The following is a 66,984-nucleotide window of genomic DNA, read 5'->3' on the forward strand; positions in this document are numbered from 1 at the left end:
CCACAGCACCCTGGAGGCAGAGGAAGGAGAAAATGAGGCTAGCCTGGTCTACAGACTGAAACTCTGTCTCAAACAACATCACAATGTCCTGGTCACAGCTCAGGACACTGTGGGGCCTGGGCCCATCTCTTCTTAGGAAGGAAAGGGCTGGCGATCTTGCAGGAGCTGAGGAACTGAGGGACATCCTCCTCTTCCCATAAAGGCCTCCAGCCTTCAGACACACATGTGTCAAGTGTGAGTGCTCCCTGCTGAGAGCTGTCACCCCGGCCTTGTGCAGTGGGCGGGTAGAAAGAAAGCATACCCTACTGTCTCCCAATGGGGAGACAAAGCCCCAACAAAGACAGCCTGGAGGAGGCTCAGCTCTAGTTTCCACAGCTGCGGGGGAGGGGGGCAGACTGAGGACGACAGAGACAGAGATTGCAGAAAACTCAGGTCGACAGGCGACATTGTGCACCCAGCTTGGGAGTCCGAGATGTCTGCAGCCGTGGCAGTCGGATTTGGGGGGGTCCAAATCCATAGAAAAACTCAAGGGGTCTTTTATGAGCTCCTTCCCCATGTTCCCCAGGCCCTCCCTGGCTCCTGGGGCTGCCTCCCCCAGCAGATGTCTACATGGGGACAGGGGTGGGGGGGAGTTTCCCAAAGCTAGATAGGGTCAGCCTGGGACCCGGAAGTTTCTGTCATCCCTAAAACACACATAGAAGAAAAACTCCAGCTGCCTTCTTTCTGTCCCTCAAATGACACCAGAAACGTCTTCAAGAAGAAGACACAAGGTCCCAGGTAAGAAGCAGGGCTTACACAGTACACATCAGACAGCTACTAGTCCACAGAAAGAAAACACAGCTCACTACAACTCCCCCAGAAAACAAGATCCTCATATGGACCAAGATGCATATTCAAGTCTAAATGCCAACAGATTTCTGGGGCTTTCAGATCAGATGACAATTCAACTTAACTCAGTGCAGCCCTGTGCACTGCGTGCCCAGGGTGCCGTCCTGAAAGCCCCAAAGAGTCACATGTGACCTACCCTCATTGTAGGTCACGGAAGGGTCACCAGGAGCCTCCAAGGTACAGCAGGTTTTACAAGGCCAGGGAGGGGAAGCAGGTGGCCTCTGTGTTCAAGGGGCTAAGGTGCTCGGTAGCTCAGTGTGCAGGAAGCTCTGGGGGTCTCTCCCCAGCACAGCCTAAACTGGGCCTGCTAGTGTGCACCTGTCCGGGGGAGGCAGGTGGACAGAACAGGAGCAGAAACATCCTTGGCTGAATAGTGAGTTCTAGCCTAGCCTGGACTACAAGAAACCTTGTTAAAAGAACAAAACAGCAACGACAACAAAATTCTAACCCAAAGAACAAAGTACAAAGAAAAAGGCATGATGGTCAAGAACTGTTGAATGATGGATCTGAGGTTCGCATGCACACAGACCGTCTCTGCGTCACATGGTTTTTATTTGCTTTATGTGTGTGTTGGGGCTGGAGAGTCAAGAGCGCCTCTTTTCTGTTCTGTTCCTTTTTTTTTTTTTTTTTTTTGTCTTTGTTTTTTAAGACACAGTTTCTTAGTTTCTTTGTGCAGCCCTGGCTGTTCTGGAACTCGGCTCTGCAGACCAGGCTGGCCTGGAACTCAGAGATCTGCCTCCTCTGCCTCCCAGTGTGAGTGCTGGGATTACCTGCAGAGGACTGAGCTTGGCTCCCAGCTCCCTCCTGGGATCCACTCCTGCAGCTCAGGACTGACTCTGCCTCCAGAAGATCTGAGAGGCCCCAGGGGGCTGTTTCCAGGCCCAGAGCTGTGTCTTCCAGCTGAGGTGCTGTTTGTGAAAACCTTTACATTCCCATATAGGTTCTGGTGTTCAATCCCACACAAGATACCGGCCCGGTGAGGCTGCCATCCAGGAGACGACGGAAACAGAAAGCTAGAGACTTGGGAACTGTGGTCTCTTTGGAAATATAGAAATGGAGACACAGAGATGGCATGGGGGACATGGGGATAGCAGATACAAACAAAGACAGAGACACAGGCAAAGGCAGGCAGACAGACATAGGGCCGGATAGATTTGGTACCCTGTGACTGACCTGAACCCCATCTCCCTGGCGGTGCTGACCTGCAGTGGCACCTTCTCACCTCTCCCTCTCCTCACCCCACCCCCCACCCCTGGGGCTGGACAGCTGCAGGGTTAGGATCCTTCCAGCTCAGGAGCTGCTCAGCCTCGTGTTCCCTGGTCAGCGAGGACCTGCTGTGAACACTCTACTTGTCGCAGGTGTTCGCAGGTGTCACAGGCCCCCAGCAGCTGAATGCCACCCAGGTGGAATCTGCTCACAGAAAAAAGCCTTGTGTAGCTCAGGCCCAAGCCAGGGACCGCCCTCAGAGTGTTTCCACTGTCTCCCGCATGGGAGGCTGGGTGTTCCAGAAAGATCCATCTGGACCCTGAACCTGGGAACCTGGGAATGTGACCTTAGAAGTTGAGTCATTGCAGGTGTGGTGTTGTGAGAACACCTGCATGACTGGCCGCCAGCTGTGCATGCTGGGTGCCAGGCAGCGGTAGAAGGAAGCTCCTGGTGCTTGCTTGCATCCTCAGTAGTCCTCAGCACCCCCTAGCCTCTGAGAATGGAAATAGAGAGGGCTGAGGCTCGGTGGGTAGGACCCTGGTCCTAAGTCCCTTCCTCAAGTCTGAACAGTCATCCCTGCCTCATGGACATCTCACACTAGGCTTCAGCTGCCCCATGCCTGCTGTGGCTCCCCTTCCCCCTCAGCACGGTGAGCACGGTGAGCACGATGAGCACCGTGAGCACCGTGAGCACGGTGAGCACGGTGAGGATCCTCTTCCAGGCAGCTCAGGAAGCCCAGAGGAACAGGTCCTGCCTCAGGCCTCTGTGCAGCCGGTTCCTTCTGCTCACTGCTGATCCTTGTAAGAGGCCTGGCTTCCAGCTTCTATGAACCCTCATGCCTGTTCTACCAGGGTCTTCCAAGATAGAGGGCAGACAGACGGACAGCTTAGGCAAGGTCCTGAGCACAGGCACCACTTGCCTTCTGGTTTTGGTTTGCCCGTCCTCCCTCCCGGAACTTCTGCCTTCCTTCCATAGGATCTCACACAGCTCAGTCTGGCCTCCAATTTGCTGTCTAGCAGAGGATGGCCTTGAATTCCTCATCCTTCTGCCCCATGTGGGGTGCTGGGTGTCACTACCAGACCTGGTCTGTGGGGTGCTTGGATAGAACCCAGGGCTTTGTGGCGCTGGGCGAGTGCTCCACCCTCTGGGCAGCCACCACTTTGGCAACTTCTTCAATATTTGATTTTGAGACACTAGAGTCTGGTCTTCTTGCCTCAGCCTCCTAAATGCTAGGATAGCAGTCCTGAGCCACTGAGGCCTTACCTGTCTCTCTGTGTATCAGTGTCTCTCTCAGGACTGAACAGGACTGTGCTGAGCCTGAGGCCTGGGTATGGACAAAGCGCCCCCTTCCCCCAGCCCCCCTTTCCACGCTGCAGGGTGCAGCAGAGCTGGGTGCAGCTGGCTGCCTGACACCAGCTAAGTTCCCAGGTTCACCTGTGGGCAGGTGTGTCCCCACCCCAGCACTCCCTCTCTGCCTTCCTGAGCCCTGGCTGAAGAGGGGCCCCTCCTTGGAGTCCACTTAAAAGACTGGAGAAACTGAGGCTGGGGGTCATCTCCATGGACACAGAGCTGGAGCTGGACTCTCGATGCCTTCGGGTTGCCAGGCCCAGGTGGCTGGTGACCCACTTTATATCCTCATTCAGAATTTCAAGTTCAGGAGCAGATGCAGGGAAGGAGATTCCCCCTCAATGCCTTCCAAAGCCTTACCGCTTTGTTTAAACAGCAGCTTTCAAACCATGGGAGAGGGGCTGGGCAGGGAGGAGGGAAGGTCACTTTTTTCTCTTCCTGCATAAAGGTCATCCTGAAGACTGTTGCCAAGAGATGGCTGGCATAAAGATGAAGGTTTAAGGAGGCTGTGGTCTCACTCCCACTCCCCTGGGAAGATGCCCTGGGTGGGCTGCTCAGGCGACTCTTGGGTCCTTTAGTCATCTTGTGGAGTATCCAGGAGAGAACAAATGTGGGGTTCAGAGAACAGATCTGGACTGAGTCTGTGGTCCTATCCTGATTTCTGTAAACCTCAACTTGTGGGTCTATGAAATGGGAGCAGTGGATGGAAGCCTTGGGGAGCAGGCAGATGACACTGGGGGATGAGCAGGGTTTCAGGGAGACTCAGTTTCCTCTGTCTCCCTCTGCCTCCCATTCAGACATAGACTTGGAAGACAGGAGTAGCTTGAAAAGGGACCCAGTGTGTATGGGGACACTGGTGCAGGGACTGTGGGCCATCTGTGAGAGTGAAAGCAAGCAGTATTGACCCTGGCAGACCCGGACAAGGAGCACCTGGCTGCAGATCTAGGGAAAGAGGACATATACAACATGTGGGGTTTGGTAGTCACCAAATAAAAGAAAATTTGTCTGGATAAATATTGGACTTATGCAAAATTCACACCTCAAATTTAAAGTAAATTATATTTATTATCAATAAATTATTTTAGGTTTTTTTGGTTTTTTGGTTGTGGAGTTTTTTGGTTTGGTTTAGTTTTGTTTGATATTTATTTATTTATTTATTTGAGACAGGGTCTCACTGTGGAGCCTTGGCTGTCCTGAAACTTGCTCTGTAGACCAGGCTGGCCTCAAACTCAGACATCCAATCACCTGCTTTTGTCTCCTATGTGCTAGGATTAAAGACCTGTGTCACCACTGCCTGGCACAAATGTGTTTTTAAATGAAGAAAAAAAAGATGGCATGTAACAAGGTGTGGTGCCCCATACACATAATTCCAGCTCTCCAGAAGCTGAGGCAGAGGGATGGCTGTGAGTTCTAGGCTTCCCTGGAGTACAGCAAGAGATGTGTCACAAAAGGGAAGGCAAATGGAGACAAGGTAGAGAGTGCTGCTGTTGGGGACATTTCTAACAGAACAAGAGAGGGACATGTGTCAGCAAGTGACCTGGACAGGATCCAGGGACCCAAGTGAGACATCAATGGTAACAGAGCCAAGTCCTGGAAGCAGCAAGACCTTTCTTGTGCGGCTCACTGTCCTACACTGGCACCAGGATCCTGGCTGGTGACTAAGGACTCTCGAGACCAGGCTACTTCCCTGTTGACTGAAACACGATTTGGAAATTTAAAAAAAGATCATTAAGAAAGCACACATGCTTGGGGGCTTGGCCAGAGCTCAGCAGGTAACTGGTTGTCATGCAGGCGTGAGGGTATGAGTTCAAGTCCCCAGCACTGCAGAGATGGAGTCGGGCAGATGCTGCATCTCACAGGCAGCCAGCTCAGGAGTGCTTCAGAGTGCTGGGCCCAGTGGGAGGGGCTGTGACACAGATAAAAAGGTGGAGGGTGATTGTGAAAGACCTGGATACACACACACACACAGACTCACACAGACACACACACACAGACACACACATACACAGACACACACACAGACACACACACACATACATATACACACACACACAGACACACACATACACACACACACAGACACACACACATACATATACACACACACATACATATACACACACACAGACACACACACAGACACACACAGACACACACACATAGACACACACAGACACACACACAGATACACACACAGACACACACACAGATACACACATACACACACATACAGACACACAGACACATACATATACACACAGACACACACACACATACACACACAGACACAGAGAGACACACACAGAGACACACACAGAGACACAGACACATACATGTACACACAGACACACACACAGACACAGACACACACACAGACACACACATAGACACAGACACATACATGTACACACACAGAGACACACACACACGACACACACACAGACACATACATGTACACACACACTATTCTCAGCACTCAGGAGGCTGAGGCACACGGAGCTTTGTGAATTTCAGAACAGTGAGTTTCAGAACAGTCAGGGCTACATAGTGGCAGCCAGTTTCAAAACAAAACAACTGTTCAGGAGCTAGAGAGATGGCTCTGTGGTTAAAACATTGGCTGCTCTTCCAGAGGACCCAGGTTTTCTTCCCAGCACTCACTTCAAGCGTCTATAACTCCAGCTGCAGGGGATCTGGTTCTCCCTTCTGGGCCTTCCTGGCACGCGTATATAGATGTAATTTAAAATAATTCAAACAATAAATATTTTTAAGCCAGGCAGTGGTGGCGCACACCTTTAATCCCAGCACTTGGGAGACAGAGGCAGGTGGATTTCTGAGTTCGAGGCCAGCCTGGTCTACAGAGTGAGTCCAGGACAGCCAGGGCTACAGAGAGACCCTGCCTTGGGGGCGGGGGAGTGGGGGAGGACCTCTGAGAAGGCTCAGTGGTGCAGGAGCTGCCAAGCCTGACAGCCTAAATTCAGTCCCTGGGTCCACTTGTTGGAAGGAGAGAGCTGACTTCCTCAAGTTGTCTTTTGACCCAACCCTGTATGAAAAAACACACACTGATCAATATATAAGTAAATATATTAACAAATTTTTATTGGTTATTTTATTTATTTACATTTCAAATGTTATTCCCCTTCCCAGTTAACAAATGTTTTTAAATAGGCAAAATCAAGATAAATCTTTAAAAAACAAGAGATATTTGACTTTAAAATTAACAAACACAGATTCTCCCCTGCCCTGTGTGCTGTGTCTCCTGGCCAACAGAAACCTTGTCTGCTCCTGAGGAGAGGTATGGAAGCCCTGGACAGCAAGAGCTGCACCCCCCTCAACCATCACTATTAAAAAATCTCCAAATTCAGGGCTGGAGAGATGGCTCAGAGGTTAAGAGGATGCTCTTCCAGAAGACCCTGGTTCAATTTCCCAGCACCCTCGTGGCAGCTCACAACTGTCTGTAACTCCAGCTCCAGGGACTGATACCCTCAAACAGACATACAAGCAAAACACCAATGCACATAAAATAAAAGAAAGAAATTATCGGGGAAAAGAAATCCCCAAATTCCTAGTTGTAGTGGACCAGGAAGAGCTAGACAAACTATGTCTCTGGAGGATTCTGGCTGGGAGACACCAGCAGATGCGCACACACATGTAAGCGCCCTGCCCTTGATCAGGGCTGGGAGACACCAGCAGATGCACACACATGTAAGCGTCCTGCCCTGGATCAGGGCTGGGAGACACCAGCAGATGCACACACATGTAAGCGCCCTGCCCTGGATCAGGGCTGGGAGACACCAGCAGATGCACACACATGTAAGCGCCATGCAATTTCCCCCTTTCTTTTCCTAAAATCAGACCCTGTCTCAAGCAAGGACTGTCCTGACACCACAGATTTTACGGTTCTTTTATCACAGCAGCCTGAAGCTACAAGGAGCCCAACCCCACTCACAAAGGCCCCCTAAGCCCCCGAATCCATCCCTACACCCTGGATTCTCAAAGTGGGAGCCTTCTCTCCCATTTCCTGTTAACTTCAAAAGTCCCAATCCTATTACAGTGTAGACCAGAAAGCAGACTTTTCTCCACCTGACCCAGGCTGGGTGGGGCTCCTGGGGACACCCTGTGAGGAGACAAAGCTGTCTTCTGGCCTCCATGTGGGCTCAGGCTCACATGCAGAACAAACCCACATACCACGTATCCTACCCACACTTTGGAACACCAGTCAACAATGAACACAACAGACTGACACACTCCTGCTCTTGGTCTCAGCGCTCAGAGTGACACATGGGGGACATACCTGTGCAGAAGCCAGCCGGGACAGCTGTGCTTTGATCCTAAGATGAGATAGAGATTCGGAATCCAGGGATGGCAACATCCTGTAGGGACCCAGAGGTCCCCGTTACACAGAGGGGAACCCATAGGTGCCAACACAGGGAAGGGACAGCCAGTGGTAATTACATACAGGGGACCCAGGGGTGCTCATTACACAGGATACCCTGAACTTCCTTTCTGATGTCCCTCCCTCTTTCTTTCCAAAATTTATTGAGAAGTAAAAGGACAGCTCCTCACAGTGAGAGGGGTCTCAAACATTTTCTGTTTCTGTCAGCCAGATTTCTAAGAGGGGCATACAGATGGTGCCAAATAAATGCTGCATGCATGAAACCATGCCTGAGAAAGTAGCCTGGCCTCGGTCTCTGCTTAGGGTGTGTCTGTGCAGAACTGCCTCTCCATTCCACACGCCCCACTGAGCCTAGCACTCCAGGCTCCCTGGTCTCACTATGGCTCAGCCTCATGGATATCAGCCATGCTGGGCTCACAGTGACTGGGCCCCTTCAGCAGACACAGGCTGTCAGGTAGGTGTCATGGTAGAACCTCGGTGTCCCAGGTGAAGCCTGAGCTCAGTGTTCTGGCCACTAGCAAGGCCGGTATTCTGGAGGCTCCTGAGCCATGTAGGTCACCACTGCGGGGTCTCCATTGGCCTCCCCGCTCCACCTAGTGGCCACTGGAACTGCGGGTGGCACACAGGCCAGGAGACAAGTGGGCACTGCTGGGCTCCACTTTACCTTCCAGACTCTTGTCTAGGAAGCCAGAGGCACTAGCCCACTGTCTCTGTGACCTTCTCCAGGGACATCCTTCCTCCGTGGCCCTCCATTTCCTCTCTTTGTAAAATGGGTATAAACATTTTTGTGGGCCCAGCGAGATGAGGAGGGTTGGCTGTTGGCACACACCCACACGGGCTCTCTGTCCATGTTGACACTGACAAACAGTGAGTAATCATATTGTCACCTTGGCGTACCACCCTCTGCTCTCCCCTCCTGTTCTCCCCCTGAAAGCACCAAGCTCCTCTTGCCTCTCAGGTGCCTCGGGACCTTTGCATGTGCCGTTCTCACCTCTGAGAACACTTCCCCCCCTTTTTAAATTAATAACTTCAGTTTTTACAGCACGATTCCCATCCCTTCCCCCTGCACAAAATCAAGCATATAGTAGGCATATAATAAATAGAAGACTACCCAGTATGGTGGCTGCACCTTCAATCCCAGGGGCAGGAGGATCTCCGTGAGTTCAAGGTCAGACTGGTCTACAGAGCAAGTTCTAGACAGCTGGGCTATGTAGATGGAGACTCTGTCCCATCATAAATAAATGAACAAAAGTGTAAAGCATGAGAAGCAGCAGCAGCAAGGCTAGTTCTGGGATTGCCCATCCCCTCCCTTCCTCATCCAGGGAAACTGAGGCTCAGACAGGCTCAGCAACAGCAGAGCGCCCTACCCCACCTCCTGTTTCTTACCCTCCAGGGAAGGGTCCCGCTTCAAGGCAGAGACCAGGCCAAATTGAAATTGATCGAGGGGAACAGCTCAGCAGGGTGGAACAGACATGAGCCCACCGGGGAGCCACAGGCACCAGAGCATGCGAGCGAACGCACGCTTGCCTGCTGTGGTGGAGGAGGGCTTAATGTACACGTGTGGGGGGACCCAGAGGGCAGGGAACAGGGTGTGCTTTAGAAGGGAGGAGGACACACCCCCATATCCCCACACCGCCATTCATTCACTCGCTCATTCATTCATGCATTCATTCATTCCATAGCTTAAGGAAATGATTTTTTTCTTGTATGTGGCTTCCCTGAGGAATCCTCTAACTTGTTTGTGGTTTTTAACTTTTTTTTTTTTCAGACAGGGTTTCTCTGTGTAGCTCTGGCTGTCCTGGAACTCACTCTGTAGATCAGGATGGACCTTGAACTCAGAGAGATCCACCTGCCTCTGCCTCCCAAGTGCTGGGATTAAATGCATGGTTACCATACCTTTTAAAAAAAGTGTGTGTGTGTGTGTGTGTGTTTGTTTCCGTGTGTGCACGTGTTTGTGTGTGTGTCCATGGAGGCCAGAAGAGGATGTCAGATCCCTTGAAGCTGATCTTACAGACGGTCCTGAGCTGCCTGACACTAATGTCCCAATATCGGAACTGAACCTGTTCCTCTACAGGTTCAATAGAAGAGTCTGCTGCAAAGGAGGCGGACAGGGTGGGAAGCCCTGTATCCTAGGTGAGGGTGTCCTCTCTCTGCTAAGAAGATGTCCTGATTATTCCCAGTGGTGTGTGGTGACACAGAGAAGTCAGACCCTAAGCTGTCTTCAAGGACAAGAGTCCTCCAAGTCCCCAGGCTGACTAAGAGACAGCAAGGCAGACGGGCTCTGACACACAGCGCTCAGGCAGCAGGTCCTGCATGGACGGCAGAATCTGGGCCTCTGCAGCCTCTGCCTGTCCCCTGTACCTCAGTTTCCCACAGTGGCCTCCCAGCTGGGGTGACCAGGCACGTGGCCAAGGGGCAGCCATGTTCCTCTGTAGGCCTGCAGACCCTGACCCGGAAGCCTCCCCTGGGTGCCTGGACCGAGGGTCGAGCCCCAGATCATCTCCTGGGACCCCTCTTGGGGGACAGTTTCGACTCTGGGATTAGGGGGCCAGGGTCAGGGGTCAACAGCATTTGCCTCGGCTCCATTCAGACTGTGAGGGGATCGGTTCTCCCTGCCATCACGAATTTCCTGAACAAAAGCCAAGCCAAGGGAGCACAAGGACGGTTGGTGCGCCCTGGGGATGCCTGGGCGCTCTGGGACATTCCCACAGTCTCCTCTGCCCACGTGACCCGCATTCCACCCTCTGACAACTCAGGGAGAGGGACAGAAGGGGGGTCCACATTACAGGTGGGGAAACCGAGGCTGAGGACCGGAGAAGGGGCTCACGAGGGGGCGCTCCCCAGTGGCCAGGCAGACAGGGGACCTCAGCTAAATGGTGGAGGACCTAATGCACAATGCACCCAGGCTCAGGGAGGAGGTGGCGGCCGTTCCAGCCAGTGGACAAAGGCGGGCAGACCAGCCTGCGGGGGCGCGTTCCGCTCGTCAGCGTCTGTTCCACTTGAATCCACCCTGGACAGGCCAGAATAATCCCTCCCTGGGCCACTGCTGGGCCGTGACGACTTGAAGGGGGCCCGGTGGACCTGATTGACAGCTGGGGGTGGGAGGTAGGGGAGCCCTGAGCCCCCCGACACCCTCCACCCCCACCAGGCTCTGGGAACAGCACAGAGAATCATGGTGGTGATGGTAAGTCACAGCCTACCTAGGCCTGGACTCGGAGGTCACACATGGGGTGCTACAGGTGAGCCTGAGACATCCTTATCCTGGGCCTTGCTGAGTTCTGGCAGTCACTCAGCCTTTATTCATTTTCTGTCCATCTGGACAACCAGTTTCTGCAGGTGTCTGGGCCTGAGGCCAGAAGACAGGCCCCACAAGAGGCCCGGAGACACAATCCTAATCAACAGGCCTCAGTTTCCCCAACCATCAGTGAAGCAGCTCCTGAACTACATACACATGGAGGGCCACCCCTTCCAATTCCCTGTGTACCCAGTTAGGTAGGGACCCTGGGGAATGGTAGGTGACTTCACAGCCATGGTTGGATGTGGGAGAGAAGAGTTGAGACACACAGCCCCCTCAGCCCCCCAGGAAGGCTTTGGGGTCAGAGAATTCTGGGAGAAATGCCAGAACCATTTAGAGATCAAAAAACCCCCGCAGCCTAAATAGCAGGGCATGCTAACACACACCTGTCTTCTTAGCACTGGGGCAGGAGGATTGTTGTGAGTTTCAGGTCAGCCTAGACTATAGAGTCTGAACCAACCAACAAACAAATGGGAAGGCTGCCCTAGCTGAGCAGTGCAGGAAACTTAAGTTTCTGTCCCCAGCACCCCATAAAACAGGCTTGGCAACTCAGAGCCTGTCACGGAAGCACTTGGAGGGTAGAGGCAGGAGAATCAGGAATGCAAGGTCATCCTCAGCTACATAGTGAGTTTGAGGCCAGCCTGGGCTACATAAGACCCTTTCTCAAAACAAACAAACCAAACAACAACAAAATGATAAGAGAAAACCCCAAAATAATAAGAAAAAAAGGAAAGAACAAACCCACACCAAGCACCTTCCCCAGGCTTCCCCCAGCTACCAGCTCTAGTCAGAGCCATCCTGGCACTCCTTGTGACCACCCTGCCCATCCCCCATGGCTGTGGGAAAGGTACCCCTCCAGCCAGAACCCATCTGCCACAGTTCCCACGGGAACCCCCAGGCTCACAACCATCCCTCTTCAGGTATCGAACTCAGCACCCAACCTAGCAAGCAGGGACATTTTTAACACTGTCAGTATCAGGGAGGAACACAGGGTGCTTCAAACAGGACACCATGATGGGCCACATAGACTTAACTGAGGTACAGGGACCCTAAGATTAGAGCTCCCCGAGGCTCCTACTGCCCTGTAGGTTCTTGCTGGTCCGGATGGGGTTGGTTTCTTGAATACTACACGTTTGGAGCTGAGAGACCCACCCCTCATCCAAACTTCTCTTCGGAAACCGAGGGAAGGAACAGACAACAAAAAGAACAGCCCCTGGCTGCCGTGGAGAAGGTATTCTCGGAAGGACACCTGCCCCCACATTCTGGGCCTTAGTTTCCCCAGCTATAAAACTGGTGTCTTCAATGAGAAAATGGATCTCCAGGGACCGCTCTGTCCGAAGCCTCCAGAGCCACTCCAGCGCTAATCCCCCAGCCAGCCCGCACCTCGGTTTCCCTCCCAATAGCCTAATCCTGGGATTGTCCGGGGCCTTTACATTCTACAGGGTTTTCAGAAAAGATTCACTGGGCCCCAGAGCGGCCCTCTCTGGCGATTAGCTGATTCCTAATTGAAAAATCCCCTCCTGCCCTCTGCCCGCCCCTCTCCGTGGGGCTGGGAGGACCCCGCAGTTGTGTGGAAGCCCCTGAGGGGCCTCCTTGGGTCTGTGCAAGCAAAGGGACAGACTGCAGCATCTCCCGAGGGCTAGTGGCCTGCCTAATGCCTGCCCTGGAGAACCTAGGACCCAGAATCAGGGGTCCTGAGCCCACAGATGTCATTCTGGACCCGCTGCATGTGCCCCAGGTCCCTGGCAGGGAGGAGGAAGGACGTGGGTGGGAAGGCTGGCCAGATAGAATGGGGGACAGCTAAGGAGTGAGAGCGGGTTACATCTCCCAGTCCTCGCATGCTGTCTCAGTGTTCACTGCCGGGTCCCCAACCAGGCAACTTAATTCTGCCTGTCACCAGGATATGGGCCTGGGTTATTTATCCAGTGTATATATGTATTTTAATTTAAAGACCTGCCAGCCAGCACCACTGGCTCCTGCAGAGTCCCCCGCTGCCTCCCTCATCCAAGAGAGGCCTCGCCAGCAGCCAGCCCTGTCCCTGGCTTTCCAAGGGGAGGGGACGATGGAAAACAAGGCTGGTGCCTCTCTGATTGGGGAGCAGTTGACTCAGAGTCCCCCCCATAACACCACTTCAAATACTTAGCAAGTGCTCCTGGATGGCAGCTCCTTTGTGGGAGACACAGGATGCCTGGGTTGGCCGGGGGCCTGGCCACTCAGCTTACAGAAGAGCCCTCCATGCTCTCAGGCACATGCTGACTACCAAAATGGAACTGTGAGCCAGGGACTCGGTCTGTAGTGGGTGGTAAGGAAGGTTCGGGAAGCCAGGCTTCAGACCCTGATGGTACCATCTCTAAGTGCCATTGAACTTCTCTGTGCCTCAGTCTCCCCTTGAAGCCACAGACATGGCCTCTGAACCTCAGTCCTGTTCATGTATGATGACTGGCACTAACATCACCCTAGTGTGTGAGGAGCACCGCTCACACAGGGCTGGAGGAAAGGACATAAGTTCTTAACTCCAGCTGGGCTGTGATGTCAGATGGGAGATGGAGGTGGGGCCAACACTGGGACAGGCACAGGCCCAGCCCTGCCAGGACCAGGGCTCCCCAAAGTCACCAGATTCCCTGGTAGGGTCCCTTCCCACACTGGCTCCAGCTCCCATATCTGCAGGAGAAAGGACCCTTGAGGTCCTCCCTTGTCAACGAGCTCCCGAAACTGGCTCTAGCCTGGAGGGCTGGGGGAAGAGGCAGGTGAGAGCTGGACTCCCCACTGGCTGGGATTTCCAGGGACCCACCCACAAGTCATGAACAAAGTCTTCACATGGAGCCTGGAAGGAGCTCTCCTTCCTGAGCAACTATACAATTGGTCTAGACTGCTACAGATGGGTAAACTGAGGCCCAGCAGGAAAAGCAGCCATCTCTTTTCCTGGGAGAAGAGGCTGAGCCTACTGAGCACCTGGAGCTAGACATCACTTTGTTTCTGTTCTAGTCTGGTTTGGTCTGGTTTTGTGTGTGTGTGTGTGTGTGTGTGTGTGTGTGTGTGTGTGTGTGTGTTTTGTTTTGTTTTGTTTTTTGTTTGTTTGTTTTTTGAGACAGTGTTTCTGTGTAGCCCTGACTGTCCTGGAACTCACTCTGTAGACCAGGCTAGCCTCAAACTCAGAGATCAACCTGCCTCTGCCTCCAGAGTGCTGGGATTGAAGGCATTCTGGGAGAGTCTCTTATGCCCGGGAGCCAAGACCACTCTGTGGGAGCAGGGTTGGGGTAGAATTTTAACCCTTTAAATGCAAAGATGGAGAAAGGCCAGAGGGGACCAACAGTGCAGGGAAGGGACCTTGACTGTGTTCTGGCTTCATCACGCTCCAACCTTGTCCACCCCAAGACCTCTCTGGTCACTTCCATGATCCTGGTCCCATCCTATTGACCTGTGAGGCCCAAGCAAAGGGCTCAGTTTCTCCATCTGCACAGGCTGTAGGGCATCTCGGCTGCCCAGCCTTCCTCCGTTGGCCACACTGCACATAAGGCCAGCTGGACCTTCCCTCTTGCCCCTAAGCCCCACCTCTTGGGTTTCTGGGCCTCCATTTTCCATAGATGGGGTTAGGACCCTTCTTAGGGGACCCAGGAGGGGTTGTGCGCTCTCTCTCTCTCTCTCTCTCTCTCTCTCTCTCTCTGTTATTCGAGACAGGATTTCTCTGTGTAGCCCTGGCTGTCCTGGAACTTACTCTGTAGACCAGGCTGGCCTAGAACTCAGAAATCTGCCTGCTTCTGCCTCCCAAGTGCTGGGATTAAAGGCATGAGCCTGGCCCGCTCCCTCTCTTAAGACTGGTCTGTGAGCCTGTAAGTGTGGAGGGTAGAGGTAGGGGAGCCTGGGACAGGGATTCTGACCCTACTCAGCCACCAGGCCTGCAGGACCCACCGAGCAGCCTGGTCCCCAGTCCTTCCTCCTTCCACCACCCTCCCACCTCCAACCCTGGGCTCAATAAATAGAAACCCCTGCCTAAGTCCTCTGTGCAGCGGGAGCGGCTTGTAGGAGAACTCCAGAAGCTCTATTCACCCAGGGCTGCGGGTGCAGCTCTCTTCCCGCACCTTCAGGGGCTTCAGGAGGCCTCTGACCTCAACCCTGAGAAACCTAAGCCCTTCCCAGACCTGCTATCCCACGCTGCACCTTTTTCACACCTCCCTTCAGAGGCCACACCCCTCCCACCCAGCACTTGTCCCTACGCCCCGCCCACATGGCCACGCCCCCACCCTCAACGACTGTTTACTACTCCCACCCGAGAGCAGCATCTCCTGAGGGGAAACCGAGGATAGCGGTTTGAAGTCCCATGTCGCAGGGTAGTCGTGTCAACTGTCGCTATTCATGGTTCCCTAGTGGCTCCGGGCTTTGTCTGGGTGGCCCACGTAGCTCCATTCCAGGACAATGGAATAGACCCGGATGCCTAAGAAGAGGCCAGGTGCCAAGATGGGGAGGAGAGGCCCCACTGTGTCTGCACACTATAGGGTCTCACGTAGTGCTTACAGGGAGCCCTGACCATGAGAGATGGAATGTTTTTAAATTTTATTTTATATTTCTACTCATTCACTTTACAAGAGGGATGAATTTTTTATTTATTCATTTAACTTTTTAATTTTTTCATGCAAAGGTTTATTTTAAACGTTGTAGTCAAGGCTGGACTCAAACTCAGCCTCCTGCCTCAGCCTCTCCAATACAATTTGTAATAAATGCTCTTTTTTCTTTCTTTTTGATCATGCGGCTTTACCTGCACAAATGTATTCAACGTTTTTTCAGTCAGTCAATGGACATCGATGAGAGCTCACTGTGTACCAAATGTATTCTAGGTGGCAGAAAGGAGTGAGGGTACCCTGGCTCCCAACCCTCGGGGCAGAGGGTATAAGAGAAAAAGAAAAGAATCCACACAAAGGAGATTTAGTTATATAAGAGGAAAAGAAAAATCCAAGCTGGGCGAAGCACGCACCTGCTACCCCAAGCACTGGGAAGAGGAAGGCAGAGGATCTGGGGGTGTGGGGTTTAATGTCATCCTGGGCTACACAGTAAGGACAGCCTAGTCTACCTGAGACCTTGTTTTCAAAGAAAGAGAGAAAGAAAGAAAGAAAGAAGAAAGAGAGGAAGGAAGGATAAAGGAAAGAAAGAGAAAATGAAAGAAAAAAGAAAGAAAAGAAGGGCGTGGCGTTCGCTTGGGGGCTGGGGAGCTGGGAGGAGGTGAATGGAGAGCTGAGGGGCCGGAGCCGCCATCAGGGTCCCGGGGGACCTTGAGCCTTGCCGTCCCCCCACGCCACCACCCCCTGTCCACGGCGGCTACCGAGGCGGCAGTAAAGGGCTGCGGGAGAGAGATTGCTTCTCTCTGGAAGCTTCAGGTGGAAAAGACAAAGACGCGGGACCAGCATACCGATGGCGCCGCGCTTCGCCTGGGTGGGGTGCGAGGGTGTGAGCGCACACCCGGGGGACGGGTGCTGAGTCTCCGGCCTCGGGCACCAGCACCGGGACGGCTGGACAGCGGCACGCGGAGGGCTCCCTGCGTCCGCGTCCCCGGCTGCGTCACAGACTTGCATGGCCTGGCCCGGCTTTTGCACAGACTCTGCAGCTTGCGCTTGGTCCTCGATGCCAAGCTCGTCTCCATTCTACAGGGTGTCAGTCTGTAGTCCAGGCTGGCCACGAACGCAGACATCCCCCTGCCTCTGCCTCTGGAGCCTTGGCTCGTTGGCAGCGTTGCTCCTGGGGTCCTCGGTGCAGCGGGGTCTCCCCAAGGCCATGTCCGCCGTCGGTCCGCCCCCGTGGGCAGCGCCGGCCCGGCTGCGGCGTGACACAAGGTCCTTTGTACGGTCCGCGGCCTCATTAGGAAGCGGCCCCCGTTGCCGGGCCCAGCGCGGCAGAATTAATGCGCTCGGAGCGTCGCCTCCGCTAACTGTGTCGGCGCCGCGGGTGACACGCAGGCGAGGGGAGACCCCCGGGATCCCAGGCTCGCCGTCGGGTCACCTGTCGCCCGTGAGCCCAAGTGGAGCTCAGCCGGGACCCGGGTCTCTCTTCCCTCGGAGAGTCATTTTAAAACCGCCACAGCCCTCACACCCCTGAGTCAGATGGGGAAACTGAGTCTCAGAAATGTCCATTTATCCTGCATTCGCCTGTGCGGGCGCTGGCACAAAGGCCGGGGTTGACCTCGGTGTCAGTCTCGCCTCCCACCGCGCTCTTTTGTTTGCCGGTGAACGCCACCGCTGGCCCGAGCAGCCGCCGCCGCCATGTGCCACCACGCTGCGGTGACAGGCCGGCCTCAAGCTCGACCCTCCCGGTGAGTAACCGTGAGAGCGGGCAGGACGCAGCCGGGACTCCCCGGAACTCCCGCACTCCTCGGAAATCCAGCACACCCGTAACAGAGAGGCCCACGCTGCTTTACAGTTTGTTCATTTTATTATAAAAAAATACAGACTTCAAAGCTGATTGTGATGAGGGGGCCGGGCCACCCGTCCCCCGCCCCTAGAAAAGCCCCAGCCACCCCTCGCATGGCGGCCATCCACAATATATATTTATATAGAATATATAGAAAACAGAGTGAGGAAACGTGGGTAGAAATCCGAAATCCGTATAAATGTGTGGTGCGGCCAGCTTCGCTCGGTCCTTTGCCTTCTGTATTTTTGGTAGGTAGCGCCCCTTACTTTCCAGTCCTGTCCTTTTTTTTTTTTTTTTTAACTTTTTTTTTTCTTACAAACATTACTAGGTCACATGATCAAGGGGGCGGGCTCCAACGGACCAAAAAAAAAAAAAAAATTGAGTTTATTGCGAAGTGTTGCTTCTATCCTAAAAAGTCCATCCCACTCCCCCCCCCCCACCAAAATAAAAGACCTCTTGAATTGAAGGTCGGAAAAAAAAATTTTTTTAAAGAATTCCCATTCTGTCCTTAAGAATACATTAAAATAAATCACAGTATACACTTGCTGGTTTCTATTTACAGAAATAAAACGACTTCCCGGCTGGGCCTGGAGACGGCTGGGTTGTGCCTGGTGGACGGCCTGGGGCAGCGTGGATTGCAAGGGCCAAAGTGTTTTCTAAGATGGTGAGGGAGTGGGGCTCAACGATGGCTAGAAGAGTGGGGGATGACACCCCAGAGTCCCCATGAGGGGCTGGTATCATGCACTCTTTCTGGCTCAGGCTTGCCTGGCCTGAGGAACCCAAGGCAAGTCCATGGTGGGCTCCATCTGGGACCCAAATAACAGGGCATCTGGAGGTCCCTGGATCTCTGGCCCTCCAGGAAGGCCAGAGACGGCTCCGCCTCCGCCCTGTGGCTTGTTCCCTTCCCAACGTCACCAGCAATGTCAGGGAATAAATTAAATTAAAAGAAAAACCTTAAGTCTTTCTGACCGTAATCAAACAACACTGGGTGGCCCTGGCGGCTGTGGCTCGGCCTGGGTGTCCTCCTCAGGCCACAGGACCCCGTGTTGCATCCCAGGGACGGGTGGATGGCCTCCTCCGGCAGGACAGCACCATGAAAGAGAAGCAGCAAGGACTTTGTCTCGGAGGTGGCCGTGGCAGGTCAGAGGGTGAAGGTCAAGGGGTCAGGTGGGTCTGATGTCCTCTGGCCTGACACTAGGAGCCCAGTAGGGACCACAGCACAGGGACGGTAGTGAGGAAGAGGTGGCAGCCACCCAGGCCGCTGCAAGAGCTGTTACTGGTGAAGATGGGCTCTGGTGCCTCATACAGGGTCTCATCTGTGGGGAAAAAGGGGACAGGCTGTCAGCCGGCCCGGGGTCAGCCGGCCCGGGGTCAGCCGGCCCGGGGTCAGCCGGCCCGGGGTCAGCCGGCCCGAGGTATGCCCTCTCAGAGGTCCCAGGCTTGGTGCACACATGCTCATGTTAGATGGTCGCTTGCGACCCCCAGCTCTTTGGATCACTCATGGGGTCAAGGGGAGGGTGAGGGGACCTGGGTCCTCACCATACCCGGACGACACTTACTGGTTGGACGCACGTAAACTTTCAGCCGCAGGCAGGGTCGGTCTACCAGATTGGGAGGTGTGGCAGCTGGAAAAAAAAGACAGCGTGCTGGGGCTGTGTGCTCTGTTCTCCACCCATAAAACTCCTGACCAGGCGTTAAAACCCCAGACACAGTGCCCTATGTTTTCTGGAAGTCTCTTATGTTCCTCCATCTAAGCCTGACTCCAAAGGCTGAGTTATGCCTCGGACCAACCAGCCCAACCAAATACTAGCAGGACAGGGTAAGACTCATTCATTCATCACTCATCAGATTGATTTGTGACAGACTCTCTTTATGCAGCCTTGGCTGTTCTTGGTCTACTTGTCCTAAGTAGACCAAGCTAGCTTGAAAGTCAGAGATCCCCTTGCCTTTGCCTCCCACGGGGATTGAAGGCGTGCGGCACCCTGCCTGACGTAAGGTGAAGTTTTAAGCAAAATAAAAAAGAAACAAAGCAGGAGCTGGGAGGCGGCTTGGTGGGTACAGCAGCTGCTGAGCAAGCGAGGGGACCTAAGCCTGTGGGGGCCTACGTGCTCATGACCACAGAGCTGAGGAGGCAGGGACAGGGGGCTGGCTGGGGCTCACTGACCAAACTGGCTCTGCTCCAGGTTCAGTGAGAGGACCTGAGAACAAACGCAGAGGACACTCAGCACCAGCCTCGGCTCCGCCCACGCCCACCCGGGCACACAGGTTAACTTGTATATACACAAACACATAAATAACTAAAACACCCGGGCATGCACATGCCATCACAGCAGAGGAGGCCAGCCTGGGCTACATGAGGGTGGTCCTTGGCAGCTGGAATGGGAGACCTGGAGCCCAGGAACCAACCCCTGGTACAGGGACAGCACCTCATGGCCTGTCAGCCACGCTCACCCTTGCCCCATGCCAGGACTGGAAGATTAAATACACAAAATAAAAATATTTGTCATGGACAATGGAAGGAATTATTATATTCATTATCTTTCAAAACATCCTTTCTTCTCGTGTTCTAGGATTTCATTTTACACACCTCCTGCCCCTCCTCACCAGCTTGAATTAAAAGGAGGGGGAGGGGAGGAAAAAGAAGAGGAGGAAGAAAGATGACAATGATAAAAAAAAATGGGGCCTTTTGAGGTTTAACTTGAAAGCCAGGTGGTGGTGCAGGATCTGCTGCAGCCCGGGGAGGATCCGAGGCCCTGTTCGTCACTGGACCATCCTGGGAGACACTCAGAAATGGAGACTCCTCCACTTCACCGTTCTTCTTCTTTCAGTCATGGGACTGGGGTGGACAAGAGCTGGGAAGACTGCCTCAGTTTCACCACATGTTAAGGAGGCTAGCCTGGGCTACTCACAGATGTAGTAGTATTCATGGCCAGGCCGGAACTCAAAGCCCAGGGAAAAGGGGGTGAAGAGCTGGAACTTCTCTGAGAACTTGAGGGGTCCCCCAGGCGCTGCGGGCCGGTTGCATTCCCAGCGCTTGAAGCCTCGCTGCCGGTGGTCGCAGGACGCGTGTCCCTCGCCGTTCACCATGTACAAGATGTACCGTTCCATGCGCTCTGCCGGAGGCAGCGGCGCCCCATAGTGTGGGCAGTAGATATCCAGGTAGTCGTTGATGCTCACCTCCACGGTGTAGCCACCACCATCACCCACGGCGCTCACCTGAAACCTGCGCGGGAGGGCTGGTCAGCGGGAGCCGGGCCTGAGGTCCACACCCACCCATACAACCTGACACGGTCACCTATGGCCGCCATCCCTGCCTGTTTCCCTGCAAGGAGGCAGAGCCCAGAGGACACCTCCACTCCCCTCTCTCAGCCTCCCTCAAGGCTGAACCATCTTGGAGGCAGCTGGGGATCAAGCCAACCTTCCATGCTGTCTGACTCTGGTGTGTTCGCTGCCTTCTCTGTGCACTTTTTTGGTGACAGAATGTCTTGAAGCCTAGGCTGGCTCTGAGCTCCATAAGTAGCAAGAATGACCTTGAACTACTTGTCTTCCTTGGGGATGACACTGGAGCACCACACAATCTTTCTCTCTAGCAGGTTACACACACACACACACACACACACACACACACACACAGCCCCAGTCCTGATTCCAGAGCCTCAGCCCCGAGGGTTGCCAGGTTGTCCCCCAGCTGTCCTCTGGGGGGACGGGCCTGACCCAGCCTTTTCTTAGAGGACGGAGGTTGGCCTGCCAGGTTGGACTGCAGCTCCCCTTCCATCTCCGCCTCAGGCTAAGGCAGCAGGAACCCTCAGATCTTTCCAAGTGTCCCCCGGGTCCCTGTCATGTAAACGCAGGCCGAGGGGGGCAGAGGGGGGCCCTGTGAGAATGTTTATTAGCATATAAAAGCCTGGCAGCTGGGAATGGGAGGCTGCCAGAGGCTCCTTTACCTCCTAGGACAGCTGGGGAAACTGAGGCCTGGCTGCCTGCAAAGGGGATAGGAGCTTCAGCTGCTCCCCCCCAACACACACACCTGGCCCTTCAAAACTCAATTCTCCCCGGCTCACAGAGAGAATTGCAGACACTGGTCTGCAGTGAACCATGGCAAAGGCCTGCCAGGCTCTTGGTCTCCCCAAACCCATGGCGAGCTTTTCTAAATATAAAGCAGACCCCCAGACCTGGAGGCCCAACTCTGTTCATCTTTCCTTGGCAATTGAATATGGCCCAGAGTGTCCAGGTGGTGACTCCTCAGGATACTGTGTCATCTATTCACCCTGCTCCACAGTGCTATCTACACTCAGGACCTTTGCACGTGCCCAGAACAGTCCCTTACAAGCATGTGCACAGACACACACACACACACCCCTCACATGTACCATTGTCTAGTTATTCTCTATGTCCTAATCTGTAACTGTAGCCAACTCAGACCCTGTATGCCGTGGTGCTCAACCCATGCTTGCTGTCTGAACAAGAGAATTTCATAAAAGCAAGAAGGGTTGGAGGCCTTTGGGATCAGCCCTACCCACCAGACAGTTCAGGAATAAATGGGCCACTTTCTTTTTCTTTCTCTCTTTGGCTCTAAAATTGCACCAGCCTTGCTGCGGCTGGTAACCCTGGTTCCAGGTAGGCATGAGATTCAAGAGCCAGTACCCAATCCTTGCTCTGGGTGCTGCCAGCAAGGGTGTCTCAGAGGCCGGGGTGAGGTGCAGTGTGCATCCCCAAAACAACCCCCTTGGAAGCAAAACAGAGAAGCAAGCAGATGAAGCTATTTCTCACTAAGGGGTCAGTGACTGCCTCGAGGAGCCTCTTCCTCAGAGAGAAAGTTCACTCCTTGAAGCAATTCGATTACCCCATGATCTTGCCAACGTCTCTCCTGGGGGCCCAGATGGGCTGCCGAGAGGCACGTGGATCCTGAAGCCCAGGGGGACGTGCATTCCCTTTGGACATGACACACAAGGACAGACCATGATGGGTGATGTTTGACCATGTCCCTTCCTGAGAGACATGACAGAAGGACCCATGAGGTACCTGTCAGACCTGTAAAAACAGGGTTCTGGGTACTGGAGGGCAGTGACCACCCATGGATGGCCTGGGAGAGACTGGGGGTCAAGTCTGAGTAAGAAATGGGGAGAACCTGGGCCCCACATAGCCCAGACTAGCCTCTAACTCACCACAGCTGAGGATAACCCTAAATTCCTGATCCCCCTGCCTCCACTTGTCAAGGGCTAGTATGACAGGCTTTTGCCACTGTGCCTGCTTTGTGTGATGCCGGGATGGAATGAACCAAGGGGCTTCATGCTGGGAGTGTTCTTCCCAGTGAGCCCAGCCCTGGGCCTATCCACCAACTCACCCATCCATCCATCCATCTACCCATCCATCCACCCATCTATCCATCCATCCATCCACCCATCTATCCATCCACCCATCCACCCATCTATCCATCTATCTACCCACCCATCCATCTTAGGTCAGGGTTTCATATTGCTCAGGCTGACCTGGAACTTATAGCAATTCTCCTGCCTCAGCCTCCTTCCAGTGGGCAGAATAATCTTTCTGGCTCTTCCATTATGGAAAACATTTGTCTTATCCCTGGCTTCAGCCTCCATTTCCCTCTGAACACCTTGATTGTCCACACAGGCTCTCAACAGTTCTGTCTCTCCCCCGAGGTCTGCTACCCACAACATCCCCAGACCCCAAATCCTCAGGCCCTTGCCCAGAGCTCTGAGCACCCCTAATCTTGGAGGACAATCTCTTGTGAAACACAAAGAAGAGCACGTATCCAGGTCCCTCCGCACAAACCACACAGCCATGAACACACATGGGTGCGGCTCACAATGCGGCATAGACTCACACATGCATGTCACATGTGTGTGCACCCCCTACTCTAATCTCTGCACACACGCTTTCTTGCCAGGAAGGGCAGGGCGTCATCTTCCTATTCAGATGTCTCAGTGGTGACACTGTTACTCCCACATGGAGGTCACCTGGCATGGGACCACCAGAGCCTGGCCAAGTTCAGTAATGTCTCAGAGGTGAGTGACACCTGGGGACAGCAGGCTTCTCATGTGAAGTCAGCTTTTGATCCTCATGACCTGTCTGAAGGGAAGAACGGAACCCAGTAAAGCTACTTCTGTGGACGGCCCTGTGGCCCTGGGGGGCAGAGCTGTCTGCGGTCCAGCCCTTTGCACAAACCACATAGCCACGAACACACATGGGTGCGGCCCACGACATGGCATAGACTCAGACATGTGTGTCACATGCAGATCTGTGTGTGCACCCCCTACTCTAATCTCTGCATACATGCTTTCTTGCACAATCATGCACACACACACATACACACACACCATGCACACAGTCACCCCTCTTGAGCCACTGTGTCATGTAGTCTGAGACAGCCAGCTCCATGCAGACACACATCCTGGGTTCCCCCAGAGGTGTGGATGAGAGCATGCAGCCGCAGACCACTGCAGACTCCATGAACACAGGTGCAGAAGGAGCAGAAGCCACACTAGCTGCAGCTAGGCCACAGAACAGCTGAGCGGTCAGTATCAGGGGTGTTCTGGGCAGTCCTGGCAAGCAGGAGACAGCTGGAAATAAATCTAGAGACCCACAGAGGTCAGGACAGCAAGCCTGTTGGGTTGGTCCGAGAGACATGGATAGAGGCTTTCAGGGGTGCCCGGGCAGGTGGATGTAGGGTTCCATCGACAAGACCTTCTCTGCAGAGCCATCGGCACTGGGAACCGCGCACAGAATCAACAGCTTTGGGGCAGTGGTGGCTAGCCAGGTGGCAGAGAACATAGCTGGTGTGTGCATGTAACCCTCCTAGTTGTGCAGGCACCGCACCCTACCTGGATGTGGGTACTCTGAAACAAGCCCACCCCTCCCCCACTTCTGTTCACAGTGTCTTTTGTGTATGACCCATACTCAAGCTCAGGGTCCCAGCATTCCCCATGTTTTATGTCATCCTGCTACACCCTCAGGACCCTAGACTGTGTCCCTTTGGATGCCAACCTGAATCTTCCCTGTATCACCTACCCACGAACACCCAACAAATCTTAAGACTCCACGGCAGCCCCCCCCCCCCGTGTGCTGTGCCAATGACAACGTCGTGTGTAAAGCTGGGGTACGGTGGTCATCTGTCCTCAGACCCCACTGTAGGGTGCCAGCAGAGTCACCCACAGAAAGAAACCCAAGGAAGAGACAAGAACCCAAGGAGCCCCGCAAACACACACACATACACACACAACACCTTATAGGTTGGCTCTGCTACCTGCCTAGCCACCAGTCCTCTGAGGCATCCTGTCCCAATATACAGCAACAAGAGGTGGCAAGTCTGAGCTGGACCCTGGTGGTGGCAGAGAATACCTCCTTCCTTCCAGAGCCAGGGTTCCAGCCTGCAGCTCTGTGTCCATGTCCCTGTTGCAAGTAAAGGCCATCAGGGGCAGCCATGACCCCTTTCCCTCTTCTCCATCCTCTGTGTTTTTTCCAGACAAAGGACAGGCAATGCTGGGGACAGAGACTCCACAAGCTAAAACCAGAAAACTTAGACCAAGGAAGTGCGGCTCCCCCTGCTCCCTGCATGGCCACCGAGTGTTAATCAAATCCACATGTGACCAGCGTAGCTGGCTGGCGTGGGGGTGGGGGGCCCACTGAGTGGTGGTCCTGCCAGGTTGCTGAGATGACCTGGGGTCCCTGCCCTCAGCCCAAAGGAGCTGACCCCCCAGCTCTGGCTTGATGGTAGGGACAGAGAGCGCCCACCCCCACGGAGAGACAGTGGTGGCCCTTGTGCCACAGCTTGCCTCAAAGACCAGCTTGTATGCAACTTTCTGTTGATGGATCAGGGCAGCTTGGCTGACGCATCGACTAAGTTCCTCACTGGCCAGCCTCAGACACATGGGGAATCTCGATCTATACTGCACTCAGCCGTAGAAACCCCAAAGCCTCTCTCCCAAGCCCCGCTCCAGCGTGCACCCACCTCTGAGAGGCTTCAACGACCCAGGAAGGTTCTATGCTTTCCAGAATGCGGTCAGTGGCTGTAAACTTTTCACACTCAGCTTGTAACAGTGGCTTCTGCTATGTCCCCTGACTGTACCCAGTGCCTGGCAGGTTCTGACCCACGGGGTGCTGCTGGACAGGCAGGGCCGGGTGCCTTGCTGGGTGTGGCAGGCTGGGCACTCGGCCACCAGGGTCTCCAGCTCCAGTTCTCTGGGCATGACCTTGAGGCAGCCCCTCCTGGCTCCTGCACCTCAGTTTCCCCAGTAGCTAAAAAGGTAGAAAATGATTCGCCCAGGCTGCACCCCTCAAACTGACCTCCATCTCTCTGGTGCCTGGGATCCCCTCTGTTCTTCTAAAGTGTCTAGGGGATTGGAGCACCCCTTAGAGTGAACGCAGGGGTGGAAAGGGGATATTGTAACTTCCTCAAGTTCATCTGGGGAACCAAAGACAGGACTCTCGGAACCTTCCCAAAAGAGCCATGTCCCGGGATTCCCTGGGTGTAAGGGAAGTCCCCAGGGATCTTTGCCAAACCCTCAGCCCTCCAGGGTGCTCCCTCCTCCAAGAGGCCAGGGGTTCAAGGGTGTCCCCCGCGCAAGTCCAGCGAAGGAACTCTAGCGTCTGAGGGTGCGGAGGGCTTCCTCCAAAGTCCACGAGCCCTGGGGGGAATACTAGACACCCCTGAAGTTCAGGAGGGGATCTGTGCGCTGCAACCCCCAGAGCTGGGGCCTCTTGGGGTCCCCGGGTGTTCCCCCATCCAGCTCACCTGGGGTTGCTGCGGTTCCAGTAGACTGCGTAGCGGTCAGCGTTGGCGCGGGCCGGGTCCTCGTTGCGTGCACGCAGTGGCAGCAGCAGCAGCAGCAGCGGCAGCAGCGGGCGCTGCGCGGGCGCCATGGCCCCGGTGCTGCCGCCGCGCTCGCTCCTTCGCTCTCCAGCCGCCGCCTGGCCCCGCCGTCTCCGCCTCCGCCTCCGCCGCCGAGCGGGCGGAGCGCCGCGCGCTTGGAGATCCGCCGCCCCGCCTCTGCGCGCGGCCCCCGCCGTAGACCGCGGGCGCCGAGAAACCAGGCGGCGGCGGCGGCGGCGGCAGCGGCGGCGGCAGCGGCGGCGGCGGCGGCGGCGGCGGCGCGGGACAGAGGCCCGAGCGGTGCACTGCGCAAGGCGCTCTCCCGGGTTCCCCGGGCGCGGGGGCTCCCCTCGCCTTTGTCCCCGCTGGAGCGTCTTGGAGGGTCGCGGGCGCCCCCTCCCGCCGCGCCCCGGACCCTCCAAGCCTCAGCCCGGGCCCCGCCCCGGCCAGACTCGCGCAGACTCTGCCGCGGATCCCCAGGGTCCCGCCCTAGCCTCCCGCATCGGGAAGGGGACCCCCAGAGCGCTGCGCGGGCGTGTGTGTGTGTGTGTGTGTGTGTGTGTGTGTGTGTGCTCTGTGGCCCCGCCCTGTGCGGATTGTAACGAAGTGCTTGTTCCTGCTGCGCCTGGCATCTCAGTATTTAGGAGGCTGAGGCAGGAGGATTGACGCGAGTTAAAGGCCATCCTAGGCTACAGTGTAAGATCTGGTCTAAAAAAAAAAAACCAAAGAAGTCGTAGGCCAGCTGTGTGGTGCACACCTGCTCTCCCAGCACTCGGGAGGTTGAGGCAGAAGGATCAGATATTCAAGGTCATCCTCAGCTACATAGAGAGTTCGAGGCCAACCTGGGCTACATGAAACTGCATCAGAAAAGAACTAAACTTCCAAGTTACCCTTTTCTAGCTTTCCGTCTTCCCCTGAGACCTCTGGGAGTCAGTTCAAGAACTCTGGGAACCACCCTCAAAACACCCCCCCCCCCCAGGTGAAAGAATGCTCCAGGGGAGAGCACACCCAGATTAGAGCTCTGTGAACCACACACAGGGGTTCAATGTTTTGTTTTTCATTTGCTGGGTCTTGTGCTTGGTGTTGGGGACCCCAGAGCAGCTAGATTCTAAAGTGTCCTTCTGTGCATGGACTGGGAGAAATATCATTATTACCTGAGACCATCGAGGCCAGGATGGTACTGTAGAACTCAGATTTGTGGTCTTCTGTGACAAGTTCCCAACATGCCACACACATACATGTGTGTTCACATGAGCTCACATGTAACACACACACAGGGTGGGCACAGGTATGAGATCTTTACCCAGACCTGGAAGTGCACCGCCCCCCTGTCCCATGCCTCTTTCAGGACTGGCTTTACTCAGGGACCTGAAGTTGTCAGACAAGGGTGTTCTGGGATTCTCAGGGCAGGCCCAGAGCCACATGTCTAAGCACTCTGCCCATAAAGGTGGATGTTGGGGAGCTGCCCTGTCTGGGACATGAGCACCCACTTTGGAATGGGGAGGGCGACCAAGATGTCTCATCTATTAGGCTTGATCTGTTAGGTTCTCAATCACCAGGGCCAGTCACAAGGACACCTAGCAAGGAGGCCACATCCCCAGGCCTCATTTGCATGCTGGGGCCACCGAGTTGAGAGCTGCCTGCCGCCAGTGGATTTGAGCAGAAAGCTTTGCCTTCTGTTCTTGTCTGTTGTCTCAAGGTCAGATCCAGAGCGAGGACAGGAACAAAGGCGGCTGTCCCCCACTCTACCTCCCGAGCCCGCCTGTCGCTCCTGAGGACACATAGATGAGGGGAGAGCAGGGCCTCAGAAGGCCTTTTGTTCAGGAGCCCTGCCTAGCCACCATAGTAACAGGGAGCCTGGGAAGCCCTGTGCCCTCTCCAGGCATCCTGCCCCAGCCCATGGGGTCAGTGGTCATTGGAAATCAGACCCTGCCTTGGAGATAGTCGGAGGTTGGGGGCCTACCATGGAGACAAGCATCAATGAAGGTCAGGAGTTACCAGGATTAAGGGTGGCTTCAGATACGTCAGGTGAAATATGCCCTGGGATACCAGGGTCCTTCATCCATATCCTGGGACTGTGTGCTCAGGCCATGGTTTACCCTGATTCAAACCATTCTGTGAGGGTCTTTAGTGGCCCTGGGCCAACCTTGTCTCCAGTCTGCACTCATCAACCTTGGTCACTCATGCCCCACTACCTGCCACTCCGGTACACAGGGCAAGGCCTCAGGCCCCTGATCTCAGTGTCTGGTGGCTCTATGGCCATCAAAAGACCATATTGCCAGACAGGAGGCTAAAAATATGCAGAGAGGAATTTCTCATTACAGAATAAATTGAGCTGAGGGAGGCTGGGCAGTTGGGGTGGGTTATGGATCCTACAGGTGCCCCCTCTCTAGCCTGCCACGTGAAGAATAAGGACAGGGTGGGCACTTGCCCAACCCAAGCAATAGGCACCCAGTGAGACCCAAAGAAATAATGATCTTTGAGTTACTGGCAAGCAGAACCCCAGAGAGGTCCCTCCCTTTCTCCCTCCCTCCCTCTCTTCTCAATGTAAGCACCCTCCTCTCTGTCTCCTCTCTTTTCTATACCCTCCCACCACTTGTCCTGCATCCTATCATTCTCTCCTGCCTGTCACCTTCCTCTTCCCTCACGCCCCAGGTGCAGGACAGGTCTCGACCCTAAACCCATCTTCCTACAACTGAAAGTGTCTGAGTCCCAGCAGACTACCGTGCCTTGGCCCCCACCTTCCCCTCATGGAGCTCCATGTGGGTTCACAGCTCTCAACTCATGACTTCCAGGAAAGATGTGATTGTCCTGTGACATGTACCTGTCCCCATGTCCCCAGTGGAGCAGCTGACGGCTAGCTATGGTGGGGCCCCACCAAGAGGCCTGGTTTGGTGGTGCTTTGGGAGACAGTTTTTAATTTTTTGTGTATTGTGGTGTGGCACTCAGAAGGCAATTTATGGGACTGAGTTTTCTCCTTCAACCATGTGGGTCCAGGGATGAAACTCAGGCTTGGCAGCAAGTGGCTTTATCTGTTAAGCCTTTGAGCCAGCTCAGATTTAGGATGGGTACAGGTGGCAACAAAATTTGAGTTCAAGCCCCTGTCCCTGCTGTATGTGCTGGTGCTGGGAGCCACCCCAGGTGCACACACTCACTCCTCGGGCACTCCCAGGCTGGCCAGGGCACAGCCGTCCATCCTGCCTGACAGAGCTTGCTCTCCTGGCTTTCAGCTGTGCAGAACACCGGCTAATAGTGCATTAACCTTGATGGAACTGCCAATTACCCGTGCTGATGCTGGGGTGCAGTGACTGCTGACAGGAGGATGGTGGTGGGGCCACCCTCCCTGCAAGGAGAGGCAGGGGTGGGGGCTGGGGTCTCTCTTGACCTCATTAGATTAATCATCCTGCCCTTTGAAGCTCCAGCAATGGCTGAGCTGTGGGACAAGGGGCCCAGATCATCGAGTATGGGGGACTAGAACCAGGCCCATCCCAGCAGGCACAACACAAAGATGAGGAAAGACCAACAGGCCACAGGGCCCCCAGATCTGTGACTCAGAGAGCTCTGGGTTCCCTGGGTACAAGTTGGAAACGGCAGAGGACCCCCACGGGGAGCACCCTAGGCTGAATAGAAACCCAGCCACTAAAGGGGACAGAGAGACATACAGGGGTATGTCTGCGGCCAGGGCTCTCTGTCACACCCAGACTGACACCAACACTCCTTAGTAAGTAGGCTTAGCCAGTCTCAGGGGCCCAGCTCAGACCAGCTGGAGTACCAGTGGATCTGGAAGTGGATGAAGACTGGGTACCCACAGGGCAGGAGCTGGACAAGGAGTTCAGACCATGAGGGTTCTGAAAGAGGACCAATAGAGGGGCTGGAGACCTATTCCCAGAGTAACTTGGGGGGGGGGGCGGTGTCCTGGGAGGCAGACTAGGTGGTATGTGGCTGCCACCTGGTGGCAATTAGTTGTTATGACCAGGCAGAGTGGACTCAACACTGAAGAAAACTGACTGAGGCCATGACCTCAGACTGCAAGTGACTTAGGCATCCCTGCCCCTCTTCCCTAAATCTAAGAACCAGAGGAGGTGACTGGCTAACTCTGAGCTGCAGCCCACAGGCTCCTGGGAAACTCTGCCAATAAGTGCCTCTACACTGAGCCAGGCTGTCACAGCTGGAGGCTTGGAACAAGGTTGAAAAATGAATAGTCTCTCTAGAGACAATGGCATGGACAGGAAAGCCTTGTCCTAGGCAGCCAGGGATGACACCCTCACTCATTTCACCAGGACACCTGAGTGTGGTGTCAGGAAGAGTTCTCAGATAAGCTACCAAGCCGCTGCTTCATTTATTGCCCCCAAAGCAGCACGAAGGTGCACACAGAGACCCCAAGGTCCATCTGCTCCATCCCAGCTTGTCACAGGGTGGTCTTGTCCCTTACGGGAGGCCTGGCCTTGGGGGCCTCAACTCTGTGGGCTAGTCTCAATGAGGTCTCTATGCTGTCCTGGCCCATGCAGCCTCCTAGGGCCTGTGCAGACTCCCTCCAGGAAAGTTGACATCACAGCTCACAGAACTACATGTCCTCTCTTGTCCTTGCAGCCTGTCGTCTCCATCTCAACATCTGCAAGGAGAGGAACAGGACAAGGGATTGAGGGGTGAGGCTGGAGGGGCCTCCTTCCAACCCGCCCAGCCCAGCCCACAGATGATGTCCCTTTCAGGTCCACCAGGGTAGGAAAAAGAGACCACAGAAGACGCTGAAGCTGGTGTCCACCTCCTTCAGGGCCCTTGGAAGCCAGATCTAGTGTCTACTGTAGTCTTGGCTCTACACCAGCCACCACCAGGACAGGACAATCAGCCCTGCTCAAACACTGATGAAGCTGCTTCCACACTGACCACTGTTCTGCTCTGCCCTCTGTGGTGCCACATGCCCTGTGGTCCTCGGCGGGACACTCTGTGTCAGCGTCTGTTTCCATTAGAGCTACCAAAACCCCTACTGACACACCACCTCCTTGGCAACCTCCCAGCCCCCCACCGGGGATTCTACCTCTGAGATAGACCCTGAACCCTTTTAGAGACATGGTCCCTTGCTAGTTTGTCTCAGTGATAAAATCCTTCCTACCATCTCAGATTCCTGGTTTCAAAGACAGTCTCTTCCTCGCTGTCCTGAGAGGCCATCTCTTCATTCTCCTCTGTGTTGGTCAGGAGCCCATACCTCCTTCGCTGTGGCTTCTTGAGTCTGTAGGGCACAAACACCCTCAAAGACTACTTCAGCACTGGTGACATCCAGTCCATGGGACCCATACCATGCTTCCCCACCCCCGCCCTCAAGGCGCCTGCTGGATGTGAATCTTACAACTCTTGGCACAGTGAAAGGTCCGGAGGTAGGGGTATGGGTACTATTAGGTCGGCTTGCCAGCCACAGCTTCCTACTAAAGCACAAGGCACTATCATAGCAGCTAAGGGAAAAAAAGGAAGATGAACGTCTTTGTTTCCTTTTTGGAGTCAGTGTCTTGAAGCAAAGGCTGACCCTTAACTTCTGATCATCCTGCCTCCAGATGGCAAGTGTCGAGATGACAGGCGTGAATTAGCACGCAGTGCTAGGACCGGCAAGCAGGGCTTTGCGCATGTTAGGCAAAACTTTTATCCCCTGAGCCTCAGCCAAGGAAAGAACTTCTGCAGCCTTTGCACTGTGGCACGGCTTTTTGCACCCCTGTCACCACAGCACCAGAGAGGCCCAGCTGAGGTAGGAGGATGGCCATACTGAAGTCTCTGCCCACCCCTAAAATCACAATTAAAGAGTCAGGAATAAGAACGAGTCTGAATCACGTGCCTTCCCGCCCACTCCCCCCCCCCCACGCAATGACTCACTAGATGCTGATTGGGCGCACTAACGCACCTAAAAGCCCGGATGAGGAAGTAAAGTGAGATCAGGCCGCAGAGCCCAGTGATTACGAAGAATGAGCGGAGCAACGCGGAGCCCGTGTCCGGGAGCCCCCCGCTTGTGTGGTTATGAGGCACGGCCGGCCAGCTGGAGTTTTCAGCCGAACCCAGGGTGGCACACCGGAGAAGCAGCAGCAGCAGCAGCAGCATGCGCAGCGCCATGCCGGAGCTGAGGCGGAAGTGCACACAGCCCCGCCCCGCCCACAATGCCCTGCGCATCGCCAGGGTTGTTCATCTTAAGGCCTGATCATGGAGATGGGTGGGCACTAAGATTCCTCCCCGCTGCGCCCTAGTTACCCCCATCCCCGCCACGTCTCAGACCCAAGCCACACAGTCGGGGGTTCTGGGTCACAGCCTTTTATTCAGGCAAACCCCCGCCCCCCCACCCCCACCCCGCAACGTTCTGTCCCAGCGACCACGCCAGCCCAGCTGCCAGCCCGGCGTCGTTCTGGTCCTACAGGAAGCCTGCATCCTGCATCGCCCATGAGCCAGTGCCAGCTCAGGAATTGCCTGGAAAGGAAGAGGAAGAAGAGATCGATCAGCGAAGGCCCAGTCCAGCTTCAGGCGGGGGGTCCCCAACCCTCTGAGCACCCAGAGTATCCTAGGACCCCAGGCCCTCATCTCGGGCACTCACCCGGCCAACTGTGTGCAGTCTATGGCTCCTGAGCCCGTGGAACCCTCTAGGGACCGTGTCACAGCCACAGCCATCCTTCTATGGCTCAGATTGGCTCCCCTTCATCCTGCCAAACAAAGGCGCGTGACCCTGGCATCCCCCTGGGCCTGCAGGCGCCCTCCAACCTCCCTGCTCCCACCCTCACGGCGCCCACATGGTTCGTCCCAAGGTGGCCATGCCCAGGGCGTCAGCGCCCTTCTGCAGCCCGCCTCGAGCAGAGCCCGGCTCTGTCCCGCTCAACAGCCTCACGGACTCTGGGCAAAAACTAAAGGCCGCAGCGCAGGTCTAAAGCCTGTCAAGGAACAAAAGCATGCCCACAAAGCAGGGCGTCCGGTGGTTCTGGCCGGCCACGGGAAGACTGGCAGGAGGCACCGCCAGCTTGGCTCGGACGTCAGGAAGCAAAGGTCAACCCAAGCCTAGGTTTCTGTCCAAGTGAGCTAGAAACCGGAGGGATGCGACACGAGCGCGAGCGCGCGAAGGTGTTACCTCGAGGCACAGGCCAGCTGCACAGAGCTAGCGGGGGAGCAGCGGGCAGTCTCGGAGGGTCCGCGGCTCGCGTCTGTCCCCGAGGGAGGGCTGCGGCTTCGGAGGCTAGCAGAGAATGCCTGGAACTGGCGGGGCGCAGCCGCTAGGCAGCCTCGCTGGCCCTGCCTGCACCCGGCCCTGCACTGGCCGAGGCCTCTGCCGCCCCGCTGCCCTCGGCACGGCACCGCCCCTCCCGTTCCCACTAGGCTGCTTGTCGCCTCCCGCACTGCCCTGCCTTCCTAGCTGCTCTGCTGGCCACGGAGCCGCAGCTCAGTGTCGGCAATGAAAGGGAACTGGTCAGAGCGAGATTCATTTCACACGGTCTTTTAATCGGCTTCGTGAAGCCAAAGAAACTGCGTACAAGAGTCCGTCAGCCACTGTGAATACAACGTCGATGGCGTGTGCATGTCTTCGGTAAAGAAGGACAGTATAAACAAACACTTCCACAGCCTCCCGGACTGCTGTGCGCCCACGGGCCTCAGACACGAGCCCGATGGGCAGGGCCTGCTGCGCCCCGCAGCAGGGCTGGGGAGCTGGAGGACCATGGCTTGCTCAAATCGAGTCCATTCCATCTCAGGAGGGGTGGAGCGCCAAACTTCATGGGCGACCACACAAAAAAAAAAAAAAAAAAAAAAAAAAAAAGAAAAGAAAAAAGAAAAAAAGAAAAAACCACAACCAAAAAAACCAGAAAAAACAAAAACGAGTAACCAAAACCCACACAACCCGACAATTTAGAAAAAACAAAAACCCATGGCTCATGGTAAACAGTAAAATCTGAAGTGCTTTCCAAAACGTTTTTAAGAATGCTTAAAAACAGACAGCACTTCTTAAAAACAGGTCTAGTCACGAGGCCATCTCGGGTAGAAGCAGGCTGCTGATGGGTCAGAACGGAAAGGACTACAAAAGTGGTAACAAGGTGCTCACTGCACAACGATCAGCGAAGCTCCCCCATCTTAATTACAGCCATGGAAGGTCGATCTGGACGCGGAGGGCTTTTACTCGTTGTGTGTAGCTGAGGACAGAAGCGGGACAGTGTAAAGTCACTGGAGCTTGTGCTCCGCCCGCGCGCGTGGGAGGTGGCACAGGGTTTCATGCGCCTGGTGCCCTGCCCTGTCCTGTGTGGCAGGCCTGGTAGCTGCGCCCCAGGCTGAGTGGCTAAAGATGCTCTGAGGACACAAGGGTTCACGGAGCCCAACCGCAGCCACTCAGGTGGCATCCTTGGAGCAAGACTTACCGTAACTGTCATAGCTGTCTCTGTAGGACCCGCCCGAGCTCCGATAACCATAGCTGCCACCCTGACTCCGGCTGTGGAAGGACACACAGGACGCCCGGGCTCAGCACCTTACCAGGTGTAGTTGGCAAGAGTGGGTGCTCCGCAGAGAACAAAACCACCTGCGCTAGCCTGCCCTTCGCCTGGTGCACCCCTCCGTCTGCTCGCAGCCCAGGCCCAGCTGCCACCACCAAGGCTGCGCCTCCCTGAAGCTCCCATCTGGCTCACCTGGCATAGTAGTCTCTGGAGCCTCCATAACCCCCACTCCGGGACTCAAAGCGGCCACCTCCATAGCCCCGGTCTCCTCCTCCTGTAGATGACAAAGAACAGAGTCAGGGAGTCCCTACCCCTGCTGCCATCCCACCACCAGCTGCCAAGGCAGCACTCACCTCTGGAGAACCCTCGGCCCCGGCTTCGTCCCCCACGGAAGAAGCCCCGGCCTCCAGAAGAGCCACCCCGGTATCCTCGGGATCGGTTGTCAGAAGACTTGCCAGCCTGGTCAACTCGGATCTGCCGTCCGTCCACAGACTGCAGGACAAAGGGAGGATCACTGTGCCCCATTTCACACCAGGCCTAGGCAAGCTAAATTGGCCGGCCTGATCCTCACCTTCCCATTCATAGCCATCATGGCATCCTTAGCGTCATCGATATTTTCAAAGGTGACAAACCCGAAGCCTCGGGATCGCTGGGTCTCCCTGTCCTTTACCACCACCACTGCAGGAGAGAGGCATTAGCTGTGCAGTCTGCCCCCTGCCCCCCAAGCAGAAACTGACAACAGTGATCACAATGATCCTGACCCAAGCCTCACCTTCAGAGATCTGTCCATACTTGGAGAAGACCTGCTCCAGAGCTTGCTCGTTTGTGTCGAAGCTGAGTCCTCCCACGAAAAGCTTGCCTTCATCTGATGCCATGGCAGCCTGTCCAAACACTAGAGATGTTTGCTTTGCCTTAACCACCACCCCTTCCAGAAACTGAAGCCAGATAGTATATTCTTAGCCTTTTAAAAAGAGGAATGTGTTTTATGTGCATTAGTGTCTTGTCTCCATGTATGTCTACATGAGGCTGTCAGATCTTGGGAGTTAGTTGTGAGCTGCCATGTGGGTGCTGGGAATTGAACCTGGGTCCTCTGGCAAGCAGTCAGTGCTCTCAACTACTGAGCCAACCCTTCAGCCAGCCACCCCCCCCCCCACCGCCACACTCTTTGTTTTTAAAAAAAAATTGCTAAAGACAATGCCTCCCTTTATAGTCCAGGATGGCCTTGGAACTCCCTGCACAGGCATAAGTGCTAGGATGAGGCAGGTCACTGAAGGGAGTTAAAGCTGCCTCTTCCCTCCTTTACCTATGTACTTACATAGGTATGTATGTATGTGACCCATAGCTGGGCAAGGTGTCGTACACCTTTGATCCTTGGAAAACAGAGGCAGGCAGATCTCTGTGAGTTTGAGGCCAGTCTGGTCTTCAAAGAGAGTCCAAGATAGCCAGGGCTACACAAAGAAACCCTTGGGCCCTACTGGGAAACCGCAGCCTTAAGAGGGGTTTTACACCTCTCATCCAGACATTCGAGTCACCGAGTGGGAAGATCAAAGAGAAAAAGGACACTTAGGAACAATTTGAGGGACTGTTCAAACAAATACCCGTCTCCCCTAGCCTGTGCGATGTGGAGGCAAAGGAACAGAATCCAAAACCAAATCCAACTGCACAGTGAGTCCAATACCTGGGCTACATGGTGTCTCAAAACCACAGGGAACTCTCCTGCTTTTATCATCCCAAATCACATATTGTCATATATTGTCATATAATGCTATATTGTCATATAGCAGATGCTAACCTTAAATGATGGTTCTGGGGCTTGATACCCTAGTCTCTTTCCTGCAGTGGCCCTTTATTACACCTGGCCAGAGAACCCCAAGGTTATGCTCACCCAGTCTGAATGGCATTAAGTTTCTTCACTTTGCAAGTGTGTGTGGTTGGGGACAGAGATGATAGTTGACTGCCTACCCTTACTAGCATAGAGTTATTGGGCCAGAGAGGCTTTTAGGGTACTGTTTTACGAGGTGTGACAAGTTGTGGGATACACAGCTCACTCAACCAAGGACTAGAAAAATGTTTTTGCACTGATGGACTTAAGGAAGAAAGGAGGCTGGCCCAAGAGGCGTGGCTATCGGAAGGGGGCGTGGCATCTAAACAAAGTCATTGGCTAGGGACAACCAGGACCCAAACACTTGGAAAAGAAGTCCACTATACTACTGAACCAGTCTACGTGGGGGGCAACAAACTTAGGATGTAAAAGGGCAACATTCAAAACTACATGTGCTTTTTTTTTTCCCCACGTGGAACCACAAGGGAAGAAAAAACCGAGGTAGAGCCAGCTGTAGTAATAGGGTCGCACGCGACACAGCTCTACATCTGCAGACAACCGGACTTTGAGGTAGGCGCGCCCCGCCCCCGGAGCAGCGCATGCGCCACGCGCGTACTCTGCGCCATTCCATCCGGGCATTCGGCAGTCCCGCCATTTCGCCAGCGAAGCTTTTCAAAGCATCGCGGCGGCCATTTTACAAAAAAAAAAAAAAAAAAAAAAAGCCCAGCACTGAAGTCGGCATCGGCCCGGGGGTGACGCGCGGTAGAGGACGCCCCTCCGAGAAGCGTGAGGCCCCGGTGTCCCGCTGCCCGCCTCGCCGCCGACGGGGCGGACTCCAACCCGGGCCCGCCCCCAAGTCCCAGGGGCGTGCCGCTGCGGCTCCGCCTCGCCCGAGAGTCACAGGCCGCCCGCCGCCCCGGGCCCCTCAGAGCCGGTGCCGCCAGGGCCCTCACCGCTGTGTCGGGCAGGTCCCTGACGCGGGCGGGAAGACAGCTCGCCACACACACCCAAGCTTCCTAACGCGCGAGTGCGAGGGGGAGCGCCTGAGTCCTGCCTGATATACCCCACCCCTGGAACCACGCCCCCCGAGCCCGCCCACCACACGGCGCTGACCAATCCGACGCTTCAGATTCAGCAGCTGCGCCTCGGTGGAGGGGCGGGACTTCGCTGGCTTCACCGGTGTCCGCGCGGAGGCGCTGAGTGTTTTGATTGGCTGGAATGTGTCCAGGCCTCATTCCCCGCCTGCTAGTGACTAGGAGGCGGGGACAGCGCGCTTGGAGGCGGAGCTGACCCACTTCCGCGTTCCCGGACTGTTTGGCCTGCCGCGGGGAACAAAGAGCTCCAAGACACTGCTTTTAAAGAGCTTTTGCTACCTCAACGGGACTCCCAAATATGGCTCCAACCTTGACTCATCGACTTAACACTTCTCCGCTCTTTTTTTTTCCTTTTTAATATTTTATTACATTTATTTAGCTGAGGCGCGTTTGTGAGGCCAGAAGGCAATTTTCTGAAGTCTCTCCTTCCATCAAATAGGTCTTAAGGATCATACTCAGGATTAGCCGAAAACACCTTTATCCACTGAGTTATCTTGCCCTCCATTCTTGCCCATGAAACCAAAATCACCGAATTACCCTAGTTCAAAAGAACCTCCCAATACAACTGCTGCCTAACAGTTCTCTGGACCCCAAGGACAGTCCATAAGATCAGACATTTCCATCTCAGTACTAACTACATTGTCAATATTCCCTCCTCCTCCAGATTTGCTGTAGCACCTTACTTGCACCCAATGCAGTTTGCCTACAAATCTCAACCTGCCTTATAACTACCATTTGAACCCTGATTCCTGCCCATCCCCAACCACCTGTACATTACCACATCTTTTCTATGTGTACCTGCATTTTCTGCGTGTTCTAGGAGAGAACCCAGGATCTTAAGGATGCCATGGAAGGGTTGCTATCCCTGAGCCACGCCCCCTAGCCCCTCTCTGCGGGATTCTTAGCAGGGACTAAACCAAGCTACATCCTAAGCCTTCTTAAACAGAGAGAGAGAGAGAGAGAGAGAGAGAGAGAGAGAGAGAGAGAGAGAGAGAGAGAGAGAGAGAGAGAACAAAACAAAAACCACGTTTTTAATCTTACATATATGGGGTCCATGCACCCCGTGCCTATCTTACGCTGACAAAAACCAGAAGAGAGTGCAGGATCCTCTGGATGCAGAGGTACAGCTGTGAACCTCTGTGTGGATGCTGAGAATTGAATCCAGGTCCTCTGCAAGAGCAGCCACTAAGTGCTCTTAGCCACTAGGCCATTTGGGTCCTTTGAGACAACCTACTTTTTTCAATCTATCCTTGAACTCTGTAGCCGCACCTCCCAAGTAGCTGGGAAAACAGACCCTCGACCCCAGGATACATTTTCATCTCCCTCCACTGTGGTTTTGAGAGTCATGAGACCTGAGTCCCCTTTGTAAGGATCCTAACCCCCATCTAAGGCCGTTCACCTCTCACTTCAGTGCCTTCTGCTTAGCTTACTGTGTGAGGAACAAGCCAGTGCAGGCATCTCCCTAGATCTCAGTGATGCAAAGCCACACTTCGGCACTGCCCCTTGGAGAGAGTACAGTTTGGTGACATTAAGGACTGAGATATCCCAACCCTGCTCCAAGCCTCAGACTCACTGACCCTCAGATGAAGTTGGTCGAGGTGACCCAGCTGTCACCAGGAGAAGAATGCCAGGACCCCTCAGGGATTCAATGCTCCCTTCCCCTAGACAGCAGCCTGTGACTCATGGCCACCCCCTCTGCAGCTTGCTCGTTGCACGCAGCCCTCCTATCCCGTCAGAGCAGCCTGCTGCGTCAGCCACTCACGCAAGGAGGTTATTAAAAAGAGCTGAGAGACCAAGATGCCTTCCCTCCCTCATTGTGCGCAATCCAGGAGGGGAGGGGATCGTGCCTTTCAGGGACCTCTGGACCAGAAGCCAGCAGAGCCAGAAGCAACAGTCCTACTATGTGCCCACAGGATCCCTGTAATTCCAGTTCCCAGGATCATGCTGGGCCCCTAGCCTGGCTCACATTCTGACACCTTCCAGTTCCTGGTTTTGGGAATTGCCGAACTCAGTTTTTGATTCATTCATTCATTCATTCAACCAGCACCCACTTACTAAGCTTACTACCAACCAGCTCATTTGGGCCGGGCTCCACCATTACTCATAGCCATTTTCGAGTCCCCAGAAAAGCATGAAACTGTGTGACCCGCGGATACCGCTTCAGCTTGCATCTCTTGCGCCTTTGGTTTACTTATGTCTAAAGTGGGTTCCCGTGTACTTACCTGTGACCACGTGGACAGGTGGCTCAGCGTGCCACCATGATCCTTTGTTTCTTTTGGTGGGATTTTAAAGGGGCTGAAACCCTCACTCACACACACCCCCTCTCCACCAACACTGAATCCGTTCACGGGCGAATTAAAATAGTGCTCCTTCCCCGATAAGGACAGGAGAGGGCGCTACAGCCTCGGCTGGAGTGTTCAGGACTCATGTCCCGCCTCTTTCCAGGCGGCCGCCAGCTACTTGGCCAGGCTATGGCCACTAGACGTCGCCATCGGTGGACAGTTGTCATGGACAGAAACCAGAACTGCCAGTATCAGTGCTGGTTTAGCTTCGCCGTGCTCAGCTCGCTGGTGGCCTGGCTGCACGCTCGATGTTTGCTCCTGTGCGTCTGGGCAGAGCACTTGGCCCAGCGTCGCCCATCTGGACACTAGTATCTGCGCCCAGTGTGGGTTGTCTGGGATCCCAAGTGTCTTTTATAAATCCGAAGGCGGGTAGGATGTCAGCTGCACCCCTAGAAGGCGAGCTCAGTCAATCCTGATCTCGGGTTTACCCTGCACCCGACTCCGCTGCTGGGCGTCGCTTTAGAGACGATGAGGGGCACCGTCTCCACCTCCCACCCCCGGCTCCCAGTCCGCCCGCCGGGTCCTCCCGGACCCAGGCTAATGACCGGGCGGGAGACGGTAATAAGCGTCTGGGTTGGGGACGGGCGTGGCCTGGGATGAAAGGCGCGTGTGTGGGGGGCACCCCGGGGCCGGGTAATTACCGCCCCCTTCTCGGCCGGGCGGGGGCCGGGGACACTGCACCTGGCCTCTGCCTGGCGGGAGTGCACAAGTGGGACCGTGATGGCAAAGCCTGGAACACGCCCAGTTGGCCCGGGATCCTCTGGGACCAGTGCCAGAGTGGAAGATGCAGCCTATGTATCTGTTGCCAGGTGTGGCACACATGTGTCCACGTGGGCAGGAGACCCGTAGGGACATAGATGGAAAGGTAAGGATTTGGAGAAAACATCTGGATCCTGTGGACAGAGGAAATGGGTTTGTCAAATATGTGTGAGGAGGACATAGTCATGTTTGCATGACTGACCTGTGTTCCTTAAGGACAGGATCGAGCGGTGGGCAGGGTGCTGTGACGCCAATATACATGAGCACAACCTGGACGGAGATGTTCAGGGCAGGGCTAGGTGTTCGTGACTGGGTGGGCCAGCACCCTCGGAGGTAATGTAGCCATCTATGGTGGCATGACTCATGTTCTCTGGTGGGCCCGAGAGAGCTGTGTCAGAGGCACCTGGGCTCTCCCTGTTAGTGAGACCAGCATTAGCTGTAAGGGTTAAGCTTGGCTTTTCAAGAGTGGGCTCTGATTTCTTAGGAGGCTCCAGATGTCTGAGGTCTGGCCCCTGCCACTCAGAGAGAATGCATTCTGTTTCTGGAAGGGGTCTGCGGCCAGGGCAGGCTAGGCTCAAGCTCCTGTGACTCATCCCTCCTGCAGCCCTGAGTCACACCCCAGGAATGGGAAGTTCGGGAGGCCTGGCCCTTCAGGCTCTTGCCCAGACCTGGGCCTTGAGCAGCAGAGGGATGCCTCAGACAGCACACGCATCCTACGACACGCCACACCGTACACGTGCACACCCACACCTTGTAGAGCAGACTCATCAGGCTCACAGTCACAAACTCAACATGCTTTTGGTATCTGGTAGATCGCATGTATCCTGGAGGGTCCTCATGGGTTTCCCATACCTGTTTGCCTGCCTTTAATAAGCAGCTGGGACTGGAAACAGCACCATTCATTGCACTGAAGCTAGGGGCAGGGCTGTGTGGAGCAGAGGCACTCACACTTTCATTCACAAGGTCTGTATCACATGTGCAAACCCATCAGCCACCCTACAGTGATGCCCAGCAAATCCTGGAAGCTAGGTGGTTCATCCTACTGGGGACTAACCTATTTGGATTCCCAAAACTAGTAGATGGGAAGGGTTAGAAGGCATCTACCCCCAGGGGCCCTCAAATGCTGTTGAACAAGGGCCTCCTCCACTGCAATCATCCCTGGGGCATGAAAAGCCACCCCTCTTCCACCCTGTCCACTCACAGTATGCCCACCCAAACACATATCTAACAGCAGTGTGGCCTCCCATACAGGGGTAACACACTAACAGGCTCCCTGGAAACAGAGGTAAGTAAAGAAGCTTCTGCCTGGGGCTGGTGGCCTGCAGTACTTCCTCTGCATTTAGCTGCATAGGGACAGTCACATGTGCGCAAATCCCCAGGTCACCAAGCATCTGTCCACCTCAGGGTGCCTGGAGGGTCCCCGTGCAAGCAGACACCCTGGAACACCTGTCCAGCCAGCTGCAGAGGGTCAGCCGTAGCCCACGGGCCCAGCTGTCTGGGTAGGCGGCACCCAGGCACCTCCCTGGCCCCATTGCTTCACCTGAGAAGTGAGTGGGTCTGGGGAGCCTCCAGGGTCTGATGGGGACTAGGTCAAGGGCGGCGGCTGGGCTGCCTCCTCTGCAGTGTCTTCTCTGGCTGTCAACTCTGGAACTGCCTCCTAACTGCCCCAGTTTGTTTGTGATTTCCAAGATTCTGCAAAATTCTTCCTCTTTGTCCTTGTGAGATAGGGTCTCTCAGAAAGCCTAGGCTGTCCCTCCAGTTGATGAGTAGTGGACAGTGACGTAGAACTCTGATTCTCCTGTCTCTACCTCTCCTGTGCTGGGATGACCGGCCAACACAAGAGTCATTTTCTTAGGGCACATCTGTCTCCAACAAACACACTTATTTTTCACCAATCAGCCCAGAGGCAATGCAGGGTGCCCTACCCCCCTCCTTGGCTGGCCTGTAGTTGAGTTTGAGGGAGGAGGGCTGCCTTTAGTCCTGGGTGTCTGAGTATTTGCTAGGCAAATATCCCAACTTTTGGGGCAGGAGAGAGATTCCAGCAGTCAGGAGCACTGGCTGCTCTTCAGAGGCCTGGGTAGGCTCCCAACACTCACATAGTGACTTACAGTCATTTGTAACTGCAGTCCCAGGAGATTCATCAGAAGTCCTCTCATGGCCTGCAGGCATGGGGTAGGCATGAACATGGTGCACACACACACACACACACACACACACACACACACACACACACACACAGAGAGAGAGAGAGAGAGAGAGAGAGAGAGAGAGAGAGAGAGAGAGAGAGAGAAGACACTCATACATATGAAAGTCAACTTAAAACAATAAAAATAGCCCAGCAGTGGTGGCGCACGCCTTTAGTCCCAGCACTTGGGAGGCAGAGGCAGGCGGATTTCTGAGTTCAAGGCCAGCCTGGTCTACAGAGTGAGTTCCAGGGAAGCCAGGGCTATACAGAGAAACCTCGTCTGGAAAAAAAAAAAAAACAATAAAAAAGACGAACACCAACTCTTCTTCCTTCTTGTCTGTGGGGAACTTCAGGCATGCTAGGCCAGCACTTACCACGGAGCCATGCACCTAGCCTGCCCAGCCACAGGTTTGTGTGTAGGGGTAGCTCACTAAATTGCCCAGGCTGGCCTTGAACTAGCAATCTGAACTAGCAATCTCTGACCTCATCCTAACCCAGGAACACTCACTAGGACATATACGGCCCTGGATGGTCCAGAATCAAAGTGTGGGGCCTGGATGAGGCTGATGGGGTGTTGTGCAATGGGAGCCTGGCCCACAGTCCTCAGTAAATGCTCCTGGCCCGTGCAGCTGCGCGAGTGTCTGGAGGCCTCTTGGTTAGTGGTGCTCTGCTTAAGTACTGTGGGCCATGACAGCTGTCTGCGGCTGCCTGCTGGGGTGAGGGGTGAGCTCCTTCTTCCGTAAGGGCCTGTCCTGCCCACATTCCAGAAGGGTCAGGGGCACCATCTCCTGCTCCCTCCCCTGTTCTGAGAGAGGACCTCTGACCCAAGGCAGAACCCACCTCCCTACCCGTCCCCTGGACACCCGAAGCAGCAGCTGGCCCCACGTCTGTGGGCGGGGGCGGAGGTTGGAATGTGAGGGGGGAAGGGTGAATAAGGGGGCGGAAGTGGGGGAGGGAAGGGGTGAGACAGCCAGTGAAAAGACGAAAATAGAGGGGCCTGGATGGAGACAGAAATAGAGAAAACCTTGAAGGGACCGAGCCAAGGAACCAGCAAGCCTTGCACTGGAGAAACAGGAGTCTTCCAGCCTTCCTCCCCCACCTGGCAGGCTGAGCGGCTCACCTGCCCCGCGTGACACCGGGGAGGACTAGGTGGCCGTGGGTGGGGCTGGAATCAGACTGCAGGGAAGCTCTCCACGCCCAGCCGTCGCCAGCATAGCCTCCTTCCCAAGGCTGGGGAGGAGGGTGGAGCAGTTTGGGGCCCCACGGGGGCGGCGTGCCCTGCGGGTACCATCTCTGGCCTCCTCCACGGGCTCTGCTCCTCCTAGCTGCCCACGCAGAGCCACCTCCAGACCTTTGACATCTCAGAGCTTACTGTCAGGTCCCCAGATCCCAACTGGAAAGTGGCCACCCCTCCCCCTAGGGGACTCCAGACCCTGGCAGGAAGCCACGACCCGTAGTGACCTCTTTCTGCCCGCCCCCGGCTGCCTGGTCACAGAGATCGGCCCATCTGCGAGGTTACCCTCTTGCGGCTTTGGCAAACACCACCATTCCTTGTCGCCAGCCTCTACCCTCGTCATCTCACCCTAGGCCAGCCTGGGCATAAGCACCGACTGGCTTTGACCTTGCATTAATCCTTCTACCTCAGCCTCTTGAGTGTTGAGATGACACTTGTGCGCCACCCACCCCTCCCCTACTTCTTTAAGGAGACCACAGCACAGGCAAGGATAGCTGATGTCGACCTGGAGTTCCTGACCCGGGGAGTTGTTCTCTGCTCATCCAAAGTGCGAGTGTGCATTTTAAAATCTTTGCCCTCCCCATCCTCCATCTCTGCCATCAGCCCTCGCATCTCCTTCCGGATGATTGGAATTTCGTGCAGTGCAAACCTGTTTTACTGTTTTCTGCCTCCACCTCCCAAAGGGTGATTATAACCAGGGTCATGGCCAGGTGCCCCGCCCCCATCTACTCAAGTCTAGACTTGGGGGAAATCTCCTTCAAGGCCCTTGCCAGCCTTTTTTTTTTTTTTTTCCTATCTCGTCCACCCCTTCACAACTTGACCTAACTACAGCCGCAACACACCTATCTCTCTTCCAACAAGGAATGGCAAACTCCTATTCGTCCCGCAAAGCCCCCTCCTACAGGTCTCCTTGCATCATCAAGTCCTCCCAAGAGGCGAGGAACTGTAGGAAAACCGGGTGAAGGTCAGTCAACTAGCAGTTGATGCGGCAAGAAATGCCAGTGTGCAAAGCGAGGTGCTCGTGGCGGGTCTGTGCTGGGGGGTCCACGTGCGACGCCCCCAGGGACGCCCCCTCTTCCGTCCAGGCCCAGCAGCAGCCGTCAAGCTTGCGTTGCGAATCCCGCCCCCAAGTTTGCATACACGCAGGCAGCGGGGCGGGGCCGCTGTGCCTCCGCGCTCGCGCACACTGCATCGCCAGGCTAAAGCCCGCCTCCAGAAAGGCAACCTCGAGCTATTGGTACTTCAGGAAGATGGAAAAGAGGGTTGACCAATGAGACCTTTCCAGGGGGGCGGAGTCTGGGCCGAAACTCAGGCGGGGGCGGATGGGCGCCCTCCCAGCGATGACGTCGGGAGCCTCTCCGGGTGTGTTGCCCTGACAACCGCGTTTCCATCTCATCGGGTTTCCGGGGGGCGGCCCCTCCCATTCAGCCTTTTCCTCAATGGGGTGTTGTGGGGGGAGCGGAAGGAAGCGAAGTGCCGACCCCGCCCCTCTGTGATTTCGGCAACCATTGCTGTCTGAGCCTCAGTTTACCTCTCCTTACTGCCATTCGCACTGGGCCTCTACCTTGGGGCTAGGGTGATTGACCCCTGGGGTTGTTGGTCCAATACGCGCTGAGCACGAGCTGAGTGGAGAAAGCACTGTGATGCGGTGATCTGGGGGTGTCATAGCCTCACAAGGTTGTGACATCGGATTCCCCAAGACACATGCACCTTTAGGACAGCCATCTCAAGGATCAGACCTTGAGGTCCCCGGGACATCTCTCGCCCTGTTGGTGGACTTGGCTGGCGGATTCCTGCCTGGCCCCTCAAGTAGCCCTGACTTACAAGGGGCAGCTGCCCCTCCCCTAGGCCTGACACACGGGTTCTTCCCACCCTCACCTACTTCCCGTGCCCTCAGATGTCCCCAAACATTTGAGCCCAATGACCATGAACTCTCCAGGGATCAGGCTTGACGCGACATCCGCCTTCCTGGCGTGGGCACGAGACGATTTGGGGTGACTGGGCGGAGGGAGGGGCAGAAAACCCTTAAGGAGTTGTTCCAGGCAGCTTTTCAAACCCAGTTAGGCTCTCAGGTCGAGGACTACCTTCCAACCACAGGCCCAGTGCTGTATTGGGAGGTTGGGGCTCAGTTTTCTGGGCTGGAAAATGGGAGTGTGACTGTAGGTCTGGAGAGCACTGAAAATTAAAAGAGAATAACAGTCTGGGCTATAGATAACTGTCTCAGTCCAGCCACAAAGAATGGAGGTGAGACACCCGAGGGAAGCACATTATGGGGGACGTGGGAAGCGCCAGGTTGGCTTATGGATGGGGCAGGAAAAGGTGGGTGTCCACCTTGACAAGTTCTCAGGCGTAACCAGAGACTGTTGTGCCAAGATGGGGCATGGCTGGAGCAAAGGCCTGGAGGTGCATGATCCTCAGGGTGGAATGCGCAGGTGTGGCCACCGAGGCAGGTCACAAGAGGCTGCTGAGGAACTCCCTGAGAACCTCAGCGCCTGACTCCCTCTGGCTGGCGCAACTCGGCTGTAGCCAGGGGCAGAGCGCGCAACGCTCACAGCACTTCCCAGTTTCTGGGCTGGGAACGCCTCCCACTCCTGGGAGCTGGGAAGCTGCCCCAGTACTGACTCCCAAGTTCCCGTCTTCAGCCCACTTCAGAGCCAGGAACTGAGGGTGAAAGCGTCGCCCAGGGCAAGCCCCAGCCCCACGCCCAAAGGGACTTCCGGCCTTGGGTAGCAGGAAGTGGCCAGGCCCTCCCTCCCTCCGCCCTAAACAGCTTCCTGCCGGTCCCAAGCTGGGGACGCCGCATGGGAAACCATTTGCGGGAACCAGGGCATCCCACTCGCTGGACAAAGGGCCTGGAGGCTCCTCAAGGAGCAAGCAGGGGCTAGAGTCTATGTCTCATTTTCGTTTATTTGAAATTCGGTGCTCGTGAAAGGTTTTTCTTTTCCCCTTCAATTTTATTTCAATAAAAGGAGACTTGGGCGAGGTGGATCCCCCCCCAGCCGGATTCTTCCCCCTGAGGGTGGCTAATGCTATCTGGGGAAGAGAACTACGGGTGGGCTCCTGCCTGAGGCCTCCACCCTCAGCCCAGCGGACATCACAGGCAGCTTTAAAAAAAATCCTAAAAAAAAAAACAAAACCAAAAAACAAAACAAAAAACCCAAAACACATTTAAATAGGTATTCAAGACAGCTTTAAAAAATGCACCCACTTACCCCCCATCCCTTTTCTTTTTGGGGAAAAAAAAATAGAAAAAAGCCAAACCGAATTCTTGCTTATTCTCACTTGGCCTCTACCGTTCAGAATCCCCATTCCCACCCGCCCGCCCCAAACCCTTTACAGCTAAGTCAACACGTTCACATCCCAAACCATTAAGGTTTAAACACACAGTGGGGAAGAGACAAGGACAGGTTCACAGCCTGGAACAAAGGAGCCGTGGACAGGTGGAGTCTAGACAACGTGGACAGGTGTCAGGGGTGGGCACACGTCCCATTTATCACAAAATCTCAAAATGTGGAGGAAAAAAACCCCCAAGATTCACCCCTGCTGTGTCAGCCCCAACTCTAGGGGAGGGCTCTCACCCACGGAGCCAGTGTGGACCAGCGGTGCGCCCTCCCGAGGGTGGGGTTAATGCAATCACAGCTCAGCACCCCTCTTCCCATCCCCAGCTGCAGGCTGGGCCTGGAGAAGAGGTACAGGGGTGTCTCTATGGGCCACCCTCCTACAACCTACCCCAGTTTCTTTTTTCTTTTCCTAGAGGATAGCAACCATTACTGGCTCAGTCAGAAAAATGAAATCTATAAATAGTCCCCCAAGCTCCGTTGGGAAAGAAGGTTGGGGAAGTAAGTGGGTATGTGTGTGTGTGGGGGGAGACAACAAGGCCAGTGTCCAGAGAGGGTGGCCGAGGCCTGTCCATTCTTCTGAGGAAAAGGAACATCCCCCACCTGACCAAAGCACGGCCACCTGCTTCAGCTTTCTCCATTCAAGAGCCAGGCCAGCCAGGCACAGTGGCAAAGGCCTGCCATTGTAGCACTTGGGAGACTGAGGCAGGAGGAAGGCTGTGAGTTAAGTGGGCCTCGTGGACAAAGGTATCCTCTGTGAGTCTATTAGCTTTCCGGGGTGGGAGGGGCAGGGGAATCCAGCTGGCCTGGAATGGTGGCCAAGTCTGCAGACGGGTGGGGGTGGGTACTCATCCTGGGGTCCCCAACCCTCATCTGTAAAGTGCTTGGAGAATCTACATTGACTTAAAAACCTGAATTGGGTTATGGAAGGGGGTGGGGAGAGCTAGGCAGAGCGGAAGGGCTGGGGTGGGTGGCTTCCTCTGTCTGGGCCATCTGGGGACAGACTGCTACATATCTGGAGCTGGAGAAGGTGGGAGGAAAGGGCCCTGTCGAAGAGGCCGTGACCATGGTAAGGGAAGAGAGAGAAGTGGGCATGTGACCAGGGATGCAGGGTAGACAATCGGGAAGAGCTAAAAAAGAATCAGAAAGGCTGGTAACTGGCAACGGAGGTGACATCGTGCCCCCCAGAGCTGGGCCGCTCAGCGTCCAGTCTGTGGCGTCCTCCTGCCCCACGTATGGGATAGGGGATGTACAGACCCAAGGGGACTGGATCCTTTAAGCCACAACAAACTCGGACTGGATGTCCGGGTTGACGTCAGGCTTCCAAACCGAGTCCTCGAAGTCGAGGCCCAAGCCTGTGGCCTCACTGGGGCTGCCTCCACCCCCACTGCTGCTGCTGTCACTACGACCAGCTTTGCGGCTGGGGGTCCAGTGGTAAGGACCCCGGGCGTCCCTCCGTGCCTTCCTTCGCAGGCGCTTCTGCTGCAGCAGGAGCTGGAGGCGTTCCACTTTGCAGCGTGTGGCGCGATTCTCTGTCTGTCGCAGACGGTCTCCTACAAAAGGAGGCAGTCACCTGTTAATTTTGAGCCCCCACTGAAGGGACTGGAGCATCAACTGTGACAGCGAGGACCTTGCAATGTCCAAGGGCGCACAGGGCCCTAGTCTCCCTCCTCCAGTCACTGGAGCATGCTGGCAGAACAGGCAGGGCTGTGGGCTGAGTAAGTGTTGCTCAGGGGTTTAGTCACAGAAGAAATGCAGGAAGTAAGCTGGGCTTGGTGGTGCACGCCTTTGATCCCAGCACACAGGGAGGGGAAGCAGAGGCTGGGGGATGGAAGTGAGTTCCAGGACAGCTGGAGTTACATAGTGAGACCCCCATATCAAAAGAGCAAAGCAAGAAAAAACGCCAGGTATATCACCAATTATTTAGGAAGAAGAGACGCAAACACTCCAAGTTCAGGAAAACCCCCTGAAAATAACAGGGCTGAAGGCTTGGCTGAACTTGAGGTCTGCGGATGCTGCTCCCAGGGAGGGGCTGGGGACCTTGCTAATGAAACAAGACAGCCAAACAAAAAACATTAAAAGAATCCTTTCCAGAACAAGTGGTACAAAACTTGTACCTCAGTTTCCCTCTTGTGAACAGGGCTTGGAGGCAGGTGATCTAGGTAGGCATAGCATGTACCACCATCCCACAGCTTGGGTTGGGGTGAGCATGTCTGGTGCAATCTGGGGGGCTAGAACTGAGTCAGCCATTCACAAAAAGTGCCAAAGGCCATCTGGAGATGGGCCTAGGGAGGGGGGAAGGAAGTGTGGGGCGGGGGAGCCCTCCAGGGCTCACAAGGAGACACTGTGCACCAACAGTTGCCTCCTTTTCTCCTAGCTAGGGCAGGTCTGGGGGGGAAGCAGCTGCCAGCTCCAGGGGGTCCCCAGGCAGGTCAGCTGTCCCCTTACAAGCCAGCACACAGAGGCTGCGTTGAGGAAAGGGAGGCTGGGTGGGGGTGGGACTCACCAGGGGGCTTGCACATTCGGATCTGGCTCTGGCCCTGGAGTAGGGATGTGGGGGATGTGGCTGCCGGCTTTTCACAGGAGGTAGTTTTGGGGGTGAGGTCAGGGGCTGGTGAGGCAGGTGAGCACTGCGCGTGGCAGCGGAGCTGGGTCAGTGAGGGTGGCATGCCCTGGTAATGCCTTGTGGCACTTAGGAGGTCATTGAGGATCTGCAGAATGGTGCCGATGTCACGCCGAGGCCGCCCACTACTGTCTTGGCAGTTGGGGTGCAGTGTGCCTGTGAGAGGAAAGGGTTATGAGCCCAAGTAGTCAAAGTTCTAAAGTTCTAGAAGGATGTTAGCAAGACGGCAGGCGGATCTGCACACGTTGGCTAAGCAGGGGTCCAGACCTGGGGGCACACACCGTCAGCCTAGCTACTCAGGAGGTTACAGGAAAGTCTCACACTCCAAGCTAGTGCTGGGAAGGGTAGCACACACCTTTAATCCCAGCACTTGGGAAACAAAGGCAGAGGCAGACAGATCTCTGCAAGTTCGAGGCCAGCCTGGTCTAAAGAGTGAGTTCCAGGACAGCCAGGGCTACAGAGAAACTCTGTCTTGAAAAACAAAAACCCCTCCTATCCTGGTGGGGAAACTAAGGAAAATCCTATCTCAAAAAACAAAAAGCAAAACCCCCAAAAAACAACAACAAAAAGAAACAAAAAACAAAACAAAAAACCCCACAAAGTAGGCTTAGACAGGGCAGTGGTGGCTCACACCTTTAGTTCCAGCACTTGGGAGGCAGAGGCAGGCGGATTTCTGAGTTCGAGGCCAGCGAGTTCCAGGACAGCCAGGGCTACAGAGAAACCCTGCCTTGAAAAACCAACAAACAAAAAAACCAAAAAAGTTGGCTTGGAACTTGACGCAGGGTAGAGCCTCTGTGTGGACCTCCCCACTGAGGAAGGAGCTGAGGCAGGGCACTGCCCTCAACGTCCCAGTGAAGCACACATAACTACACTGGCACCAACAGCATGACGCCCTATGGGTCCAGACCCACACAGGTACACGCCCCAAATTCCAGGAGAAGCTGCTTAGTGAGCAGGGCCAGCGCACTGGATCTCAAGTTTAAGATGCCAATGCCACTCGTGTGTGGTGACACCTACCAGAGAAGGTCCCTGAGAAGACCCCTGGAGCGTGGTTCACGAAGCTCTCAATGACCGCACCAGGTTTTCGGGATCGGGGGGTGGGGCTGCTGCCTGGGGTCGATGTGGCGCTGCTGCTGGCGGGTGGAGAACAGTCCATCTGCTGTTGGGAGATTGACAAATGGATAGTTTTGTGATGGGTTCATTCCTCAGCTCAGATTTCCCCAGCCTCTAGGACAGTCAGTGTCACGGACTGTCCAAGGTTCCAGATGTGCTGGATCAGCACAGCAGCATCTGAGACGAGGCTACAGCTGGAGCCCTCAAAACCCTTCCTGTTTGAGTCTGCATCCTCACCTCAGGACAGGTTGTAGAGGCTGCATGGGATCGGAAGGAGCCAGCGGTGACAGGTGAGGGGGACACAGGTGAAGAAGGGCTGCTGGATACTGGGGGAACACGGGCGGCACTGGACACCGGCCTACAAGTCGAGGACACCGGGGCGGCTACACTGGAATCTCCCTGGGCGGCAGCGGCTGCGGCAGCAGCGGCAGCAAGCACATGGCGGTGCTGGAGGGGGGCGTGTTGGGCCGCCAGTTGCAATTGTACAAACATCATGTGATCCCCAACACGGAGGGCCAGGGTCAAAGGCGAGCGGCCAGACAAGAAGTCACTGACCTGAGGAGAGAAGCCGGAGACCTCATGAGCCCCATGGCTCTCATCTAGGGTGCCCCTAGCCCAGCCCAGCCCAGCTCTCCCCGCAGTGTGTGACCTGGGGCCTCTCGCCGCCCCTCTCTGGGCTCTGGGGTCCCTGTCGGTGCCACGGACGCTTAAATAAAATCAATCTGTATTTCCGGAAGCCTCCTCCGGCAGCCCGGCCTGGCCCGGGTGTCGCTGGGGGCTGTGGGGGGGACAGAGGTGGGTCAGATTGGAGCCTCTGGCTCTTCCCAGCCAACTGGGTCCTTTAAAGGGGAAACTGAGACCAGAAGGGGTGGGGCCCAACTGATGGTCACTGCCCTCCCTGAAGTATCAGACACTTGTCCCTTTCCCACCTCAGTCCCCAGACCCTGTCTGCCTATGAATCTAGCAGAGGAGACTCCTGTCAAGCTATCCTTCACGGCGAAGCCACACTAGAGGCAAGCTGAATCCTGAAGGGATTCCTCAGTTAACCTCTGCTTTCCCAAGATAAATATTTGTGTCCTGGGTTGTGAGAGGACAAGGGGAAGCCAGGAGGGTTGTCCCCAAGGGCTTCCACATGCTCTGCTAAGCAGCTCTCTGACCTACCAGCCACTCACTCACACACACCCCCACTCCATGGGGGCTGATCTGTGGGATTACCTGACCCTTACATACACTAGGGACCCTCTCTTCAACCTTTGGGGCCCTGGCCATCAGCCTTGTTCTCCCCAGAGGCCAGGGTGGGGGGGCGGAGGTTTCTGAGAAGTGACATAGAGGCTATGAGTCACACCAGACCGGCCTGGCAGAGCTCCCTCCCCTGGGTCTGCTGGCAGGGGGCTGGAGGAACCTTCTCCACTTGGGGCCCCGTGGGGAGGGGACAAAGGGCTGAGCAACCCAGCCCTGAACCCCAATCCCCCACAGACCCCCCATCTTACCCCTTTACAGGGAAAGGCCTAAAGTAGCTTTTTGACTACCTGGGGTCAACCCTTTCTCGGGTGGGGAGGGCAAATGGGGGGCCAGGGGAGAATTTCCACTGTGGGAATCTCAAGGCTCACCCACTAACCCCCTCTGACTTCCTCATGCCAGGCACATCCCCCACAGGCCAGCAGGCAAATCTGCTCCAAGTTGGCCCAGAAAAAAAAAAAAAAAAAAAAAAGCCTGTTTTCTAGGACCTCCTTGTTCTCCCCAATCCCTCCCAGAGAAGCAGGACCACCCAGCTCCAGAGCCCTTGTGCCCCCGACAATGGGAGGCAGGATGGGACATGTTTCCAACCAATGGACTTAGACAGGAAGGTGTCCTGTATGTAGGCCCAGGCAGGGGAGTCCAGGGATCCTGCCCAGTTCCCCTCATCAGACCAAGCAAGCAGCAGTCTATGCACCACCATTCCCCAGGGCAAGCTAAGGACGTCTGTGTCGCTGTACTGGAAAAGCTAGAGGCTGCTAGCGAGAAGGCCCTGTTGTAGCCAAGAATCCGAGGAAAGGAGGAAGGAGGGAAAGCCTCAACAAACCCGGGAGTAGTCCTCAGAGCCAGGCCCAGCCTCCCTCCTGGCTGCTTACTAAATATTTTCTTAACATCCTGCAGAGGCCTCCCTGGCCCAGGGCTGGGTGCCCCTGCCTGTCCCTCCCCGCGTTGGGGCAGAGAACAAAGACCAGAGAGAGGAGGAGGGGGAGATGGGTGACTCCCTAAGTTTTGTCACCCTGCTTCCACAGAGGTGCAAACGCACAGAACTGAGTTATTTTAGGGGTGCACACTCCACACTGGGAAAGTTTATAGGACTGTGAAGGGTCCAACCTTCAGTGAGCACAGGCCAAGGTCACCCAGTCAGGGCTGGTTGAAAGATTGGCCCTTCCCCCCCACCGTGGCAGCTACCGTGGGAGAGAAAACTTCTCAAGGTCAGGTGGTCAGGTGCTGGGGGAGGCAGGGAGGAAGAGGAAGCGGGGTGACCAGGCCAAGCTGGCACCAAGGCGGGGCCTTCATCCCCTCCCCCACAGGCCACCAGGGAAGCACAAACAACTGGAGGCTCTCTAAGGGTGTCCTGAGAGTTGCCAGGTCCCTAGGCGTGGCCACTGCCTGTAGTTCCCCCCCTCCCCTGGTTAGGGGGAGGGTGGTGGGTCCTTACCTGGGTCTCGGTCAAACTTTCCAGGGCTTGCATAACGGACTGTTCCGGCCTCGAGGCCTGGGACTACAAAGAGAGGGACGGAAGAGTAACCTCAGAGTGGGTTTAGAGCAGTGAGTGGGGAGGGGCCTTGCATGTTAGGGGCGGTGGGAGAGCTCTTTGCAAGGGCAAGATGGTGCATTTGTGGAGTGAGGTAGCCAGGGGATGAGAGAAGCCTCCAGGGCACGCGCCCTTCAGTCATTTACCATGAGGCCAGCTTCCACCGTGGGCACGAGCGTCAACTTGCTCCCATCCCCCACGCCGAATTCCTGCAGCTTCCCCGAACTGAGCCGGCTGGGGGTAGGAAGGAAGAGGGTGAGACGGGAGACAACACAGAGACGCGGAAGCGGAGGCTGAGGAGGAGGGCTGTGCGTGCCCAAGGAGAGGGGAGGACAGAGGAACGTTTCCCACCCCACCGCTCTCCAGACCGGAGTGCCCGTGGGGAGGCCACTGGTCCTGAGAGCCCCCTAAGCCATGACACTTAACTCCAGGTGAAAGCACTAACCCCATCTGCAAGGGACAAGAGACTTTGCTATCACCTGAACCCCCGTGGGCTCTTTGCCACCCTCCCCCGCGCCTCTCTTCAGGCCAGCTCCTGCCTACAACTCTCCAATTCTTGCCCAGGCTCGTCTTTGTGGGCGCCGCGGGGCTCCGGCCCTTTTAGAGAGGCCTACGGGGGCTCTGCCGACCAGGCTCCCCCTCCTCCCTCCCCGGCGCAGGCCCGCTGCTCAAACAAAGGAGACCCTCCCCCTCTCGCCCCTCCCCCACTGGGGCCCCTCCGCTGGGGATGGACATTGCGTGTCCCCAGAGGCCCGCGAGGGGACGAGGGGGGGGACTCCCTGGCCTGGAGGCGATTTAAATGCCAGGTGGGGGGGAGGTGTGGGGAACCGAGAACAAAGGGGGGTAGAGAGACGCAAGTGATGGGGAGACAGCCAGACGCAGAGGGGGCCGCCGAACAGATGCGGAAGCGGCGAGACCGCCGGCAGAGGGGGTGGCTGTGCGCCCCCCCTCCAGGCGCGCAGAGAACCGACCCCTCCTCATGCCATCCCGGGGAACCACAACTCCCCTGCCACCTATGTATTTCCCGTGCACCCTGGGGCCCCGAAGGGCGCCCCTGCCTTTGTGCAGACCCCGGCGGGGGAGGGGGCCCAAGCAAGTAAGGCCGAGCAGAGGGCGCCCGAGAGCGCGCCGCGCGCCCCCGCCCCCCGTCTGGCTGCCCCCTGCTTCCCCGCGCGGCGCGCTCTTTGTTCCCGCCCGGGGCCCGGGCCCGAGGGGGCGGCCCGGTGCCAGGGGGCGCGCAGGCGGGGGCGGCGCTCTACCTACGTGTCTTTGTGAAGCAGCGCCAGGCGTTCCTTGGGTACTTTGAGGCGTTGGGACAGCCTTTTGCGCAGCCCTTCCACGGTCTCGTCATGGGGCACCGATAGGTCGTAGCGGGTCCCCGTGGTGCTGTGGATCGCCAGGCTCATGGGTGCGGCCGACTCCGTGGCCGTGCTCAGCTCGCAGGCGCCGCCGGGTGCCCCGCGCCGGCAGCTCCGGGCGCCGCCGGGCTGCGGCTCCATCCCCGGCGCGCGCAGGAGAACTGGGGGCCTGCGGGTCGCCTCCAATCCTTGCCGGGACTCCCCCGCCGAAACAAGGTCCTCCTCCGCTCCGCGGGCGCCCAGGGACAGGAACAGTGCGTGCGCCCCTTGGGGAAGGTCCCAACGTTAGCAATTGAGCCGGCAATCAAGAATCCGAGTGGTGCTCCGGGGTCGCGTGGGATCCTTGGGTTGCGCCCCGGGGTGGGGTCTGTGATCAGGTTTCAAGGGCGGATGACAGCGACCTGGGTACGGCACCGGGTGGGTCCTACAGAAACGGGGCGAGCTATCCTGGTTCGCACGGTTGTCTGGATCCCTCTCGGGTCGTGCTACCCCGCGCGTCCCTTCCCTTAGCAACAGCCGCAGCCGTCGCTCGCAAGATCTGGGGGTGAAAGTAGGAAGAAAAAAAAGTTATCATGTATCAACGTTCCAATGGGCGGGACCACCGCCCCCTCCCATTCACTACTTACTCCGCCGGCCTGGCGGCGGCCAATCAACACACACAGACCGCCCAGTCCGTCGCGCTACCGGACCAATGAGGATTGCCGCGGGGCTACCCCACGTGGCAGCAAGACCCTCCCCTTTGCTCCGCCCCGTCCCTCCTGCGTCCAATGGAGAGGCTAAGAGGGTTGGGCTGATGCCGCTCCGGACCAGCCCCCGCGACCCCCACCAGCGCCCAGAGCCATTCATAAGGCCCAGAGACCTCAACAAAGGGCGGGCGGGCCCTGAGGATGGCGGACCCGAGTTCGAGGACTTAGCACCTTCCCTCCCCGCCCCCCAGGCGATCATAACCCCTCCCGTCCGCAACTGGAGCGGTCTGGAGAAAAGGCAGGGGGCTGGCCATTGTTCCCGACTAAGGAACAGGAAACCGTGGGGCCTCCCCGCTGGGTCTGTCCGGGAAGCAACAGCCTGCGGAAGCTGTCGCTTGAGCCCTGAGCCTCATGGCTAAGGGTCGCGGGCCGGCCTCTCAAGGACAGGACAGTCTTCCGCCCCCGTGGGTGGGTGGATGCAATGATATTGGAGAACTTGGGCGGGACCCACAGCTTGGGCAGGGCCCTGCAGCCTGGTGACGTGGCTTCGATTAGATCCGTCCCTCCCGAACCAGTGTCACTTCGCGTCCCAACCTAACCCACCCTCCTCTTTTTTTTTTTTTTCCTGTCTTCCCCCTCCCAATCCCGGGTCGGCCCGTTTCCCGAGGTACGCCCGCCCAAGCCGTGACGTGATGCGGCGTCCCCGGCTGCGCCCGCGCGCGCCCCGCTCCGGGCAGCGGTGAGTCAGCAGCCCCGGCGCGCCCTCTGCAGTCCCCGCCCGGGAGCGCTGCCCGAGTCCCGGGGGAGGAGTGCCGAGTGTCTCGGCTGGGGAAAGGGCGCGCCGAGAATTGGGGGGGTCTGCATGTGGGAAGGCTACGTTGAGAACCTTTAGACTTAGCATGCAGAGAAGACTTACGACCGCACATAAAGGGAAAGTGAGTCTATCTACAACTAGTTCAAGGTCACTGGCTGGAAAGGTGGGGAGGGGAGGCCGTGGGCTGCGGTCCCGCCAAGGCGGTGCCCATTGCGCGCAGCCCCTCCCACCTCACAAGTTGGAGGGCTCCCTGTCCTGAGACACCCTAGGTGGTGATGGTTCAAAGAACAAAGAGTGGGACATCCTGAGAAGTTCACGGCGGATGGAGTCCCCTCTCCGATTCATCCGGCCCCCCTCTACTCACCGGGTTCCGTAGGTCCTGGGTCACCACTGCTCCAGACAACCTGCTTATGGGTCGTGGCGAGAGGTGGCCGTGCCGGTCTGGGGCCGGGCGGGCGGCCCACGAGCCTTTATCCGCACCGCCTTCCCTGGGGTGGAGTTTGGGCGGGCAAGGGGCGGGGGGCCGGGCTAAGGTGACGCATCCCCCCTACTCCCCGCCTGCTAGCCTGGACCAGGACACCGGGTCCCTAGGGCTTCGCAGCACCCATAGAGCAGTGCCTCCCTCACGGGTGCCACCGGTTTGGGTAACTCCTGCCTCCCCAAGTACTGGGGTGCACCTTACATTAGGATGGGGGGGTCTGGCCTGCTTCCCTGCTCCGCCCCCTTTCCTGCTGGCTTGGTGCTTCCGCCTGGGGGCGCCCGCGTGTGGAAAGGGGGGGGCGGGACGGGAAGGGGTTCCTTAGTCAGCAGCCTAGGTCCAGGAAAACAGGGCAGTGTCACCTGCTAGGCAGTAGGTGCCCCTGACAGCTGCCTGGCCTCCACATCCTTTAACGATGACCTCAGAGGCCATTTCTGTGACGATTTAACCATCCCTGGCCTTGCCCAGGCCAGTCACCTGTGTGACCTCTGAGTAGCCCAGTCCCTAACACACCCTACACCATAGCGTAGTTGGTTCTCACTCTGGCATATGGGTTCCAGAAGTCAACTCAGGTCAGTGGGCTTGGCAGAACCAATGTGTCTGTATCTCCAAGGCCCTCTGGGTCACTTACAAAGTACCAGACACCCCAAGGAAAGCTCCTACAGGAGCCTTCTGCCACCCCACATGTGCAGTCTGTTCTCACAGCACATACTGGTCCTGGCCTTTGTGGTGGACACCACAATCACTCACCCTATGACCCAGGAAGTCAGCCCTTTGTCATTTGAGTGGCCTCCACAAGCGACTTCCTGAAGATGACCGAGTTGGGCCAGACCCTCCATCACTTCCCTAACTCCATCTCCTGTGCTTATCTGGTCTGAGCACCCCCACCACCTTGGGTGCCCCTCCCAGGCTTGTTCCTTCCTAGGTCTCCTTCCTGCTCTGGCTGATCACTCTGGACAGGCATGCTGGGCCCCCAAGCAGACAGGCGTGCCCCGACACTCCCAGGGTCATGGACAGGCCAGAGGACACTTGGAGGCCCAGAGACTTCAAGGGATGAGCAGAAGTCTGTTCAGGAAGTACAGAGTGAAGCCGTGCAGTGTGGATGACAGAGGCAGGGTTGGCCTCAGGAGGGATGACAGGGAAGGGACAGGAGGTGGGTGGCTGACCGTTCATACTGAAAGCCAGTGCAGTAGTAAATGCAGGTGCCCAGACTTCCTGCTTCCTGCCTCTTCTTCCTATATGGTCCTTTGTCCTCAGTGTGAAGCCCAAGATGCAGTAATCTGTCCAGGCCCTGCCCTCCAGGAAGGTCCCAACCTCCAGGCCCTCAGTCCCGCCCTACCGCCTGCTGTCCCAGGACACAGGCCAGTCAGCACAGGCTGTCCTGTCCTGAAGCTGGGCTCCAAAGCTCACACCTCCTCGTAGGAGAACCCTGTGTTTTGGTGGGGAAGGGACGAGGGACTCACACCACAAGGTGTACTAGCTCAGGCCAGGCTGTTCTGAGGACCTCCTGTTGACATCTGTCCAGCCTGTGACTTAATTGGTAGGGCCCCTGGTGGCCTGGTCAGTCAGGTCCTGGGCTCCTAGCCTGATGACCTCAGTGACCTCTGGGGCCCACACACCACTGAGCCAGAGCTGGGCAAGGCGGGGATCTAGAATGACCGTCCTGTGACTTATCTTGGAATACCCCCAGGCTGCAAGTGTCAGAAGGGAAGGGTTTTAGCACACTCATGCCCATATCAGGCACATGTGGCCAAGGGGAGTCACCCACACAGGGCCCTGGTGCAGTGTAACAGGCTTCATTCAGTCATTCAGGCCCTGGCCAGCCTGCTGGTCCCTGTCCAGGTGTTTCAGATGATCCAGTGATGGCAGACTCAGACCTACTGACCACCCTGGAAGTCCCCCAACACCCCCTGCTCCCCCACCCCCACCCCGTGCCCCACTCAGGCTCCTGCAGCGGTGAGGGAAAGGAGGGCAAGCCAGCATAGTACCTGGCCACTGAGGGGTGGAGTGGGGGTGGGAGGGGTAGTTGTACAAAGGGGTGGGGTAGTGCCAAGGCCAACCCCTCCCAGGCCACCCCACCCCACCCAGGGCCAGCTAAGGGGCCTAAGTGTCTAAGGAGGTGCCAACTGTACCAGGGACTGGGAAGGCAGCCAGCCAGGCTAGGGCCACCCACAGGTTGGGTGTGTCTAGGGCGGGGCCTTTGTGGGAGCAGGTGGTTCCCGCCTCTCCTCAGAGCCTGTAGGGTGGGGCAGGGGGCCTCAAAGGGAGGGCCTGGCCTGGCTGGTGGTCAGGGTGCTTTGCCTGGCCAGCAGCTTCAACCACACCCACTATTTCATGCCCTGCTCTCCCACCCATGCCCTCCATCCCACCCATTCCGGCAGGCAGCACCCCAACAGCCAGCCACCACGTATTCCACCCAGTCACTGAGTGCCTCTGGGGGCCCAGGCAGAGGTGAGGAGAATCTTGGCTTTGTGCTGCCCAGTCAAAAACAACACTCAGTTGGTTCCTGGTGTTTAATGGAGACAGGCTGGGCAAGCTGACTGTCCAGGTGGCTCCGAGGAGCAATCAGGGCCAGCTCTCCAGATGCTCGTGGGGTCCCAGACTGTGGAAGCCTGGGGGAAGACCTCTATGACCTGGCAGGCACCAGGAAGCTTTCAGCTCAGCAACTGGAGCACTGCTGCCCCCTGGTGGTGACTTCAGCCCCCTGGGAAGTTTTCAATTGCCTGGGCCTGCCTCAGTTTCCCTGTGGGTGACAGACATGTACCGCCTACTCCAGGGCCTTCACCAAGGCTTCATTGGCCTCAATACGGATTTGGATCTCGGCCCGTGCTGCCTCATCCACCGCGCTTGACAGTTCTGACTGTGCCTTCTCCAGGTTGGCCCGGGCCGCCTGCAGAACACCACATTCCTGTGAGCTGCCTACCCAGCAGTCAGGGGACTCCCAGGCAACACCTGCCCTGCCCTTTGCCTCAGTTTCCCCATCCACTGCTCACCCCCAGGTCCAGCATGTCCAGTGTCACAGCTTCTTCAGCGAGTAATTGCACAGAGGAGTCCGCATTCACAGTCACAGAGCCGCTGCTTACTACGGAGGAGAGAAGGTCTGAGTAGTCCAGTCTCCAGAGACACCCACACAGCCTATATTTCCCAGGTGTGCTTAGGGCCACCAGTCCCCTGCCTCCCCAATCCAATGCCCACTTGAAGCCACTTGTCCAGGGTGACCTTGCAAGACTGGGGCTTAGGCCAAGCATGTGGATAGCTGCTGGGTCTAGTGCACACCTGTCATGTGGACCCTGGGGAGGCTGAGGCAGGGGACTACCAGTTCAAAGCCAGCCAGGACTATACAGAGAGGTCTTTCCTCAAACTAAGTGTAACAGAGGAGCCAGGGCTGAGGCACGGTAGGTATTGTGCTTGCCTGGCATGCGCAAGACCCTGGGTTCAGTCCCCAGCAAGGCAGAAGCTGGTTGTACCGACATAAACCTGTCACCCCCACTACCCAGGAGGTGGAGGATCAGGAATTCAAAGTCAGCATGGGCTATAGGAGACCCTGCTTTAAAATCAGGAAGGAAGGAAACAAACAAAAAGAAGAAGAAAGGGCCGCAGAGCCACCTTAGAGACAGCACCCACGGTGCAGATAGAAGAACCAGAATCCGGGCTGGGGAGCCGTGAGGCCACAGTGCTGTAATCCTAGGGATGTCTATGGCTCACTGCCAGCCAGCGGAGCTAAGAACATGGCAAAATCTAGTTCTGCCCGTCTCAAAAGAATGAAGACAGAAACAGCTTATAGGAAAGGACACCTCCAATGTCCTTCCATTATGTGTGCACATGCCTTCCCACCACACCTCCACACCCCCTCTGGCATTGCCCATTCAGAACCAAACACAACAACAGTATGTGGGGCCTGGCTCAGGGCTGGAGTCCCCCAGTAGTGGCTGTGCGCTGGATCTCCTGACTAGAAAGCTTCTCCAGGCCCTGGGCTCCATCCTGTGTAGTGCTAGGTAGTGAGGTGCAAGAGGAGACAACACACACCCCTTCATCTGGAGAAGGGGCAACATGGGAGGAAGTCCAACCTGAAAACGTGGGTCTTTCAGACTGGCTCCCTCCTACACAAAAGTGGTCCTACCCTGAAGGTTAGTTCTTCAACGGTCACTTCTACATCTCTTCCTTTCCAGCTAAGGTGAGGTCAGATGTTTGCTCCCCTCTGTACCCCACAGGGCCATGTTTGTTTGGGAAGTTGTGCAAGCCTGTTTCCTTTGCTTTTCCCCTGCGCTTTGCGGACCTGAACCTCTCTTAGTCTTGAACCACACTCACCAAAATACTTAGTTGTGGTGCCATCTTCCGCGTGAACCACTACCAGCCCAGGCCGTAGGACCTGTAGTGTGGGGACATGGGATGCCAAGATGCCAAAGGCTCCAGTCAGCGTAGGCACATCCACTTGCCGGACATGGGCACCATCAAAGAACACCTGCAGAGAGTGTACAGCATGGAGTAGGCATTACCCCATGCCACGGAGACTGGACTTTCCTGCTGTACAGTGGGCACGGGAAGGATCAAATTCTGATGGGACACAGAAGCTACCAAGAGCAGCCCTTAAGACTCAGATTTCTCAACTGTGAAATGGGATAATAGGTTGAGTGTCTAGAGGAGGTGATTGAAACACAGGGTAAGTGCAGTGCAGCATGCCACCCCGGCCCTGGGATGGGGCTCCTGGGAAACCCTAAGGCTGTCTCATGACACCCAGGAAGTTATAATAAGGGAGCCCAAAATGTAAAACCAAGCTAGGCATATGAGCAGCACCCTGTAAGTTGGTAACCCTGGTTGATGTCTATACAATTAAGGGTATGAGGTCCAGGCAAAACCAACAGAAGCCTGGGTCAGTCCTAGGTGACCCTAACAGTGGTTGGGCTTCTGTTCTGAGTCCAGATGACCCTTCAGGATCTGGGTCTAGGCAATTTCCAAGAAGGGCTCCAGGTCTGGGTACTGGTGACTCCTGCTTGGAGACTTGGGGAATACCCCATGGGCAGAAACTGTGATCCATGTGAACCCCAAAGGGATTGATCTGTGGTGAATTATGAATCCTAGGCTCCAGGAGACACCCCCTAAACCTTGAGTATAGCCTGGGGTTCATATGAATGTCAGGGGCAACACCCAAGAACCACCACCAAGGTGTGGTGCCTAGGACATCCCAAAACAGCAGGGCTCATGGTCCTGGTGACACCCCTTCAGAAGGCAAAATCTGGGTTCCAGGTATAAGTGATCCACTCCCCAGAGGATGGAGTTTTAGGTGACGCCCTTAGGGGTGGGGCATTAAGCTTCAGAGAACACAAAGGACGAGCCCTTGGGTCCAGGTGACCCCATCCGGGGGCGACGCCTGGGGAGGGGAGGTTCACGCGGCCCCAATACAAGTGGCCATCTCCCACGGGTCAAGTCAGGGGCTTGACGACTCAGGACTGTGAGTTTGTACCTGCGTCGGGGAGGCGAAGGTGAAGGACATCTGTCCGGGCCCGGCGGCGGGGGCAGGTGCGGCAGCGGCCTCGGCGTACGTACGTGCCTGAAGCACCAGGCGGCGCAGGCCCGGGTGACGAAGCAGTGCGGCGGGCAGCATGGTGGTGGAAACGTCAGTGGACTCTAGCTTCGCGGACAGCGGACACACTGGGAAAACGAGGCGGCCTTCAGAGAGGGCTGGGAGGACGACGCGCGGTGCCTTCTGGGAGGCGCAGTTCCCACAAGAACGCACGCGCGCACTACGACTCTAAGAAGGCTGCGCGATGCAGAACGCGCTGAGCATTCTGGGAGGTATACTTTCCCTTAGCCCCACCCCTTGCAGTGCTGCCTAGACGTGGGATCGTCTTATGCCTCGTGGGTCATTCTGGGAATTGTAGTTTTTCTTCGCCTTATAAACAAACGATGCCCTGGGTCCTTAGGACGCGGTTCTGCAAACGGATACCTTTCCTCAGGAGGGACTTTGGCGCTGAAGAGATGCTGGCTTGATGTCAGGTGCCAACCAATGTAGAGGCACTTAGCGCGCATTGGAGGCCCAAAAGAAGCAAACCTGTAACGTGTTGGGAGAGAAGAATTAAAATGTAGACTACCGCTGGGCAGTGGTGGCGCACGCCTTTAATCCCAGCACTTGGGAGGCAGAGGCAGGCGGATTTCTGAGTTCGAGGCCAGCCTGGCCTACAGAGTTCCAGGACAGCCAGGGCTACACAGAGAAACCCTGTCTAGAAAAACAAAAAAAAAAAAAAAAAAAAAGAAAAAATAAAAAAAAAAAAGAAAAACCAAAAAATAAAATGTAGACTACCAGCCAAATGTGGTGGCGTACTCTTGCAATCCCCGCACTCGGGAAATAGATAAGAACCTATTTCCAAAAGTGCTCAGCCGAATACATTTTTAAAAATCAAATATAAGTCAGGCGCAGTTAATCCCAGCTCCCCGGAAGAAGACTCAAGCGGGGCTCCGTCAGTTTGAGACCAACCAGGTCTACATCATGAGAAGCTGCTAGATACGTGAATGAATGAATAAATGAATAAATAAATAACTAAACTTCATGATGTTCCCTGCGGTGCGTGCTAGGGAGTGGTTGCGCCAGGAGAGAGAAGCAGCTCACCAAAGAGGTTACTGGGTGGCATGCACTCCGAAGCCGGCAGAGGGCGTGCGAAACCTGGAGATGAACTTGTTCTCCGCAGTCCCCTCCCTGCAGGCCTCCGCCCCTGTGCGCCACTGACGCAGGAGCCCGTGCGAGGGCGGCCAAGGGGCCCCACTGACGCCAGTTGTGTCCGCGCAGCCTCGCTTTCGGCCATGACGTCACCACCCTGCCCCCGCACTCACGCAGGTTCCAGCCTCCGCTCCGCTCTTGGTCCCCATACCCCACCATGTAGGTTCACAGAAAATGAGGGCATAGAGTTGGTGGGGCAAGCAGTAGGAAAGCCTGACTTAAGGATGCATGTTGTATCTTAGAGGAGCAGCTGCCAGCTAGAGGGGTCATGGTCACTCTTGAATCAGAGTCTGCCCCTGGCGGATGCAAGGGTGATTCTTTTTATCATTCTACAGACTACAGATTCTGGAGCTCAGACTGTTGAAAGGCCAGCAGTCCTGGCCTCAATCAATCTCTATGACAGACACCTAGTTCCCAGTCTCTATAATCTGGACATTCTTTCCCTGGGCAGTGGGCAGCTAGAAACCCCATTCCCTTCCCTACTCCAGCTCTTAGACACACACACACACACACACCACGTCCCAGGATCCCATATCTCCTCAAATGCTCCACGAGGCCACAACTGAAACCTAGATCATGCTCGTCCTATCTTGAGTGTTCTCCTCCCACCCCCATGGCCACTGTGCCTTACCAGACAAGTCTTTTTTTTTTTTTTTTAAGTTTATTTATTTATTATATGTAGGTACACTGTAGCTGTCTTCAGACACCTCCATAACAAGGCATCAGATCTCATTGTAGATGGTTGAGCCACCATGTGGTTGTGGGATTTGAACTCAGGACCTCCAGAAGAGTAGTCAGTGCTCTTAACCGGTGAGCCATCTCTCCAGCCCCCAGACAAGTCTTTTTTAAAAACATAAATAAATAAATAATAAACAAACATCGGGTGCTGGAGGTTAATAACATAAATAAGTAAACAAACATCTGCTAATAACCAGCACTGTTCACCGGGGAACTTGAGCTTCGTTCCCAGCGCCCATGTGGGACAGCTGCCTGCAGCTCCATCTTCAGAAGATCTGACATCTTCCTCTGGCCTTCAAAGGCACGGGAATTCTCGACACCCCCTCCCCGAATAATCCATGAGACCTGGCAAACGCCTGAGCTTGAGGATAACCTGGTCGGGCCCGCCAGTGTCGGGCACTGAATCTGTGTGTTAATCCCCTCCACTGAAGAAGAAAAAAAAAGGATGGTGTCCTAAGATCAGTGTAAACGACCTTCATGGTGACACTTGACTGTGTGGCTGAGCAGGGAAGAAGTAGTTAGGGACTGGGAGGAATAGGCTCTTAAAATGGGCCAGACCCTGGGTTCCGCCCCAAGATCAACTGGAAGAGAAATGTCTGCAAGGGAAAGGGGTTATCAGGTATGGAGCATCCCATAACAGACCTCTGTGATGCAAGTGAAACTGTAATGACTTAGTTCACTATCACTTAGTTAGTGGGCAAGGGGACAGCACATCTTTGGATGTCAAGGAACAACCTGTGGGAGGAGTCACTCTTTTCCTATATGAGACCGAGGTATGAGACATGGGTCCTTGGGCCCAGCCGCAGACACCCTTCCTGCTCAGCCTTCACCACAGGTTTTCTTGTTTGAGAAGGGGTCTTATGCTGCTCAAGCCGGCCTAGAATTCTGTGTAGCTGAGGTCGGCCTTGCACTCCTGATCCACTTGTTTTCTCCTTCCAAATGCAGGTGTTCATAACCGGTTCTGAGGGCAAGTTCTGAGTAGCTGTGGGACGGCACTGGCTATCTGGTGGACCCACAAAGGAACCTGACAAAGAGCAGCATAGGAAAAACAGGCTTGGTGGGGGTGGGGAATGTACCCAGATCTCATGGCTTGTAGGCCAAGGGGACCCGCAAACTGGAATTGCACATCTGGAGTAGCAGGTGACAAACTAGATAGCCCAGGGTCCCCAAGACCTGAGATACCCGTGTTAGGTTAGGGGAGTAACGTGCCCCGCCAGCACCCGGGTTCCAGGACATTGCAGCACCCAGGTAGGCTGAGTCGCGCAGGGGTGAGGGGGGCGGGGTTGTGCGGCCGCCGGAGGGGGCGCGGGAGCTCAGGCTCCGCCCCCCGCCCCCGCCGGAAGGGAAGGGGAGGCGGTGACCATCGCTGTGCGAGCCAGACGCGGCGGCGAGAGCGGCGGGGGCGGTCAGGCTGCGGGACCGGGCGGTTACCGGGAGCACAGAGCCAGGGGCCGAAGCGGGCGCACCGCCAACGCGGTCACGTGCGCGGCCCCACCTCTCCTGCGCGCCTCCCCCGCGCGCTGTTCTCTCCATTCATAAATTCTCCGTCGGCTCCGCGGCCACCGAGCTCCAGAGCCAACCGGGAGAGCCGTGTATCTGCTGCCCGCCCTCCCGCCGCCCATGGGCCGCACGCCCCGGCGCTGAGGTAGGCGCGGCGGGCCCTGGCGCACGGGACCGGGCGGGGACGGGCGGGCTGATGCGCGCGGCCAGGGGATGGCGACCAGCTCCAGGGCCCGCCCTGGCCCACCGGTCCTGTCGCGCGCGGCTCCGGGGAGGGAGCGGAGCGTGGGAACGGCCTGAGCCGCCCTGCACCCCGCCCACCGCCTGCAGCTCGGAGAGGGAGCCCGCCCATGCCTGCCCTTGGCCTCAGTTTACCCTAGTGACAGGGCGAGAGCGATGTCGCCTTGGCCTCCTGGATCCTCACGAGCCTGGCGTCGCGTTCTCTGCGCTCTCCCGCACCGTATCTTACTTGGGGGGCCTGGCGGACGTTCTGTGAGGACTCCATGTTTAGGCTTGCGTCCTCGCTGGCCCTCATGACCCCGCCTTCCTCGCCTTGGGTCTCCAGCCATCTTCCTCCCCCACCTCTCATTACCATCCTCACCATGCCCCACCCCCTCCAGCCTGAACT

General features: G+C 56.0%; 6 protein-coding genes across 10 annotated transcripts in view; 1 reads left to right on the plus strand and 5 right to left on the minus strand.

Moving 5' to 3' along the window:
* Window positions 1-17,527: 17,527 nt before the first annotated feature.
* Window positions 17,528-26,524, minus strand: Efna2 (ephrin A2). Its single transcript, XM_076919502.1, has 4 exons — window positions 26,278-26,524; window positions 20,435-20,748; window positions 19,085-19,150; window positions 17,528-18,841 (listed from the first exon to the last, which is right to left on the minus strand). The coding sequence occupies exons 1-4, from the start codon at window positions 26,403-26,405 to the stop codon at window positions 18,720-18,722; spliced, it is 630 nt and encodes a 209-aa protein (XP_076775617.1). The 5' UTR covers window positions 26,406-26,524; the 3' UTR covers window positions 17,528-18,719.
* A 4,146-nt stretch (window positions 26,525-30,670) lies between these two features.
* Fam174c (family with sequence similarity 174 member C) lies at window positions 30,671-32,636 on the minus strand. The gene is made up of 3 exons (XM_076919505.1): window positions 32,243-32,636; window positions 31,466-31,582; window positions 30,671-30,967 (listed from the first exon to the last, which is right to left on the minus strand). Coding segments are annotated over exons 1-3 (381 nt in total). The 5' UTR covers window positions 32,506-32,636; the 3' UTR covers window positions 30,671-30,966.
* Window positions 32,637-32,718: 82 nt separating this feature from the next.
* On the minus strand, window positions 32,719-37,686 carry Cirbp (cold inducible RNA binding protein). Of its 3 annotated transcripts, XR_013106213.1 has the most exons (8): window positions 37,566-37,686; window positions 35,563-35,671; window positions 35,362-35,468; window positions 35,144-35,282; window positions 34,983-35,064; window positions 34,719-34,789; window positions 32,921-33,026; window positions 32,719-32,796 (listed from the first exon to the last, which is right to left on the minus strand). XR_013106213.1 is itself a non-coding variant. In XM_076919503.1 (7 exons), the coding sequence occupies exons 2-7, from the start codon at window positions 35,663-35,665 to the stop codon at window positions 34,480-34,482; spliced, it is 519 nt and encodes a 172-aa protein (XP_076775618.1). In that variant the 5' UTR covers window positions 35,666-35,671; window positions 37,566-37,686; the 3' UTR covers window positions 33,793-34,479. The 3 variants fall into 3 exon arrangements, 2 of the variants coding, with proteins under 2 accessions (XP_076775618.1, XP_076775619.1); XM_076919503.1 differs by lacking the exons at window positions 32,719-32,796; window positions 32,921-33,026 and adding an exon at window positions 33,793-34,496; XM_076919504.1 differs by lacking the exons at window positions 32,719-32,796; window positions 32,921-33,026 and adding an exon at window positions 33,793-34,496 and having other exon boundaries at window positions 35,563-35,682; window positions 37,566-37,685.
* Window positions 37,687-47,113: 9,427 nt separating this feature from the next.
* Midn (midnolin) lies at window positions 47,114-57,454 on the minus strand. Of its 3 annotated transcripts, none has more exons than XM_076919506.1 (9): window positions 57,293-57,454; window positions 55,334-55,966; window positions 54,217-54,304; window positions 53,975-54,037; window positions 51,950-52,078; window positions 51,538-51,855; window positions 51,205-51,346; window positions 50,071-50,343; window positions 47,114-49,117 (listed from the first exon to the last, which is right to left on the minus strand). In XM_076919506.1, exons 2-9 carry the CDS (start codon window positions 55,567-55,569, stop codon window positions 48,840-48,842), a joined length of 1,527 nt encoding a protein of 508 aa, XP_076775621.1. In that variant the 5' UTR covers window positions 55,570-55,966; window positions 57,293-57,454; the 3' UTR covers window positions 47,114-48,839. The 3 variants fall into 3 exon arrangements, with proteins under 3 accessions (XP_076775621.1, XP_076775622.1, XP_076775623.1); XM_076919507.1 differs by lacking the exon at window positions 57,293-57,454 and adding an exon at window positions 56,055-56,337; XM_076919508.1 differs by lacking the exon at window positions 51,950-52,078 and having other exon boundaries at window positions 57,293-57,453.
* A 2,451-nt stretch (window positions 57,455-59,905) lies between these two features.
* Window positions 59,906-63,151, minus strand: Atp5f1d (ATP synthase F1 subunit delta). The gene is made up of 4 exons (XM_076919513.1): window positions 62,868-63,151; window positions 61,715-61,868; window positions 60,400-60,488; window positions 59,906-60,296 (listed from the first exon to the last, which is right to left on the minus strand). The coding sequence occupies exons 1-4, from the start codon at window positions 63,006-63,008 to the stop codon at window positions 60,174-60,176; spliced, it is 507 nt and encodes a 168-aa protein (XP_076775628.1). The 5' UTR covers window positions 63,009-63,151; the 3' UTR covers window positions 59,906-60,173.
* Window positions 63,152-66,227: 3,076 nt separating this feature from the next.
* The window catches only part of Cbarp (CACN subunit beta associated regulatory protein), an 8,611-nt gene continuing 7,854 nt past the window's right edge, over window positions 66,228-66,984 (plus strand). The window contains exon 1 of the mRNA XM_076919510.1: window positions 66,228-66,501. The gene's annotated coding sequence lies outside the window, so the exon portion shown is untranslated. The remainder of the gene's footprint in view (window positions 66,502-66,984) is intronic.

Source organism: Arvicanthis niloticus, chromosome 22, assembly GCF_011762505.2.
Source record: "Arvicanthis niloticus isolate mArvNil1 chromosome 22, mArvNil1.pat.X, whole genome shotgun sequence".
Lineage (NCBI taxonomy): Eukaryota > Metazoa > Chordata > Mammalia > Rodentia > Muridae > Arvicanthis > Arvicanthis niloticus.

Bases quoted from the DNA above. Each gene is read 5' to 3' on its own strand.
- Efna2 (XM_076919502.1), bottom strand. From the start codon at position 26,405: ATGGCGCCCGCGCAGCGCCCGCTGCTGCCGCTGCTGCTGCTGCTGCTG. The intron at 20,749-26,277 runs GTGAGCTGGATG...CCTCCCGCGCAG, and splicing joins TGGAACCGCAGCAACCCCAG to GTTTCAGGTGAGCGCCGTGG. The intron at 19,151-20,434 runs GTGAGTAGCCCA...TTTTTTTTCCAG, and splicing joins CCATGAATACTACTACATCT to CTGCCACACCTCCCAATCTG.
- Fam174c (XM_076919505.1), bottom strand. From the start codon at position 32,505: ATGCGCAGGGCATTGTGGGCGGGGCGGGGCTGTGTGCACTTCCGCCTC. The intron at 31,583-32,242 runs GTGCGTTAGTGC...TGTGCCCTACAG, and splicing joins TTCCTCATCCGGGCTTTTAG to ACTCAAGAAGCCACAGCGAA.
- Cirbp (XM_076919503.1), bottom strand. From the start codon at position 35,665: ATGGCATCAGATGAAGGCAAGCTTTTCGTGGGAGGACTCAGCTTCGAC. The intron at 35,469-35,562 runs GTGAGGCTTGGG...TCTCTCCTGCAG, and splicing joins GTATGGACAGATCTCTGAAG to TGGTGGTGGTAAAGGACAGG. The intron at 35,065-35,143 runs GTGAGTGCTGCC...TGTCATCTACAG, and splicing joins GGGCCGAGGGTTCTCCAGAG to GAGGAGGAGACCGGGGCTAT.
- Midn (XM_076919506.1), bottom strand. From the start codon at position 55,569: ATGGAGCCGCAGCCCGGCGGCGCCCGGAGCTGCCGGCGCGGGGCACCC. The intron at 54,305-55,333 runs GTAGGTAGAGCG...TCCTACCCCCAG, and splicing joins GCGCTGCTTCACAAAGACAC to CCGGCTCAGTTCGGGGAAGC. The intron at 54,038-54,216 runs GTAAATGACTGA...CTCTCTTTGTAG, and splicing joins CGGTGGAAGCTGGCCTCATG to TCCCAGGCCTCGAGGCCGGA.
- Atp5f1d (XM_076919513.1), bottom strand. From the start codon at position 63,008: ATGCTGCCCGCCGCACTGCTTCGTCACCCGGGCCTGCGCCGCCTGGTG. The intron at 61,869-62,867 runs GTACAAACTCAC...CACTCTCTGCAG, and splicing joins CCTTCGCCTCCCCGACGCAG to GTGTTCTTTGATGGTGCCCA. The intron at 60,489-61,714 runs GTGAGTGTGGTT...TCTCCTCCGTAG, and splicing joins CACCACAACTAAGTATTTTG to TAAGCAGCGGCTCTGTGACT.